The sequence below is a fragment of the Lolium perenne genome, chromosome 1 (genome assembly GCF_019359855.2).
Source record: "Lolium perenne isolate Kyuss_39 chromosome 1, Kyuss_2.0, whole genome shotgun sequence".
Lineage (NCBI taxonomy): Eukaryota > Viridiplantae > Streptophyta > Magnoliopsida > Poales > Poaceae > Lolium > Lolium perenne.
Window position 1 is genome coordinate 61,038,836 of NC_067244.2, and position 70,504 is coordinate 61,109,339.

Consider the following 70,504-nt stretch of genomic DNA (forward strand, 5'->3'; position numbering starts at 1 on the left):
TCTCTCTAATATACAACTTGTCTATCATATTCAAGTTCATTATGGTGATTGTGATATTTTCAGTCCATCTACTATTGAGGATACAATTCATTATGATTATTCTGTGCCTCCAATTTATGATGATTATAATGATGGATGTGATAGTTTTACTCCCACTATTACTAATAAAATTGATTATGCTTGTGTGGAGAGTAATGATACTTTTATGCATGTGGATCATGATAAGAATGCTTTATGCGATAGCTATGTTGTTGAGTTTATCAATGATACCCCCGAAAATTATTATGAGAGAGGGAGACATGGTTTTATATATCTCAATAATATTAAATCACCTCTCTTTTTGTTGAAAATTTTGAAGTTGCACTTGCTTTGTCTTTCTACGATAGTAGCTTCATGCTTCAATAATTAGTTTTCTTACAAGATTCGTTTGCATAGAAAGTGGGTTAGAATTAAATGTGTTTGTTATTTGCTTTTTGATGCTCTCTTATATTCAACTCTCATCTTTATAAGAGCATCATGAAAATTATCATGCCTAGCTAAAAGGCTTTAAAGAAAATCGCTCTTGGGAGACAACCCATTGTTTTATTTCTGCAATTATTGTTTTAGTTTTGAGTCAAGGTACTAACTACTACTGTAGCAATATCTTTGTATCTTTATTTTCTTGCATTGTTGTGCCAAGTAAAGTCTTTGATAGAAAGTTGATACTAGATTTGGATTTCTGCGCAGAAACAGATTTTTAGCTATCACGAATTTGAGCTTTTCTCTCTGTATAAAAATCTGAAATTTCTGAAACATTTCATGAGTAATCCTCAGATATGTACGCAACTTTAATTCAACTGGAGCTTTTCCATCTGAGCATGTTAAGTGCCTCGGAAAAATTCGTATTCATGGACTGTTCTGTTTTGACAGATTATGCCTTTTATTTCGCATTGCCTCTTTTACTGTCTTTGAGTGGATTTCTTTGCTCCATTAAATTTCAGTAGCCTTAGGGATGATTGTGTCCTTGCTGAACATGTGAACTTTTGATTATGCACTAACCCTCTAATGATATTGCTTTGAGTTTGGTGTGAAGGAAATTTTCAAGGATCAAGAGAGGAGGATGATACAATATGATCAAGAAGAGTGAAAAGCCTAAGCTTGGGGATGCCCCCGTGGGTCATCTATTCCAAGAAGACTCAAGCGTCTAAGCTTGGGGATGCCCAAGGCACCCCCTTCTTCATCGACAATTTATCAGGTCATCTCTAGTGAAACTATATTTTAATTCTGTCACATCTTATGCACTTTACTTGGAGCGTCTGTGTGCTTTTATTCTCGTTTGTTATTTAAGTTTTCTTAATAACTCGGATCCTAACATGCTTGTGTGGGAGAGAGACACGCTCCGCTTTTTTATTTGAACACTTGTGTTCTTCGTTTTACTTTTAATGTTCATGGCAAAAGCTGAAAGCCGCAACACTTATTGTTATTTGGTTGGAAACAGAAAATGCTTCATGTGGTAATTGGTATATTGTCTTGAATAATTTGATACTTGGCAATTGTTTTGAGCTCTCAAGTAGATCATGTTTAAGCTCTTGCATCATGTAGTTTAAACCTATTAGTGGAGAACTACCGTAGAGCTTGTTGAAATTTGGTTTGCATGATTGGTCTCTCTAAGGTCTAGATATTTTCTGGTAAAAGTGTTTGAGCAACAAGGAAGACATTGTAGAGTCTTATAATGCTTGCAATATGTTCTTATGTAAGTTTTGCTGTACCGGTTTATACTTGTGTTTGCTTCAAACAACCTTGCTAGCCAAAGCCTTGTACTGAGAGGGAATGCTTCTCGTGCATCCAAAACCTTGAGCCAAAACCTATGCCATTTGTGTCCACCATAACTACCTACTATGTGGTATTTTTCTGCCATTCTAAGTAAATACTTCATGTGCTACCTTTAAACAATTCAAAACTTTATTACTCCTTATTTGTGTCAATGTTTTATAGCTCATGAGGAAGTATGTGGTGTTTTATCTTTCAATCTTGTTGGGCAGACTTTCACCAATGGACTAGTGGCATATACATCCGCTTATCCAATAATTTTGCAAAAAGAGCTGGCAACGGGGTGCCCAGCCCCAATTAATTAACTTTCATTAATAATTCTCTTCACATGTTTTGCCCTGATTTATCAGTAAGCAACTTAATTTTGCAATAGACACTCCTCCATGGTATGTGAAATGTTGGAAGGCACCCGAGGATTCGGTTAGCCATGGCTTGTGAAAGCAAAGGTTGGGAGGAGTGTCATCTATAAATAAAACTAAAATACATGTGTAAACAAAAGAGAAGAGGGATGATCTACCTTGCTGGTAGAGATAACGTCCTTCATGGGAGCCGCTCTTTGAAAGTCTGTTTGACAAGGGGGTTAGAGTGCCCAATACCATTCGTTGACAACAACAAACACCTCTCAAAACTTTATTTTTATGCTCTCTATATGATTTCAAAACTTGAAAAGCTCTAGCACATGATTTAATCCTGCTTCCTCTCGCGAAGGGCCTTTCTTTTACTTTATGTTGAGTCAGTTTACCTACTTCTTTCTATCTTAGAAGCAAACACTTGTGTCAACTGTGTGCATTGATTCTTACATGCTTGCTTATTGCACTTATTATATTACTTTGTGTTGACAATTAATCAATTATCCATGAGATATGCAGGTTGAAGTTGAAAGCAATTGCTGAAACTTAAATCTTCCTTTGTGTTGCTTCAAAACCTTGTATTAAGAATCTATTGCTTTATGAGTTAACTCTTATGCAAGACTTTTTGATGCTTGTCTTGAAAGTACTATTCATGAAAAGTTTTTGCTATATGATTCAGTTGTTTAGTCATTATCTATTTGTTAGCAAACTATAGACCATTGCTTTGAGTCACTTCATTCATCTCATATGCTTTACAATAGTATTGATCAAGATTATGTTGGTAACATGTCACTTCAGAAATTATTCTTGTTATCGTTTACCTACTCGAGGACGAGTAGAACTAAGCTTGGGGATGCTTGATACGTCTCCAACGTATCTATAATGACTTATGTTCCATGCTAGTTTTATGCCAATAGCTACATGTTTTATATGCACTTTATATCATATTATGGCATTTATTGGACTAACCTATTAACAAGATGCCACAGTGTCAGTTTCTGTTTATTATGTCTGTTTATTGCAGAAAAGGCCCAAAAACCGAAGTGCTCGGAAAAATCCAGAAAAAGTACAGAAATTCTATTTCGCCAGAAGACCCACGGAGCCAGAAGGTCCAGGCCAGAGGAGGCCCACGGCCTCCTCCCCATCCACTGGCGCGGCCAGGAGGGGGGCGGCGCCGCCCTATGGGGTAGGCCCCTCGGGCACCCCCTCGCGCCGCCCTTTCGCCTATATTAAGCTCCTGCCCTGAAAACCCTGGAGGGATAGACGATTTCTCCAGAAGAGTTCCGTAGCTCCGCCGCCACCAAAAAACCTAATTTGGGGGACAGAAGTCTTTGTTTCGGTACCCTGCCGGGACGGGGAATTGCCCCCGGAACCAACTCCATCGACTCCATCGCCATCTTCATCGATGTTGCTGTCTCCCATGATGAGGAGGGAGTAGTTCTCCCCCGAGGCTGAGGGCTCTACCGGTAGCTATGTGGTTCATCTCTCTCTCCCATGGTGTGATCTTTATGTGATCATGAGCTTTGTAATCTAGTTGAATATGTAGATGTTACTCTTGTCTATTATGCACTCTAGAGGTTACTTTAATATGAACTCCGGAGTCACTCTCCACGGTGTGATGGTGACAGTGTGCGCATCGTGTGTGATTCCTTTATGACGTTGTGGAGCTTGTTTACTCCGACTTGAGGTGTGCTTTTGCAGTCCTACACAATGAATGGTGTTTGTTATCCAACAAGAGAGTGTTTGAGAGTAGCATTTATTTATTCAATTATGTGATCATTGTTGAGAGTGTCCACTAGTGAAAGTATGATCCCTAGGCCTTGTTTCTAAGCATTGAAACACCGTTTCCAACAAGTTCTGCTACATGTTCGCTTGCTGCCATTTTTATTTCAGATTGCAATTGCTACTTATAATCATCCATATTACTTGTATTTCACTATCTCTTCGTCGAACTAGTGCACCTATACATCTGACAAGTGTATTAGGTGTGTTGGGGACACAAGAGACTTCTTGTATCTTGATTGCAGGGTTGCTTGAGAGGGATATCTTTGACCTCTACCTCCCTGAGTTCGATAAACCTTGGGTGATTCACTTAAGGGAAACTTGCTGCTGTTCTATGAACCTCTGCTCTTGGAGGCCCAACACTGTCTACAGGAATAGAAGCGTGCGTAGACATCAATGATATTGGTGAAATCTCTCCTGATAGAACTATAGATCGGGGCCTCCTCCACCACTCCTCAAAGTTTGGGCAAGATTGGTTGGGTAGGTGGGGAGATCCTGAAGGTTTGAGCTCAGCAACAATGGAGGAGAGAGAAGGAGAAGAGATAAAATCGAGCTGGGGAAGAAGGGGCCCTTTTATAGGCTCCTCCAAATCCAACCGTTATGTGCAGATCCCGCACAACCGGTACTACCGCTTGGGCGAGCGGTAGTACCGCTCTGGGTTTGAAATCTGCCCAAAAATTCACCACGTGGGCTCGAAGCGGTAGTACCGCTGACGGTACCACCATGGCTTCTGCGAGCCCCGGACTCCATCCGGTACCTTGGCAGTACCGGAGCGGTAGTGTCGTAACTCGACTGACGGTACCAAAGCGGCACCATGTCGGAACTACCGCTTGGGAGCGGTACTTCTGCTCGTGGTACCGCTGAGGTACCACACTTCACTCTGTGGGCCTTTCTGCGTGCAATTCCCAGAGTGGTACCTCAGGCCGGTACCAATAGGGTAGCGGTACTACCGCTAATGGTACCGGTAGTACCGGTCAGGCAGATTCTGCATCTCCTCTTTCCCTCTCGAACCACCTCACCTCGCGATACACACACAAAACCAGAAAACCTATAAACTACGCTTGAGTCTTCTAATCACGATGTGTTCAGCGAGGGCACCGTGCACCTGCAAATCTATCAAAGACAATCTATGCAAACGGTTAAATACATTCAAGTATTGTTATCAAACACACAAAACACGAGGTATAGACCTTGCTCTTTCACTAGCCGCCAGGGCCGACATATGGGAGGGAGGGGGCGGCAGCTATCTCCCAGGTGTCCCCACCTCTCCTCCTTTGCCCCCTATATAACCCCCCAAGGGTGCCCCTCATTAATCTAGGTTGAGTTCTCTCTCCCTCCCCTCTTCTCTCCCTCATGTTTGTTCCCGAGTTTGGAACGTGCGCATGATTGGAGCCTTCTCATCTGACTGCACGCCGTTGTGCTGTTTGAGACACCGGTCCGAATCATCTTCTTCCACTGCGTCGCTGGACCGGCACCCGGAGGATGTCTATACACCGTACGTGTGTAGAAGTGCGGAGGCGCGATAATTGGAGCGCTTCATCATTGGACTTCTTCTCGACCCCGAGGTCGGTGTCGATGTACAACTTCATCGACAAACATCCATTGTGAACGTTAGGCTTTTCGATCTTCAAAGGTATGAACACCGATCTCCTCCGTTAATTTGCATCTCCATAGAATAGATCTTGGCTATGTATATCCGTCGTAGGAATTTTTTGTTTTCTGCATACAATGCAACCATTTCTTATGAGATCCATCTGAACCTCATGAAGCCTTTCATGTAAGGCAAGGGGTGCTTATTTCAATTTTAAGAGAAGAAACGTATTGACCTCCTCTATTCACACTAATGGGAAAAGGTTTATAGCCGCAAATGCACTCGTGATGCAAAAGCGAAGGTCCATCGTGGGAACCCGTACCACTGACAGACAAAAACAAAACCGTCACCAGTACGTCGTTTTCTGGTCTCCGCATCATCTACCGTAACGCTCAAAATAAAAATACGTCGTTGGTTGTTGCTTCTCGGTCCAACCTGGGGGCCTAAAAAAACGGTGACAATTAACTATTTGTGGGTATCACGGGTTAACCCGAAAGCAGGGATAAGCAAACAAATCGGTACATCGGCGTTTGTATTAGAAAAGTGGTGTCGTCCTTGTTCTTTTTTTTGACAACCACAGTTAAGAAAACGTCAATGGTTATGATCAGCAAATATCGAGCTCTGGCTCGACCCTATTTCGCACTGATATTTGTAATAGTTGTGACGTTTATCTTTTCCAAATGTCGTTGCTTTGTGGCGGTAGGCTCTGCAGGGTGAATAGGACGGTTGACGATCATTGCCACCGATCTAGACGTCGATGCGGAAGAACCACTTCTGCCACTTCGATTCGGACGGGAGGTGCCATTCGATTGAGACTTATAACTACCTGGTGTCCTCGGGACGGAATGTGCATCCACACACAGTATCATATCAACTGCTCGATCGATTCAAGAATCCAGAACGATCTCTCGATTCTCCCATAGATAGCCCGACCATGGTGTGGTGGCCGAACATGACCGCTCTCCTCGATGATCTAATCAAGAAGATCGGCGACATCTTCCTACCCATGGATGACCTTGACTACTACGGTGTCTTCCGGGCAGTCTGCGGTGGGGCTGACGCTTGCGCACTGAAAGTGCATGTGACCCCCATGTGTGGTTTTGATAATTAATGACAATCTCTATGGACTAATATTTGCATTGAGTTTTACTTATAGGTTATGTCCATAGGCAATGCTTGTACCATATGTTGACTTCAAGGTTGCAATAATAAGAATTAGAAAATGGTCTAGGATGACCAATGTGTTACTAAAGGCTTAATCCGAAGAATGATCATGAGAGAGTTAAGCATATGGCAAGTGTGTCTTGAAGAATAAGATGGAGTGGTAGCTCATATATACCTTCAATAAGTGTGGTTTTTTTACATGCACATGTTAGTACATGTCCTATCATGTCCACACATTGGATTTGGGATCCGCACGCACATGTTTCCTTTTCCTATCGTTATATTGCCATACAAATTCTGAATCACCAATAAATTGTTCTTGATGATTCATATGTTAAGATTATTAAATTTTCATTATTTTGCCAGAATTCTTTATCAAGTTTCAAAACCAATTCACTGCAATGTTTCAAGATTCACGAAAGATACATCCAAGATACATACAACTTTCATACAAATTTAAACTTAAATCCGAAATATTCACAGTGCAAACATTTGAAGATGCGGTAAGTAAATTTCTCAGAGTTCCTTATCAAGTACCAAAAGAAAGCACTTTTTGTCAACTGTATCGACATATTCACGTATGATATATGCAAGTGTCATAGAAAGTTAACAAAAATCGCGAAATAGTCGCACCACAAACATTTCTGGATCCGGTTTAAAACTTGCAAGAAACATGGAACAAACTTAACAAATCAGAAACCCAACAGATAAGAGTTTCCTCCCACAGTGTTCCACGGATCTCAAAGCAAATAGACTGATCGAACGGCAATGAGTGTACATGTACCCACATGTACATGTACATCTCCTTTTCCAATAAAAGTATACCACTAAAAAATATAACATCTAAAGTTTTAATGATACATACCTTTTATTACATTGGTTACCTTAAAACGTGCAAGGTGTATAAATCAGAACGGAGAGAGTATTGTATTTGGTTTAATTAGACTAGTAATTAATTAGAAAAGACCATGTTACCCTTTTAAGTTTGGACACGTCTAGCAAGCGGCTGCATGCTCGTTAGTTATTCTGAGCGGTCAACCAAAATGGAAAGTGCTCACACGGAAAGATGTGTACAACTGTCAAAAAAGTAGGCTAGTTGATATCACTTTATTATTTAAAAAAAGCTGTAACTTTTAAATCATGCGGCGAAATTACAATCCGTTTTCACTTTTAGAATCCAAACGACGAGAGCTTCGAAACTAGACAACATTTTCATATGTTTCGACGCAATTTTTTAACAAGCAACTTTGATGCACGACAAAGCAACTTTGTTGTGCGGGAAAACAATTTTGGTATGCAGCAAAGCAACTTTGGTGTCCAACAAAAACACTTGATTTACAATGATGGTAGGCTTCACAACAGCTGCAGCAACAACTCCTAATGTTACTCTACATGACACTAAAATTGCTCGGCCGAGTACCAAAGTTGCTCGCAGGACACTAAAAAGTGCTCGCTCGGGCGCCAAAGTTGCCCTGCATGGTTCAAAAACCGCGTCGCCGGGCACCAAAGTTGCTATGCAGGGCACTTAAGTTGCTTTGTCACACATTGAAATTGCTCCCATGGATACCAAAATTATTGTCGAGCACCAAAGTTGTGCCTTCGTGTACAAAAAAATGTACATGTTCGTTGCACACCAAAGTTGCTTTGTCGCACATCAAAGTTGGTTTGCTGCACAATAAAGTTGCTCAGCCGCGCATCAAAGTTGCTTGTTAAAAAAATTCGTCGAAACATATGAAAATGTGGTCTAGTTTCGAAGCTCTCGTCATGGGGATTTTAGTAGTGAAAACAAATTGTAATTTGGTCGCACGGTTTAAAAGTTATAGTTTTTTTAAAAATGACACATGATACCAGCTAGCTTACCATTTTATTGACAACTGGACTGCCTGGACGTCCATCAGACACGCGCCCGCCCGTAAGATTTCAGGTTTAAGTTTTGGGAGGCATGCCTCATGTCTAGTCTTCAGTGGTTCTGCAACAAGTAAACATATTTTTTTTGCGAATGAACAAGTAAACATCTATGTTAGGTCCCTAAAAATAAAACGGCATCTATATTTAACTTCCCCGCTTCTAAATTACTGGTGATCATCCATTGACTGTGCACGACGAAACCAACTACGGATTGGCTGCCAATAAATGGTATGTATATATTTGGGGTGCACAAATTCTTTTGTCGAGGCTAGGCATAAACTCCGGTAGAAAACAAAACAAACAAATACTTGTTGGAGAGGGTGTTGCTAGTTGCAAACTTGCAACAGCTCAATTAGATCTGTTCATGCATTCTAGTTCATCGGTCACGTCTCCCGACAATTTAAGACAAGAGGAACCACACCCAAACCGTAGCTAGCTAGCTCATGAACACCATATATAGCAAGCTAGCTCAACGGCGGAGGCCTGTCTGGCCGGCCGGCGACCGAAGAGACCATCTCGGATATGGCGGAGGACGACGAGGCCAAGTGCTCCGCCGACGTGGCCGAGGGGTCCTACTTCATGGCCGGCGTGCTGGCCATCCTCGGCCTCATGGCCTCCGTCCTCGTCCTCTCTGGCCTCTTCCATTCCGTGCTTCGTCGCGTGGGCCAGCCAAGCATCATCTCGCACATCCTGGTACGAATCTTGGTATGTCTGAGAATCAATTCGCAATTGGGATTCGCCCTGATATGATACTGCGTGCGCATGCATGCAGGCCGGCGTGGTGGTCGGCCCGACGGTGCTCGGTCGCATGGTCGACCTCCGGCAGCTGGGTATGAAGGACGCCGGCCGGGCGCTGGGCGACGCCATCTACTACCTCCGCGTCGTCTTCATGTTCTTCATCGGGCTGGAGATGGACCTGCGCTACCTCCGACGACACTTGCGTGCCTCCATCATCGTTGCCTTCGGCGGCTCCGCGCTCTGCCTCGTCCTGGCCACCATCTCTGGCCCCTTCTTCTACGGCCTTCTCCACCCAGGGCAGCGCACCTTCCAGCCCGAAAGCCTCTACGCCTCCACCGCCCTCTTCATGCTCGTCCTCACCAGCACCGCCTCGCCCGTCCTCATCCGCATCGTCACGGAGCTCAAGATCACCGGCTCGGAGACCGGCCAGCTCGCCATCGGCACCGCCTTCGCCAACGACATCGCCAGCCTCGCCGCTATTAGCATGATGGTGGTCAGCCCAACCACCTACGACAAGGACGGCAAGCCCTTGCCACCGCCCAACCGGCTAGTCGCGCTGCCGGTGGTGAAGGTGATCATGTTCCTGTGGATGGCGCTCAACGTGTGGGTCTCCGTGCGCATTATGGTATGGATGACCAGGCTTGTCAACAAGACCAAGCAAGGGAAGCAGTACATCAGCAAGTACGAGCTGTTCGCCATGCTCGTGCTCATCGTCGGCCTCTCGCAGCACGTCCAGCTATTCGGCTACAGTGCCTCCATGACCGCCTTCATCATCGGCCTCACCACGCCGCGGGAAGGCCCCACGGCGCGCACGCTTATCGACCGCCTCGCCTACCCCGTGCACAGCATCATCATGCCCCTCTGCTTCAGTACCATCGGCGCGAGGCTCGACTTTGCCAAGATCAACTGCTTCACCCCCACCCAGTTCCTCTTCGTCGTCACCTACACCACGCTGCTCAGCACGATCGGGAGGGTGGTCGGCACGGTTGTAGCCGGGCGGATGATCGGCATCCCGGCGAGGGAGACGCTCGTGCTCGGCTTCCTGCTCAATGTCAAGGGCTACGCCGACATCCTCGCCATCAACCTGGGTGACTCGACCGGGATCTGGAACGGCGCGGCGCAGGGCGTGCTTCTCCTGTCCTCCATCATCACCACCTTCATGGCCGGCCCAGCGTCGGCCGCCATCGTCCGCCAGCAGCGCCGCGCATTCCAGTACCGCTCCCACTGCCTCCAGCACCTCAAGCTTGACCAGGAGCTCCGCGTTCTCGTCTGCGTCCACGGCGCCGGGAGCGTCCACTCCATGCTCACCCTCGCCGAGCTTTCCAAGGGCGCCACGCCTGTCGCCATATACCTCCTCCACCTCATCGAGCTAATGAGCTCGCGCAAGTACGCCATCACGCACTTCTACCACACCGGCGACGGAGCTGACGAAGAGGACGATGACAGTGGCCGATGGGGCTACGCGCCGGTGATCGACCAGGTGGTGGCCGCCGTCAACGGCTTCACGAACGGCACCTTCATTCCAGTCCGGCAGATGACGGCCATCTCCAGCCTCGAGACCATGGACGCCGACGTATGCAACGGCGCGGAGGACGCACGCGCGTCGCTCGTCGTCGTGCCATTCCACAAGGAGCAGCGCTACGACGGGCGCATGGTGTGCCGCCACGACAACCGCCGAGAGCTCAACCAACGGATCCTGCAGAGAGCGCCATGCACCGTCGGGGTCCTCGTCGAGCGCCGCCTCGGTACCATTGCGGAGAGGCAGTCCACGGCCACAGAGGGCGGTCCCAGCAGGTCGGCAGCTGATGACCCCGCAGGCGAAACGCACAACGTGGTGGCTGTGTTTCTCGGTGGGCCGGACGACAGGGAGGCGGTGGCGTACGCGACTCGGCTGGCGGCTCATCCGTCGGTGAGCGTGATGGTGACGAGGTTCCTTCCAGCGGGAGCGAGCTTGCACAGCAGCACGGAGGTGCCGTCGACGACGCTGATGTCTCCCAGGCGAGGTGGTGATGATCACCTAGTGGCCGTGGTGGTGGGCGAGAAGGAAGAGGAGGCCATGGCGGACGAGGAGTTCATGGCGGACTTCTACGCGAGGTTCGTGGCACCGGGGCATGTGTCTTACACGGAGAGGTACGTGAGCAACGGGCCGGAGTTGGTGGAGTCTCTGTGCTCCATGGCCGGGATGTACTCGCTGTTCGTCGTGGGCAAGGGTGCTGACGGTGGCAGCGCGGCCGTCACCCAGATGACGAGCGGCATGGGAGGCTTGTACGAGGAGTGCCCGGAGCTAGGACACGTGGGGGACCTCCTGTCCTCGGACGACTTGTCCGGCTGCTGCGCCTCGGTGCTAGTGCTTCGGCAGCACAACGTGCGCCACAGGATGAAACAAGATCCCAATGGTGTCGACCATGGCCTCAGATGAGAATGCCAACAATACTGTAAAGTTAGTCTTATAACATAGATAGTCTTACTCCCTCCATAATATACTTGTATCTAGATAAAGTTGAGACACATATTTTTAGATGGAGGAAGTACTAACAATTGAAACAAATAATCTCACCACCACACGCAGGCCTTTGCAAATTAAGACTAGACTCGATGAGGTTCATCAAATCATCACAGGTGTGCCGTGGCTTTTCTCCAAGACTAAGATGCTTCTTCATGCTGCCCTCCTAGGTATCCTCACATCGACCAAGAGAGTCGCCACCTCTCTCCGGATGAGCAAGATCTTCGAACTTGCCTAAAGAAGAGGGTCACTAGCCTCGCTATCATCGAGCGTACGAGAACAAAGCAAAGTGACAGAATAGCCAATATTAAGGAGGGTGATGCCAACACTAAATTTTACATTTAAGGGTGAACGCTAGGAGAAGAAAAACCATATACATCGCCTAAAGCACAATGGTTGGTGGGTAACCGGGCATGAGCATAAAGACAAAAGCATCCATGATCACTTGAGAGCCTAAATTTGGGCAATGTGGCCATTTAAGGGATCAAAGATCCTTTCACAGAGGAGGAAGTGCTTAAGGCATCAATCAAATGCCTTCCGACAAGATCTAAAAAAAGCCTTCCCACAAAGCCCCTGGCCCCGGCGGCTTCACCGGTGTCTTTTTCAAGAAACATTGGGGAATCATAATAGACGATGTCATGAGAGCCATCCTTCAATTTAACAATCTCCTAATTGCTCATCTCCAATGGCTTAAGTCGACCAACATTGTGCTTTTATCTAAAAAGGAGGGGGCGAGGAGGTCTCCGACTATAGGCCCATTAGCTTGATCCACAACATTGCAAAAATCATTGCCAAGATGATAGCCCTCCAGCTTGAACCGCTCATGAACGATCTTATTTCCAATGCTCAAAGCGTGTTCATAAAGAAGAGAAGTATCCATGACTATTTCATGTATGTTGGCAACCTTGCAAGAAGACTACATAAAAGCAACATACCAACAGTCCTTTTCAAGCTTGACATTCACCAGGCTTTCGAAGACTACACAAAAGCAACATACCAACGCTCATTTTCAAGCTTGACATTCACCAGGCTTTCGACTCCATTAGACGGGAGTTCATTATTGAGCTCTTCAAGAGGCATGGATTCCCACTCGAGATTGGATCACCGCTTTGTTTTGCACCTCCTCGTCGAGGGTCCTTCTCAACGGGGTCGCCGGCTTGCCTATCAAGCATGGAAGGGGTCTTAGGTAAGGAGACCCACTTTCCCCGCTCCTCTTCGTCCTCGCCATTGACCCCCTCCAAGGCATCCTTGAGTTGGCCGCTCAACATGGGCTCTTGCAAAAGATTAGAGGGAGGGGCACCAGTGTTAGGACTTCGCTTTATGTGCACAACACGGTTGTTTTGTGGTCCCTAACAAAGAGGATATCCGCAACCTTGCTTCTATTCTTCCAACCTTCAGAGAGGTCACCAGTCTTCATACAAATTTCCAAAAAAAAAACGTATGGTGGGTGCCTATTAGGTGACATTGACCTTGATGGGCTGCTTAGTGGGTTGCCCGTGACCCATCCCTCCTTCCTTATGATGTATCTTGGATTACCTCTTTCAGTTTGGCATCTTAAGAGGGTGGATTTTCAACCTCTTGAAGACAAGATGGCCGGGAAGCTTGTCACTTAGGATGGGAAGAACATTAAAGCAGTCGGGCACGGGCCCCTTGTCAAGTCCGTCCTCACCTCTCAGGAGATATTCCACCTCATTCCTTCCAATGTTCCGTTGGGTTGCCTTGCTTCTATGAACAAGATCAAGCGTGCATATTTACCAAGAAGGTTACCAAGGGCAAGTGCAAGCTAAATTAGGAAGCGGTTTGTAGGCCTACTCATCTTGGAGGGTTGGGGATCCTCCACCTTGAGAAATTTGCAAGGGAGCTTTGTTTGAGATGGCCTTATTTTCAATGGTGGGATCCCAATAAGCTTTAGGTGGGCATGGGTAACCATTGCAATGAGATGGACATGCACCTTTTTTTAATGCCATAACTACAATCTCAATTGGCGATGGTAAAATAGCACCTTTTGGGGACTTACCTTGGCTCAATGGGATGAGGACCAAAGATAATGCCCATCTTATCTATGAAGCATCAACGAGGAAGCAATGGAATGTAAAGCAAGCTTTGCTCAACAATGCTTGGATATCAAAAATCAAGATGGATACTAACTTGACTATCCCTCACATTCATCACCACCAGACCGTCGCCGGAAGGCCCTGTCATGAGATGTGGCAAGGCGTAGGCAACCGATGGCTCGTCCAGCATAGCCCAACTGTCATGAGATGTGGCAAGGCGTAGGCAACCGATGGCTCGTCCAGCATAGCCCAGAGGAACCGGAGGCTACGGCAAAGGGCCTAGATGATGGCAACGCTGAAATTACATGCTGCTCTATTTCATAATTGGTGGTAATATTACCTTGCCTTATCACTGTTTCGCTATCCAAATTACGAATGTGGGATCAGATGTCTTCTGTTGGAATAGTATAGTCCAGTTGCTTTATGTTTGAGTAAATCCAGTCCTTGCATCCTAACTGGCAGGCAAAAAAACCACATTGACCGTCATGAAGCTGCCGCCGCCTTCGTCATTCATCACCACTTCGCAGCTCCCCTCCTAGCCATGCCGCGCCACAGTGAAGGTGCAGTGCTTGCATATCATTCTTGGCATGCTTGACAGCTTGGTGTTCAGCAATATTCCAAGGTTGGCTTCCAAAGTGTCGATAGTAACATTTACATGGGTAGGAACTAAGAAGGGAGATGAGGGGAGAAAGATCAGGATACTTCAAGTGGAAAACCTAAGCTGCCTCTGTACTCAGAGTGGCAAATCCTCAACTACCTTCTTCTGAACTTTTGAGGAACAAACAGCAGTCAAATTCAACATCCATGTCCAAGCAATAATTAAGTCTGAGGTTAGTGTAAAATTCACGTGTTCCAATGCTGCAATACACGGGCCCTGATTACTTGCAAGTTGCAACACTAAAAATTTGTCTCAATGCACATATCAAAGTGCAGCAAATCAATTATTATCACGAAGCAAGCTCACAAGGGCAGCTCAGGTGAAATATTCTATAAAACAGAAACATGAGGATGTCATATGTGTATAGATTATAGAATAGTTTGATTCATTCTTGGACCACCATCAATGTCAATTATAGAGACATGTCTATTATATCAGATATCAGAAGCCATGGGAAGCTGCCAATTTTCCTAAGCATTAGTGCAGATAGCAAATCGTAGTTGCAGCATAAATCTACCTTATCTATCATAGCAGCAGTCCATAGTTCTCTTCAAGATTAATTCATCTGCCAGGACACACCTTGAACTGAAATGAACATGTGTAACTAATACTTGCTCAATTGTTTTCAATGTGACATTAGGTACTCATTGCACAAAGAAGTGCAATAGTAAGTATATAATATCAAGAAAATCATGCAAATGTACCCAATCTACTTACTCAATTGTTTTCAATGGATGTTATAAGAAGTATAATATCAAGCAAATCATGCAAAATGACACCATCCATTTTAACTGTTGACCTCAATTTTAATCTCAGTACTAGCACGAGAACATACTACAGGTTTAGCCCCTCCAATTTGATTCTGCAACTACATCAATCGATTTTTCTTCCTGAACTGAAGACAAAGCTCAATTTTGCCGATAAAAATTGTATGCAGACAATTTGAAGGATCACGGTTCAAATTAGCTCCAGATCTTCCATTACAATAACATACTGGAACAGCTTGTTGGTTAAGTTTATTCCTCAATCAGAGTATCCAACAATTATGAAAGAAGCATCTATGCTGCTAACCCAAACCTCGCCCAGATTTGATCCCAAAAAACAAACCTCTGTCCTCGATGCCCTCATCAAGGAGCGGCCTGGAGCAGCCGCTACTCCTCAAGCTGCTTGAGCTCGGCCTTCAACTGCTCCATCTTGAGCCCCATGGACCGGCGGAGCTTGTCGGCGTCGGCGGGCGGGACCCGGGCGAGCAGCGCGTCGAAGGCGCCGAGGGCCTCGCCGGCGGCGTCACGCGCGCAGGCGGCCTCCTCGTTGAAGTAGACGGTCTCCTTGCTGTCCATGGCGGACTCGATCTCCTCCCGCGCCTCGGCGAACTTGCGGTTCACCTCGTCCACGTCCTTGCCGTAGTCCGTCGAGAAGGCGCGGCGGTATCCAGGGAGGAGAGCGCGCCCCAGCGAGAGCGGCAGTGGAGCGGGTGTCGCATTCGTTAGGGTTTGTGGAGCGGCGGCGGCGGCGGGGCGGAGGAGAGAGGCGGCGGCCCGGAGGAGGACGCGAGGGTTTCGGTGCATCCTCGCTTGCGGGGGTTGTTTCGCTTCCTCCTTCTGAGACTTGCAGTGAGGGAGTTTTCATTCTTCAACATCTTGTTACTCATATGTCCCTTGTATTTTGATAAATTATACTGTATTTAATTGACACTAGCAAATAGAGGCACGGCGGCACGCCGCGCCGGGTTTTTTGATATTGTGCATACTGCGCCGGGCTTTTGATATTGTGTATGCTGTGTGGGATTTTTTGCTATCAGTGTGTTTATGTTGCTATTTTTGGGAGTGTCTTTTTTTTTAGGTAGAGACATGGTGTTTAGGAATTTGTTTAGGTGTTGGACTTTAGTATAGTTTAGTTGAAATCTGAGCTAAAGTGTTGAGATTTCTGGATGATAGGGACTATCCTGGATGTTAAATTTTAGGTTCATTATCATGCGGGCTGGTATTCTTTTTGAATTACTATGAAAATGGGTATTTGTAGGAAATCTGGAGCTTTATGTTGGGCGATAAAGTCTGAGAATATGTTGTTAGTTTGAAAGTAGGTCCATGGTGTTGGTCTTTGTAGTATTTTTGTTGCAGTACATAGATTAGGTGTGTTTTTTATTTGATGGACTGGTTACTTGTATAAAATAGTGGTGTTGCATGGTTTGGTGGTAAGTGTGTGATGTGTATGTTTCTATGGTGGATGGACATCAGTTGTGTGTTGTCCTGTGTGAGGTGGAGTTGTAGTGATGGCCTGTGTTTGGTAGCGGTTTAGATGGTAGTGAGAGTTCTTGGTTGGTTCTGCCCATAGCTCCATACGTCGGTGTGCGCTGTTGGTGGGATTAGGGGGGTGGATTGGGACTCTAATTTATGGAGCTACTGCTGTCAAACTGGAATACTGAATTTTAATACTTTAACAGGATTTGCAAATACATAAAATGCGTAGATACACTTCAGCAAAAGTTGTTGATAGTGTGCCTTCAGAAGTACGTATTTTAAAAAAAGTCCCACGTGGAACCTATAAAATAACAGCTGCTTGTAGTAATAAATGGTGGCCCGTGCTGTATTGTATGGACAGTGGTGTTCTTTTGGTTGTTTTTGGCACATCGAGTGCTTTCATTCAGGTGTGATCACGTGGGTGGTTTGTCCTTTGTTCACAGCTGGTTTGGTAGGCCCTAGGCTGAAGCAGTGTGTAACTGCGTTGTTACAGGGAGTAGGGTGTGTAGGTTCTGTTATTTGAGGTCGGCTGATTGTGGTGGATGGGTAGCAGTGTTAATGTGCTGGCAGGACAATGTTTGAGTAATTAATTTAGGATTATATTTTATGTTGTGTTGAAGTAGTGAAGGCATAGAAACGTAGAGAGTAGGTGATTCATTGAATCTAAGTTGGTTAGAGATGGTAGAAGCGTGGTACCAGTTGGTGTAGAATAAAATTGAAAACTATTACTCGGTTTATTTGCTAGTGGTGTAGCTGTTTCCCTGTTTGTTTTTCGAGTTGTTTGTTGTTTTATTTTTTAGGTTATATATTAGAGGTTGAAAATTGGCAGGTATTTTTTGAAAGATGTGAGAATAATTCTGGTCATAACAGGAGATGGGATTCTTGTTTTAGTTGTTCTGTTGTGCTACAGGTGTAAGAAAAGTTGATGTGTGATAGTATACACATAGGCTAAGATTTATATGGATCTATGAGAAAGCAGAATGTGTGTTCATGGGCTGATGTGTTGTTGTTGTTTTCTTCTGTGTGGTTTGCAGTCTGGACAGGATTGGCGTCAGTGGCTGGTGGTGTTTGTTGTTGGCAAGATGAACTGAGTTGTAGCGACGATAGAGAGGAGGAAATATGTATGTAAGTTCTATGACAGCTGATTTGAAACGTAGTTGAAAGATTATTGTGTTGTGAAGAGAGAAGGAACATGCATGGTAGCTAGCTGTTAAAATTACGGAGATGAAATAGACAAAATGGAGCACCCATGTAGTACTGACATGTTTGCTTTAAACGAAATGAAGATTACCGGTTAATCAGAGACTATTTTTATTGCAGAAAAAACTGGAACGTGAGGTTTCTTTTTTTGGCAGTTTTTGGTGTACATGTTCATGAAAAAATATAAGGTGATGTGGTTTTAAAATTTTATTTTTCGTTTGTGAAGGGGTGGATATTTCGTATAGTACGTAAGTATATGTTACTAGATGGACAGCGCGCTTCGCCGCGCCGCCTGCCTCACGTTCGCATATGTGATGAAAGATCGATACAGAACGGGGTGATGGGGCAGCGTGCGTGTTTTTTATGCCATCGTGGTGGTGTATTAGGTTTGGATTGTAGAAGAATATACCACACACTTTGTCTCGCATGTTACGGCGCTTCACCAGTCACCACACCCCTGAATGAAAATTTTGTTGTTCAAATAGCCTTTTGTCATTTTCAGTACCAGACAAAGAGCTGCTAAAAATATCTCTTTTTTTAATAAATAGCTTTATTACATAAAAGGTTTAAGACTACACCCGGCCTACAGTATCTCATGTGTTGCTTGACGAAATTAACACCAAACTAATATTTGTGGTAAAATTAAAGGTCAATATGTTTCACGGACGGATAAGCATAAATATCTTACACATACAATCTTGCCATCCCTAACAGATATCTCGCAAAAAACTGCAACATGGGAACAACAGACTGAACACTATCCGCGTCTATCCCTAAGTAACACCCTAGCGGCACTCTGCTAGAATGTTACTTGTCTTTTTCTGCGGAAAATCGTGGTTATCCTAAAAAATTATAGATGAACCAAGATAAACTGCAAAAGGAATACCAACAAAACGTTGGAAAATGAAGAACCCAAACACATGATAGGGGTATATCAAACCAAGGATGGGGCGTGCATAGATATAAACCAAGACTAACAGCTGCTTCAGGGACAATGGTTGGGTCGCACCTGTTTCAGATCTGACCAGTGAGAAGCTCAGAATACATTAACAGGCATGCATATGAAATTTGTATGACCTGCTAATCAAGAAGATTACTGACATTTAAGTTCCCACAAAAAAGTTGTGACTAAAGTTCATTTAGAGCATGTACTAACAACTTCAAGAACTCACATGCAAATAAACACCTAATATTAGTTCACCACTCAATTGTATTGGGCAAAAAAAAAAGAATTACTTAATTTGTGTAATGGGAGCTGATAATACATAGTATATAGCTGCGCCAGTTAATTTGGATCAGAGAAAGTATTTTATTTTTCTTTCTATTTCTAATTAGTAATTCTAGGCAGCCTCCCTCTAACTATTTGTAGACAGTTGGACTGACGCTGCGCCTTTTCTTGCCACGCCCTGGTGGGGTGGCTGGTAAGTCAACGATGCTGCATAGAGCTGATCCGCCTGTTGTTTGGGGAATGATTCTCAACTTTGACCGTCTTGTGTGTGCTCTCCCATGCACACTCCACAGCGGCAAACTCGGTGGGCATGTGGTCGCCATGGCAGAACCTTGGGACGGCTGATGTCTAGGAGTTGACACCATCCGACAGTATCCCTATGCCGATATAACCCTCGAAGGGCCATTGCTATGGCGGATGGTATGGATGGAATTGATGGGCAACTGAAGGACGGCGCAAATGTGCTGAAGGATAATCAGCCTGTATGATCGACCTGCAAGAGATGGTGATTAGATGCAGTCAACAACTATTGTTGAACCAAGGCGAATTCCTGCTGCTGCACTTGATGTCCACATGAATTCGGGTTTACATTCTTCAAAGGAGTCCATGTTCTACTGATCTTGTCACTTTTTTTTAGCAGCCATGGCCATGCAATAGCAGATTTCGGAACCTGAAACAAACCAGGATAGTTCTAAGGTATTGCTACATTGTCGCTAATCAATCATGCAATTTTGATAGGTGAACAAAAGTAGTAAACCATTCATGTTGTAAGTGAGAGCTTGAAGTATACACAGTAATTTTGATAGGCACTTCACCTTTGACAAATGTTTCAAATTCAGTCATGCAATTTTCTCACATGTTGCCAAGCTAAATGTGTTGCACAGAACCTCAGTAGAATCCTAAGTTCTTTCTTTCCAAATCGTGTGTATGCCCAAACTTGATGGCAGGTCTAGGAACCATGAATACATGGCCTGTATTTGTCATAGAAAATTTCAGACACACGAGGAGCATCAGCCAAGGGGCTAGTAAAGCAGAAATGCATCACTCTTTGCTATGCAGGATGACAACAGTAGTAACTGAACTGTTAGATAAGCTAGACGAAGAGATCATAGGCTAAGCAAATTATTCACTCAAACTAAATTTCTATTCCTAACCCAAGATGTGTAAACAAAACATGCAGAGTCATCATAATCACGCATGGTCAGCTAAATCTAAACAAAATAGGTTAAGACTAAAACGGTTTCGGGTAAGGAGATTTAGCACAACAATTTCAGGCAGAAAAGACAATCAAGGTTGAAATTACTCAAATTAGCGAGGGTATAAACTGCAGTATCCATGAGTTTACCCCTGCCACGAAGAAGACCGTGTGTCGGGCGCGATCAGCAACATGATCAGAGGCACGGGATCCATCCTGTAGAGGTGAATGTCGCCGGTCTGGAACTTCGTCGTGACGTGAATAAGCTGTGTTAGCACATGCCCCGACCGTGCATTCTTGTTGCTTGATGAGCCCTGGTCCTCTACACCATTTGCCTCTGCCGGTGCATGCCTAGATGCAACGGCACAAGTTCGTCCTGCACAAGTGAAGAGTATTAGATGCATTTAGCCGGAGGTTCGCACATTTCACAAACCGAAATATTTACAAAAAGTGCAGGTGGGAGCTCAGTCTCCAGTGGCCCTACATGAACAACAACTTATGAAGTAGGTGCTGCTGAGGCGTTTGTGTGTGTTGGCAACAGAAGAACCACCATCTTAGAACAAAAAAGAGAACCTATAAATTGCAACCAAGTTTTAGACAGAGCAATCAATCTGAGTAATCGAAGGGAAAAACAAAAAGTGGAAAATCCCGCAAACCTACAGTGAAGAGGAAGAGCAGTAACCAGCAACCCACCACCAGCACCGCCCGGATTCAACCCCCCCAACTGTGAAGCATGCCGAAGAAACGGATCCCGACGCTGCCGCCTCCGAGAGCAGTATGCCGACTCCACAACAACAATCGATTAGAACACGGCCATTTCTTATATAGGTACAAAGAACAAAGAGCAGCACACATATAGACCATCAACGCAGAGCCATCCGAAAAAGAAAGAGGAAAAAATCAAGAAGAATGAAGGTGCCTCGGGTAAACCAGCAGGCCACTCCGGCCAAACGAATAGGCGAAGAAATCCCGCCAAAGAAACAGCCCCTCCAGACCCAGATCGCCGATGAAGAGAGAGCAGCGGCCAGATTGGAGAGCAAAGCCGCCGCAGCCGGCAAGACCAGCCAGCGGAGGGAGAGGATCTGCCGGATCCGAGAGGAGACCTAGCGGCAGCCAGAGAAGAAACTCCACCAGGAATCGAGAACGCGGTCGACCAGACCCCCCAACCCCACACCGACGGAAAGATAGAGCAGGCCCAAACAGACACACGTCCACCATGCAGCAGCGGGCCAGACCCGAACTGCAGCCCTCACACCGACAATGGGCCCCAGAGCACCGTCCAAACGCTGAGGATGCTGGGATCGCAACGGCCTTATACCTTTTTTAAGAATTAGAGTGCAGAGTATTGGATAATTAATTGTCTGAATTGTTCTACATAAAACAGTAGCTATTTATAATTGATCAGACGGGTTCATTATAAGTGAGTTGAAATAGGGCTTTGTTTTTTTAATTTATTATTTGGTGTTGGATAATAAAAAAAGTTGCACAAGGAAGAAGAAATAATGGCTAGTGTATGTGATAGAAAGGGCACATAGTTTGTTTTATTCAGAGTGAAAAAGTTTGTGGAGAAAGATACATTGAGGGGTATTACAATGGCATGTGCAATGAATTTGCACTATTATTTTGGAGAGGGAACTAAGCAAGCAGAAAAATATAACTCATGTTGCAACGAAGTTGCTGCTACTCTTGGGCGGTGGTCTTCGTTAGCACAGATACTTGTAGCTCTGGGCAGCGGAAGGCCTCATCATGCGAAATCTGTGTTAAGTCGGTGATGTGGTCTGGGATAACCTTGATTCGGATGGTAGCTGGTATTCTGCTCCTTCGGGAACACCATGCTGAACACTCGTAGTGGGTAATAGTTTTTCCAACACCTGTGGAGCTGTCGCCTGTTGCAGTGAAATGTTCATCGACGTATGCAAATGGGCTCATGGTGTACTCAATGACCGGTGGAGTGTTGAGATTGCATGGTATTCCTCCAATTTTGAGGTGAATTTTTTCAGAAATTGTCTCTGTAGTAGAGCCATATGATGGTGTCCACTGTGTTAAGTACATGCCACCTCGGTTTATCCAGTACCGTAGATGAGCCTCCAGAAGAGCGTAAAGAGAGGTTCCTCTTTGTGGCTGGTCGAAGTATACAAGGTATGTGCTTTCTTTTAGTAGCTTGATTCGGTATCGATGTTGCATGTACATGCGGAGGTAGTCACATAAGTTGCCCATAACTGAGAAGTGGTTGTCTGGCTCAGCGTATATGACAACTGCTTGGGAATATTTTTCGATGGCAGCTACATCGTGGAGGTTTGGAGATATGTAGCAGTGGTGAAGGTAGACGATGTGTGATGTGTTTGTTGTTGGTGCGCTGTTGTATTCATATGTTTCTGTTATGCCGTGTAGGTACTCTGATTTGTCGATGTAAACTGTAAATGTGTCTAAGAGCAAAGAAGATGTTGAATTTTGGCTGGCTGATCTTACTTGGGCTGGTGTTTTGATTGTAATATTGTCTGGTATGTGTAAGAGTCGCTGTGCACGCACCAGACATTTGAATCCAGATGGATCCTGGTGTGTTCTTGTTTCGAAGCCAATATACTCTAGTGCGGAATATGGGGCTAGCAGTTGTTCTGCAATTGCTGGTGTCCACATGTGTAGCCGCATCTGTCGGAGGGTAATGTAGACCCGTTGGTCCACATTGCATGTGCTAAAGTGAACCAAAGAGTCGCTTCGGATAAATTGGTATGGGCAACCATGGAAGTTTAGTATTGTGTTTTCTCTCGCTAGGTCTATGGCTCGGAGGGCTTCTCTGTGGTGCGCGAAGGAAACCATTATTCCTTCGTTTGTGCTTGTGTGCACCTGCATGGCTTTGCGGATGTCGAGTTTTTCTGCTAGCTGTGCTATAACATCGGCAACGGGTAAAGTTTGGAGCGAAGAGAGTGGTCTAATTATGTATGCACAGTGTAGTGGTGCGCATTGTCTCGAGTTTTGCTGGATGTTGCTGAAGAAAATATCTTTGACTCGTGGTCGTGATGCCATGGTACCTGCGCAATTTTGTGTATGGAGAAAATGTTATGGTAAGAACAAAACGGGAAAATGTGTTCATGACAGGTAGTTCTTGTGAGGGCAGACCTTTGGATGACCGACAGCTCCCTCTTGTGTTTTTTTGTGGGTTGATGTGTGTAGAGGCAGTGGTGAAGTGTGTTTTGTGACCTAGATTGCATGGGCTTTTATACGTGGATATCTGATTGCTGTGGGTGAAGCATGACTGACGCGTGTCACCATTTTTTTTGTGACGTGTAGTAGAGTTGTTATCGTTTGAAGGTTACATAAGGCTGGAGAGTTGTTGTTTATTGAGGTGTGTGCCTGTTGCTGCTGTGGCAGTGCGTATGGTATGCATGTAGTCTGCAGAGCTGGTGTTTTTGTTGCCATATAACCCATGATGCTGTATCGATGCTATTGTGTATGCGCTGTGGCCTGGAATTGTGAGCACCTATTTGTTTAGAGTAGCTAGTGGAGTGTAGTATGTATATGGTGTCAGCTGCAGCCTGATCTTTTCTGGCGCGCATGTAATGCTGCATCGGTAGGTTGTGTGGTCACATGATTTGCCTATGTTTGTATTTTACTGTTTTTGTTTTTGTGCACCTGATGAATGCTATCCTTTGTAGGACTGAAATTGTTGTGTGTCTGTTTGTGCACCAAGTGTGTTCTTCGATGCATGTGACTTGTTATTTTTGTGAGGTCATTTTGTAATGGCTGATGACCTTGGATGCTCTTTGCTTATGGGTGTGTGTGCCACTTTGGTTGATGTTATCTGGTGGTACTACTTTGTATGAGCTAGTGTTGGGTGGGCAGTGAGTGTTTAATTTTGTGGTGCTGCATGGAGAGGTGATTTTTTTTTTTGATCAGTGAAATGAGTAAGTTTGAAAGGTTTGTGTGAAAGAGAGGTGCTTTCGTTGAGAAGAAAGATTTTTTTAGCACATATTTTTCTTGGAGGCTCCATTTTATTTGTAGTGGAAGGAAAGGTGGATTGTTAAATTCGTACTGTTGAACGGTACCATTCTTTGGGTGTAATAGATGTAAATTTTTATGAGGCAGAGGTGCTCATTCGTGTGTAGCACACGTCGAATCGCATGCATGCTGCCAGTTGGCGCATAGGAGGTGCCTAGGGTTGTGGAACGCCTTGCTGTATCACCTGTGGGTAGTCAGTGCCTCTATTTATTTGGTGTGGTGTCTTCTGTGTTTTCATCAGTGAGTGTAGCGAGCTGTGGAGTCTCCTCTTTTTTGGGTTGAAGAGAGAATGGCTGGTCGTGCTGTGGAGTTTCTAGTGCCTCCTCCTTTCATAGATGGTAATATTGTTCAGTTTTGGGTGAGGGGAGGAAATGTTTCATTGGAGAATGCTACTCGTGTTTTTTTGGAGGACTATTTTGATGACCGTCGGGTGGTTTCTATCAAGAAGGGTGCTGATGGTGTCTCTGTATTTGGGCGTCTCTGGAATCGCAGACATGCGTTTGATCTGCATGGTAGTGTTGCTTGGGTCGATAACACTGTTGTATGTTGTGCGAAGGTGGATCCAAGCTTATTGTATGATGCTCGTGCATCTGTGTTTGTTCCAGTTATTCAGTTTATTCGGTAATGTTGGGAAGCCACTTGTTAGCATGGTTGTTTGATTTGGTTTTTTTCTATCGTATGTTTTCCCTCTTGCTTTAGCTGTTTGTTTTATTGTCCTGCTGAATGTTTCATGTTCATCTGGTGGGTTGGTCAGTGTTGTAAGGGGTGCATTGTATATGGAATAAAATGGAAATATGTTGTTTTTTTCGCAGGAGTGTGAAACAGATAATTTTTGTGTATAAGTAAATGTAAGTGGTTGAGTAGAAGAAGTATTATTTGTGTTTTTTGTTGAAACCCATGATTAAAATCTATTTTTCTGTACCACCGAGTCTCATCCGATACTATGGAGCTGTTGGATTTATTGATTTATGGCAATAGGTTATCGTGTGGTTTGTTAGGAATTATAGATGTCAAACTCAAGGTTTTTGGCGAATGATGATAAATTAAGGCACTTATATTATTCTGATGTTGTTTCTTCGATTGTAATTACATGCCCAAATTGTACAGATGAAGTACCAATAGTTTGGACGAAGAAACATAAAATCGTGAATAATCTTACAGAAGTTTACATTGTCTGGTGGGTTTGTTCCGATGAACAGTTTGTGGCAAGTGGGTTTTCATGCGTTTTATCCTTGAGATGAGTAATTGCGCACATGTAAGGGCACAGCATGTGCTGTGCGTCATGTTGGATAGCCAGGGCTTACCAGTACTCAATTTTCTGTGTATTGTAAAAAGAACTGTGTTTTCTGTGCTGTATGCTCTGAACAGCCAAAAAGAAGTAAGATCGGAATGAGGGCACCCAAACTGGGTGTTTTATTCATAACATGGGAATTAAGAAAAGTACATAGGTGAAACGTAGACAGATACATTAAAACGTGGGAGTAAGAAATAAGAAATGCTAGTTCATTTGCAGACCGACACCTATTTCTATTTGCCTAAGAAATACGTGGTCCGATACGCTCATCGATGATGGATCACAGAAAGTTAATGGTAGTAGTTTTGCTTGGATGCGCCGAGGAATTTTGCGCGGGTCTCGACACCACACAGAGCACTTGTAGGAGGAAATAGTATTTCCAACGTTGTTTTCTGGCTGAACAATAGCGTGCCCGTGTTTTTTGACCATGCAAAAAGGGTTGAGCAGTTGTTGTACGACAGATGGAGTAAACAGGTTGCAAGGTAGCCCTGTTACACGGACATTAGCTGTGGTTGATATAGCACTTCCTGTCGAGCCGTATGAAGGTGTCCAAGGTTGTAGGGTAATGGCACCAGCTTCGATCTCGCGGCTAAGAAAAGTGCCAAGCATGTTTAATAGGGAAGAAGAATCCGATTCTCGAGAAAGGGAAAGGAGGAACCCTTGGTTATACATTTTCTGCACCTTGATACGGATGAAAGATATGTGTACGAATCGGGCATATATGTTTTCAATTTTTGCGAGTGGGGATCCTTGACGGGGAAACAACATGATGGAATTTGATAAAGCTTGCATGAGAGATTTATCTAGGAGACAGTAAGGAATGTAACTTTCTAAAATTTGGTTGGAGTGGTCTGAAGCTGGTACATCATAGCTTGCATCATTGTGTTCATAGCTGTATTCCTCAGTAATTAAAGTAACTGTGTAGGAACTCAAGAAAATTGGAGGCTCATGATTAGTGGAAGGTGGAACATCGGCAGTTGGCTCTTCAACCCAGATAATTATCTGTGTTGGGAAGGGTATGTCTCGTTGGGAACGAACATAGCATGTGAAGAAAGTTTCGTCTTCAATCGAATCTGTTTGAGATGGTATATGATCTAAGACACAAAACTGGCATAGGATCTGTTCTACGACGGGGTGTGATCGCAGATGCAAAGGTAGCATCTGCATTGTGAGGATGGCACGTCTGTCAGAAAGTGTTGTGTAGAGATGGTAAATTCTATGGTCAAGCTGGAAATCATATGGAATTCCATCAACATACACATTTCTCTGTTCGTTGGCGGTTCTGATGGCTAGCATAGCTGATTGGTGATTTTCGAAAGAGACAATGATTTTATCCTCAGTGGATGGATGGACATTGACATGTGACATAGGACTAAACCTATCTTTGACAGCATCGACAACCATAGAAATGGATCGACGATCAAATGGGGGAAGTGGCTCAAGAACAAAGCAGCAGTGTAGAGGTGCACATAACCTAGTTGAATGTTGGACATCACCAAGGAAAACGGTAGCTGTGGCAAGTCGTGTTGATCCCATCGGATATTCTTTGAGTTGTAGCTATGGATGTGCAAAAGCAAGAGAATAGTTGGAAGTGTTGATGATGGAGTTTTTGGTGGATGATACTATAGGAGGCTAGAGCAGTGAAAATGATCGGTTGGTGTACATAGGCTGGGTAGAATGAAACTGGTTGTAGGTGTGTTTATATAGCTGGATACGTGAAGGTGGTGGATTGAGGAGAAGCTGACTGTTTTACCATATGGTTGTAGGAGAGGTGACACCTGTGTATAGTAGTAAACATTGTGGATTATGTCCATGTGCTGGTACAAATTCAGAACTTTGGATGTACTTGATTTTTTAGGATACCTCTTGCAGGCGGGTTGGTTGGGAGCAGGAGGTGGTTCTTTGGTCGGCATGGTTGGTAGTTAGAGTGAGTGAATCTGGCTGCCTGATATTTTGTAACCTGTTGACTTTAGCCATTTTCTTTGGTATATGCGTTGTTAAGAGAGGAAGTCGAATTGTCAGTACAACTTAAATTTGATTTCTATGGTGTATAAAAAATAATGAACATGCTTGCTATATGTTAGTTTGCTTGTTTGTATTTTGTCGCAAACTTATGGTGTGGTCATAGGAAAGATTTTACTGTTTTATATATCATTTCTGTAAAGTGATAACCAGCAAGGTAAAATCTTGTTTACTGTTTTATGTATGCGGAGAAGACATTTTTTTGACTAAATTATACTCCTAAATGGTCGAGACGACGCAGGATCAAGAGTAAAAATATGACTGAAAATCGTTTTATGTAAGGATGGAGGCGGAGCTGTTGATATAAATGTCAGCTTTATGGCAAATAGTAATGCAGACATCTATTTTATGGAAATAAACGGTTGTAAGGGTGTAAGTATATTAAAAATGCATCTAAGATGAAGCCAATGTGGAGAAAATTTGTGGTTGTAATCTGATGCATTGTTTTGCTTTGCAGCTAGCAATTTTGAGTTTGAGTGAAAATTCTGTTCGTTAGTATGTTCTTTTTACAGCGGTCAGTATGTTCTTTTTACAGCGGTCAGTATGTTATTTGTTGGGTAGATACAATAGTTTATACAAGATAAATGTGCATAGATAATATCTTAGAAGATGCACATAGCTGTAAGAGAGTTACATCGATTTGATCATGAGTTTGATTGTATGAGCTATCTCAGGATCAACAAATTAGTAGATATGGGAATGATGTAATAGACTTGGAAGAACCGGTGATACACAAACAGAGGTTTCTACTAAGGATCAGTTTAAACATGGCAATATATTACAACAAGGTCGGCAACAAATAGAACACCTTGTGAACCGCGGTGTAGGAGGATCGGTAAAGTCTGCGGGCAAACACATTAGTCTACAGGGAACTGGACCAAAGGTAGACCAACTGCATACACATAGGAGTGTAGGAAGAGTTCTGGTGCAAAAGAATGCGCTCGTAACGACCAAAACAGAGCGCATATGTCTACAGCTAGAGCAGGTGGTAAATACGGAGTTCTTTCATTAAAGATACTGGTTGGAGGAGGTTATGAGGAAATTCATTTGTCGTCTGGGAATTGGAGACCTTTCTTGCTCTTTGGGACTTTTCCACCACCAGTGTTCTTGCGCTTTGTTCTTGCAGATGATCCAGAGGAAGGCTGCAAGATCAAAAGCAAGTGGTTGAGGGAGCAGGAACATGAGACTAAGGCAGTAAGTTAATAAATGTTGTTGTTGTTAACTATAGGTGGCGATGAGCTTACATGCTGAGGTGTATCATCTGTTGATGGTGCCGGGGTTGACATTTCCTCGGCAGGTTGGGTTTGCTCAGTTGGCTGCAGATCATGGAGGTTCTCATGGACCTGACTTGTGGATGGAGGAAGTATGTTTTGTTCATGTTGGATATTGGGTTGGATAATAGGATCTACGATCTGGACCTGAAGAATCATAGGTGACAAATTTGATCATTCCTTTGTTCGCATGCTAATAATCTGTAAGTCCTTTTTTTCTATAGGTAAGCAATTAAAGAGGTTTAGTATTGTACCTGAAGATGCATATGGTAAGCATCTAATGATTCATGCCTTGGAGTGACAACAACATTGAAATCTTTTCCTACAATAGCAAGCAGATCATCTGGTATTTTGTTAGGCTGTTGGTTAACACTTGCCAGAAGTGACAGTGCTTTTTGTCCAACGGCAGCCTCTCCTTTTGAGCCAAAGAAATAGAGATCTGCAAATTTTGCGTCATCATTGTCTGTTGAGTTGGTATCAATTGCTCGGGCAGCAAACCTGTACCTGATAAGTTAATGCGAAAAGATATGCAAAGAATGTGTCAGTTTTGTCCATGGAGAAAGCGTCAACTTAAGCACAGTAGGTATAAAATTAGTAAGAGAAAATTCTGAATGTAAGTATATTTACCTTGGTAGAGGTACAGTTGTGGTGCAATCAGGACACCTGTAGTTTCCATTTTCTGGGTTTAGTTTTTTCCAACAGTCTGTGCAACTCATGTAATACCACCCATCGTCTTCGTGGATTTCAGTGATTTTTGCAGAAAATTTGTAACGCATTCCCTAGTCATGCATAAGTAAAAGATTAGTTAAGAGAAGGAAAATATTTGTGGTGTGTAAAAAGTTTTGTATTTTGTTAGAAAGTGTAACAGTTGAAAAACTAATCAAAAAGATTATTTAAGAGGGGGAAAATATTTGTGGTGTGTAAAAAGTTTTGTATTTTGTTGGCAAGCGTAACACTTGAAAAAGTAATCTGTGATAAAAGTATGAAAAACTCCAAGGACATAAAATATGATTGTTTAATTAATGGGCGACATATATATAGGAGTAGATTTAAGTTTGATAGCATTGAGTGAATATAATGAGCCCCTGTGATATAATATTATAATAGAATGGATCGAAGAAAAGTTATTGGTATGAAAATGTAAGAGATACAATTATTTGCTGCACATAATATGGTCAAGCATAGCTGTTTTTTCGTGGTATAATGAAAAATGCAGTTAAGGAAACAGGGAGAAGATCAGGTAGTATCAGAACAGGGCAAATATGTAAATCAGCAGTGTTGTATGAATAAGAAGTAAGCTAACAGCGGGAACTAACATATAGGGTACAGTAGATGTACAGATACAGACGTATTGGTACACCCGATGATGTGGCACAATTGTTAGAATACAGTTCAGAAGCAGCACAGACATACCATGATATCATTGGGTTCAAATGTTGATATCTCTCTGATTGATGAAGGTATTGGTTCAGAATCATTCTTGTTCTTTCCAGTGTGCCACTCTATGCGGTCCGAAATATTCTTTGTGCTGCAAGGTACGCATGGCACAAATGGTAGTGAATAAATAAAAAGAAGATTTACAAATTATGGATATGCGGTGCGAAATATTCTTTGTATTGCAAGGTAGGCATGATACAGATGGTACTGAATAAATGAAAAGAAGATTTACAAATTATGGAGGTAAATGAATGATGTAGCAAACCTTTCTTGGACATCAGCAACCTCTGGAAGCGGTGGATTTATATAGCACCTTGTGACTGATGTACTTTGAAGGGCAAGTGAACCTGTATAGGAAGAAACAATATAAGTAATATCAAGTTAATGTGGATGCAAGGAAAAGAAAAAATGAAGGAGTGGATCATATGAATTGACCTGAGTACTCGCCAACTGTCATACCAACAAAGAGTACTATAATTGGTCCTTGAGCTGATGCCGTTATTAGTTCGTCGACATTGAGTGAATCAGCTTGGTCTCCCCACAATGTGACAGTGGCATGTGTGCTTCATGAGGGGTCACAAAAGTGAGCTAAGGAGTAATAACAATATAGTGTATAAAATTAGCAATATCAGGAATTTTTACCTGCCATCTGTGATATACAGTTGCCGCCTATGGCTTTTAGCTTTTCCAGACGGAGGAAGTGTGGGTGTCACCTTGTTCACCAGGCCAATTACATCTGCAAGTCAGTAGAGGAAAAGTTAGGTATAGGAATACAAGGTAATAACAGGGTGGCGTAATGGTTTATTTAATTGTTTGTGTACCAGATAAGGTAATAATGTTGTCAACTCGATCTGATAACTTGTTTAAAGGAAGAGCACTGTAAGAAAACATAGGAAAGTTTTCAGGTGGTGGCATAATCTCTGCTGCTTTTGTTCTCCAAGTGAAACAGATCCTCAAAGGATTGTCCACTGAACGATAGTTCTTCTTTGGTTTGGCCAGATCAAACTTTTCAACAGTATAGACAGACCCTTCTTTTATTAAATCTTTAAACTGGTCCCATCTTTTTCCTGGGATCCAGCCTTCCATTGTGGTTCTCTGCAGATTATGCGGGAGTTAAAATCATATACTGAGCAGTGGCAATAAAAATTGAATGAAGTATATGCTGAACAGAAGGATTTTTCGCAGTAGTCCTTCCTTGAGAACATCATAATGTTTGGACTATATGTAAAAGCATATATTTTGCTGATCTTAAAAGATGATATGTTAGCCTATTGCCTTCTACATAGGAGTAAGTATTAACACCAATTTGCTGAGTAAGGTGGAGACAGTTTAAAGATTTGGTTCCTATGCTGATAGTGTGAAAAAATAGTAACAGAACTCCAACATGGACAACTCATCATGAGGAGAAGAAGAAGAAAAGGAGCTGATGTGGACACATGAGAATGTGCAGCTCAACCAGATGCAGAAAATCTTATGACATAGGGAAAGATATAGGTCTATTTTTGCAGTAACATAAGAATAAGGTTGTAATGTAAAATAAATACTGGAAACATAAGAATCTTGTTATAAAAGTCAACACATACTGATATGAGAAGGCAAATAGTCAATATAAATATAGGAGCTGACAATTGAGTAGGAAAAAGTTAGGACAGCCAATTAGATTCCAAGGCAACAAAGTTTTACTCATTAGGAGTGGGCATATGTTGCTGTTGTGTCTATAAAAATGAAAAATCATATGAATTTAATTTGAATGGAATGTGTGAAACAATCAACAAAAGAACAATCGTACGTTCACATGATTCAATCACCTGAATGATGAAACAGTATAAGAATATCAGCACTGAGACTATATGATTTATTCAGGCTTAGCAACTGTAAATATGAGGACATCTATTCAGATGTAGCTGCATGCATGATTGGAAATAAACATATCTTCAAATAATATAAGAAGTACATTAAATCTATAACAACCAGTGTACATAGAATACAGACAGATTGTTCGAGTGACTGTAGTAAACAGAACTGATCTACAAAAAAATCAATATGTGAATCTGATACATGCAAACCAAATGAGATAGTGTGGATTAATGTAAAGGTAAATAGATGGACCAAAAAAAGAGACAATGTAGCAGTAGATCTATTTTTGTTATGGCAGAGAAGCATAGTGCAGCCAGTAGAAAATGAACAGTGTGTGTTCCTGCTCATCAGTAGAATCTCTTTTTACTAAATATACTTCATTTACAGCAGGTGAACAATATAGCTGAAGAAAAGTGGAGGAAATATAAAAATGAACCACAGAAGATCATCTAATTTAAAAGAACATGCCAGGTTATTAGAGGGAAATTAGGTAGCGAAGAGTGTAGAATAGAGAGCATTCAGAGCTATGAAGATTGGTAGATAGATGTGTAAGATGCAGGTGAACAATATGTGAAAACGAAAAATAAAGTAAGAAGATCTCACCTGTCCATCGACAACGACGAAATCGACCGTATACAGAGTTGTCTTGTCTGGGATTCTAAACTCCCAAACTCTAGCAAATCGGACCTTGATCTTTGCTCGGAATGAATCTGGAGAGAGATCCTTCAGAGCGGTAACTTCCATCTTTGGTCGCCACTCTGCACAAAGAAATCGAAGAGATTAAAGAGGAGGCATGGTGTCGTGGAGAAGAAGGGATCTGTAAAAAAGAGGAGGAAGGACAGAGAAAACAACCTGGGAAGACGAAGTGGATGAACAGAGGAGACCGACTCGGGCGTATAAACCTGGGAGGGCGAACAATGGACAGATCGACACGGTGGAAACACACGTGTAGCTCGCAGCGCGTCGGTGGTGAACGCGTGGCATCTGAGTGCAGTGGATCTCTCATGGGCTGAAGAAGGTGAAGATCATTTACTGGGCCGTAAACGCTATAGGCAAAAGGTGGGTTGAAATAGAAGTAAAGAACACAGAGACAGTCCTTCTTATTGGGCCGCAGACGGTACAGATGAAAGATGGGCCGGAATCAAAGCAAGTAACACAGAGACAATGGATCCATGCTCTTGTAACAGGCCATTTTTTTAAAAAAATGTCTATATCTATGAACTAAAACATGGAAGATTTGCAAATTCATATAGTACTGTTATTATCTCAAGAAAATGGAGCTGTATTGATCTAGTAAGAACGACAAGTTGTTTAAAAGGGAGAAGCCTGTGTATCCAGCACTGGAAATTCATGAGTTGTATGCCTCGTGGCAAAAAAAGTGTAAGTCGGCGGAATCCACCGTGGACAGGATGGAAGTTCTATTTGGTGGTGTGCAAGCAGCGGTGGCAAAATTTCAGCGACGTCAAACTGGTCATATGTGTTGCCCCTTACACACTGGTATAGAAAGCGCTTCAATCACATGGAGGTTTGCTCCACCGGTGGAGACGCGGGCATTGATGAGACTACTGACAAATGATAAGCCGATGTGTAAGGCGGAACAGCATGACGTGCTAGAGTCTTGTAATATTAACATAAGTGATATTTCCTATCGGTTTTTTCCATCTTTGAAAAGCTGAAATGAGACGTAACGGAGGGTAATGTTTAGTATGAGCATTGCTAAACCACTGAATCACAGATAGGCCACTACAGCTTTTGAACAAAATAAGTGTGTTTGTACTTTTTTCTAGAAGAGTGACAAAGTCTTCAACTTACAACGGCAGTTGTAGCATATCTGTTGTATATATTAATAACGAAAATAAGCGATGACACGGGAGCAGGGCTCACTTTATTATGATTGGTTAATTCATAATAGATCGATATGATGGAATACACGGCAATTGTACTTATTAGTATACCAGGTGATACAGACACCGACACAATACATTTTAAAAAGGTAGTAAACTCAGTAAAACGAATCGCACGGATAGGTTGCCATCGGATTTTGCTAATGTAGTGCCCGTTCGAAGTGCATGTCTTGGTTCAACAGTTGGACGTGGTGCTTAGATTTATCGAATTCATAAAATATGCCTGCAATATGTAACAGAATCTGTAAGCATAACATGGTATCTAGAGTGCTATGAGCATACAAAATATATATTGCATATACATACCGTGCTGCAGCCACCGGGGTAAATGATTTAGTCCAGCTCATCCATTCCAGTTCTAGGTTTTATCTTTGTATACTCTGGACCAACAATACTATGGAGAATAAAGTAGGCTAGCTGTTCTAGGCGTGTTGTTGGTGGTGTGGTACCAGCGTATCTCAGTACTGCAGTAGAAAGATCTGCTGGGTTGGTTGGTGGTTGGATAACTTCTATAGGTAAGACATCATCAAAGTTTGTGGAAGCATAAGCCAAATGTGTAAGAAGCTGATCTTTGGCACGGCGGAGTCTTATATTTTCACAGGTTATTTTACCGACCTCTTGGTCCCTGTGGCATGCAGTTAAACCCGAACAACGGAGTCTTGTCCTGTTGTCATGCATAGAATCATAGACAATAATATTTCCGCTCTCTGTGAGCATTTTTATGGCCCTGTCTGCCGCTCTTTCGAGTGCGTCTTCTTCACTGATGAATGATTCAGCGGTGACCATTGTTGGTGCGACTCGAGGATGATGTCCAGGGATCGGTATGTCAAGGTTGATCCATCCAGTATGCCTTTGCGGGGTTGGTGTAGCTGACCCCTGGGAGTGGATAGCTGATACGCGTACAGCACGCGACCGTTGGGAACCCCAAGAGGAAGGTGTGATGCGTACAGCGGCAAGTTTTCCCTCAGTATGAAACCAAGGTTTAATCGAACCAGTAGGAGTCAAGAAGCACGTTGAAGGTTGATGGCGGCGAGATGTAGTGCGGCGCAACACCAGGGATTCCGGCGCCAACGTGGAACCTGCACAACACAACCAAAGTACTTTGCCCCAACGAAACAGTGAGGTTGTCAATCTCACCGGCTTGCTGTAACAAAGGATTAGATGTATAGTGTGGATGATGATTGTTTGCAGAGAACAGTAGAACAGCAGTAGATTGTATTTCAGATGTAGAGAATTGGACCGGGGTCCACAGTTCACTAGAGGTGTCTCTCCCATAAGATAAATAGCATGTTGGGTGAACAAATTACAGTTGGGCAATTGACAAATAGAGAGGGCATGACCATGCACATACATATTATGATGAGTATAGTGAGATTTAATTGGGCATTACGACAAAGTACATAGACCGCTATCCAGCATGCATCTATGCCTAAAAAGTCCACCTTCAGGTTATCATCCGAACCCCTTCCAGTATTAAGTTGCTAACAACAGACAATTGCATTAAGTATTGCGCGTAATGTAATCAATAACTACATCCTCAGACATAGCATCAATGTTTTATCCCTAGTGGCAACAACACATCCATAACCTTAGGGGTTCTTGTCACTCCCCCAGATTCACGGAGACATGAACCCACTATCGAGCATAAATACTCCCTCTTGGAGTTACAAGCATCAACTTGGCCAGAGCATCTACTAGTAACGGAGAGCATGCAAGATCATAAACAACACATAGATATAAATTGATAATCAACATAACATGGTATTCTCTATTCATCGGATCCCAACAAACACAACATATAGCATTACAGATAGATGATCTTGATCATGTTCGGCAGCTCACAAGACCCGACAATTAAGCACAATGAGGAGAAGACAACCATCTAGCTACTGCTATGGACCCATAGTCCAGGGGTAGACTACTCACTCATCACTCGGAGGCGACCATGGCGGTGTAGAGTCCTCCGGGAGATGAATCCCCTCTCCGGCAGGGTGCCGGAGGCGATCTCCTGAATCCCCCGAGATGGGATTGGCGGCGGCGGCGTCTCTGGAAGGTTTTCCGTATCGTGGCTCTCGGTACTGGGGGTTTCGCGACGAAGGCTATTTGTAGGCGGAAGGGCAGGTCAAGGGGCGTCACGAGGGGCCCAGATGACAGGTCGGCGCGGCCAGGGCTTGGGCCGCGCCGCCCTACCATCTGGCCGCCTCGTGGCCCCACTTCGTTGACTCTTCGGTCTTCTGGAAGCTTCGTGTGAAAATAGGCCCCTGGGCGTTGATTTCGTCCAATTCCGAGAATATTTCCTTACTAGGATTTCTGAAATCAAAAATAGCAGAAAAACAAAGAATCGGCTCTTCGGCATCTCGTCAATAGGTTAGTTCCAGAAAATGCATAAATATGACATAAAGTATGCATAAAACATGTAGATATCATCAATAATGTGGCATGGAACATAAGAAATTATCGGTACGTTGGAGACGTATCAGCATCCCCAAGCTTAGTTTCTGCTCGTCCCGAGCAGGTAAACGATAACAAAGATAATTTCTGGAGTGACATGCCATCATAACCTTGATCATACTATTGTAAGCATATGTAATGAATGCAGCGATCAAAACAATGTAAATGACATGAGTAAACAAATGAATCATATAGCAAAGACTTTTCATGAATAGTACTTTTAAGACAAGCATCAATAAGTCTTGCATAAGAGTTAACTCATAAAGCAATAATTCAAAGTAAAGGCATTGAAGCAACACAAAGGAAGATGAAGTTTCAGTGGTTACTTTCAACTTATAACATGTATATCTCATGGATATTGTCAATGTAAAGTAATATAACAAGTGCAATATGCAAGTATGTAGGAATCAATGCACAGTTCACACAAGTGTTTGCTTCTTGAGGTGGAGAGAAATAGGTGAACTGACTCAACATAAAAGTAAAAGAATGGTCCTTCAAAGAGGAAAGCATCGATTGCTATATTTGTGCTAGAGCTTTGGTTTTGAAAACAAGAAACAATTTTGTCAACGGTAGTAATAAAGCATATGTGTTATGTAAATTATATCTTACAAGTTGCAAGCCTCATGCATAGTATACTAATAGTGCCCGCACCTTGTCCTAATTAGTTTGGATTACCGGGATTATCGCAATGCACATGTTTTAACCAAGTGTCACAAAGGGGTACCTCTATGTCACTTTGTACAAAGGTCTAAGGAGAAAGCTCGCATTGGATTTCTCGCTATTGATTATTCTCAACTTAGACATCCATACCGGGACAACATAGACAACAGATAATGGACTCCTCTTTAATGCATAAGCATGTAGCAACAATTAATTTTCTCATATGAGATTGAGGATATATGTCCAAAACTGAAACTTCCACCATGATTCATGGCTTTAGTTAGCGGCCCAATGTTCTTCTCTAACAATATGCATGCTCTAACCATTAAGTGGTAAATCACCCTTACTTCAGACAAGACGGACATGCATAGCAACTCACATGATATTCAACAAAGAGTAGTTGATGGCGTCCCCAGGAACATGGTTATCGCACAACAAGCAACTTAATAAGAGATAAAGTGCATAAGTACATATTCAATACCACAATAGTTTTTAGGCTATTTGTCCCATGAGCTATATATTGTAAAGGTAGAGGATTAGAAATTTAAAGATAGCACTCAAGCAATTTACTTTGGAATGGCGGGGAAATACCATGTAGTAGGTAGGTATGGTGGGCACAAATGGCATAGTGGTTGGCTCAAGTATTTTGGATGCATGAGAAGTATTCCCTCTCGATACAAGGTTTAGGCTAGCAAGGCTATTTGAAACAAACACAAGGATGAAGCGGTGCATCAAAACTCACATAAAAGACATATTGTAAACATTATAAGACTCTACACCGTCTTCCTTGTTGTTCAAACTCAATACTAGAAATTATCTAGACTTTAGAGAGACCAAATATGCAAACCAAATTTTAGCATGCTCTATGTATTTCTTCATTAATAGGTGCAAAGAATATGATGCAAGAGCTTAAACATGAGCACAACAATTGCCAAGTATCACATTATCCAAAACATTATAGCAATTACTACATGTATCATTTTCCAATTCCAACCATATAACAATTTAACGAAGAAGAAACTTCGCCATGAATACTATGAGTAAAGCCTAAGAACATACTTGTCCATATGCAACAGCGGAGTGTGTCTCTCTCCCACACAATGAATGCTAGGATCCATTTTATTCAAACAAAACAAAAACAAAAACAAACCGACGCTCCAAGCAAAGTACATAAGATGTGATGGAATAAAAATATAGTTTCAAGGGAGGAACCTGATAATGTTGTCGATGAAGAAGGGGATGCCTTGGGAATCCCCAAGCTTAGACGCTTGAGTCTTCTTGATATATGCAGGGGTGAACCACCGGGGCATCCCCAAGCTTAGAGCTTTCACTCTCCTTGATCATGTTGTATCATCTCCCTCTCTTGATCCTTGAAAACTTCCTCCACACCAAACTCAAAACAACTCATTAGAGAGTTAGTGCACAATCAAAATATACATGTTCAGAGGTGACATAATCATTCTTAACACTTCTCTACATTGCACAAAGCTACTGAAAGTCAATGGAATCGAAATATCCATCGAGCATAGCAAAACTGGCAATGCGAAATAAAAGGCAGAATCTGTCAAAACAGAACAGTTCGTAAAGACGAATTTTATTGAGGCACCAGACTTGCTCAAATGAAAATTCTCAAATTGAATGAAAGTTGCGTACATATCTGAGGATCACTCACGTAAATTGGCTTAATTTTCTGAGTTACCTACAGAGAATTAGGCCCAGATTCGTGACAGCAAAGAAATCTGTTTCTACGCAGTAATCCAAATCTAGTATGAACCTTACTATCAACGACTTTACTTGGCATAACAAAACACTAAACTAAGATAAGGAGAGGTTGCTACAGTAGTAAACAACTTCCAAGACTCAAATATAAAACAAAAATACTGTAGTAAAAACATGGGTTGTCTCCCATAAGCGCTTTTCTTTAACGCCTTTCAGCTAGGCGCAGAAAGTGTGTATCAAGTATTATCGAAAGATGGTGCATCTACAGCGGGGTTTGGAGTTTTCTCAACCTTGCATAGTATATTGGATACATAAGTTTCAGCGGCTCCTTTTTCATTAGTCTTGGGCTTGCTACTCTCATCAAACAAATTTTCAGGAACAAGCCAAGCATAGTTATTTTGTACTGCTTCATTCATCGCTGGGAGCTTACATGGTATTGGTGCTTTGATCTCCCCACCATCATTAATATTATTAGTGTACCTTACTCTCTCTATGTCCATCTTTTCAAGGAGACTAACAAAATTGGTATAAGAACCAAGCATCTTATATTTAATAAAGACCTTTCTAGCCTCTCTTGCTATACCACCAAATTCTCTAAGAAGGGTTTCTAAAACAAAATCTTTCTTTTCCCCTTCTTCCATATCACCGAGTGTAAGAAACATGTGCTGGATTATAGGATTGAGATTAACAAATTTAGTTTCCAACATGCGAACTAAAGCAGCAGCAGCAATTTCATAAGTAGGAGCAAGTTCTACCAAGTGTCTATCTTCAAAATCTTCAACGGTACTAACATGATTGAAAAATTCTTCTATATTATTTCTCCCAATTATAGACCCACGTCCTACCGGCATGTTTTTTACGGTAAAATTAAAAGGAAATATGTTGAAATAAGTAAAGCAAATATAAGCAACTAATTTTTTTTGTGTTTTTGATATAGCAAACAAGATAGCAAATAAAGTAAAACTAGCAACTAATTTTTTTGTATTTTGATTTAGTGCAGCAAACAAAGTAGTAAATAAAGTAAAGCAAGACAAAAACAAAGTAAAGAGATTGGGATGTGGAGACTCCCCTTGCAGCGTGTCTTGATCTCCCCGGCAACGGCGCCAGAAAACAGTCTTGATACGCGTACAGCACGCGACCGTTGGGAACCCCAAGAGGAAGGTGTGATGCGTACAGCGGCAAGTTTTCCCTCAGTATGAAACCAAGGTTTAATCGAACCAGTAGGAGTCAAGAAGCACGTTGAAGGTTGATGGCGGCGAGATGTAGTGCGGCGCAACACCAGGGATTCCGGCGCCAACGTGGAACCTGCACAACACAACCAAAATACTTTGCCCCAACGAAACAGTGAGGTTGTCAATCTCACCGGCTTGCTGTAACAAAGGATTAGATGTATAGTGTGGATGATGATTGTTTGCAGAGAACAGTAGAACAATTGCAGTAGATTGTATTTCAGATGTAGAGAATTGGACCGGGGTCCACAGTTCACTAGAGGTGTCTCTCCCATAAGATAAATAGCATGTTGGGTGAACAAATTACAGTTGGGCAATTGAAAAATAGAGAGGGCATGACCATGCACATACATATTATGATGAGTATAGTGAGATTTAATTGGGCATTACGACAAAGTACATAGACCGCTATCCAGCATGCATCTATGCCTAAAAAGTCCACCTTCAGGTTATCATCCGAACCCCTTCCAGTATTAAGTTGCTAACAACAGACAATTGCATTAAGTATTGCGCGTAATGTAATCAATAACTACATCCTCGGACATAGCATCAATGTTTTATCCCTAATGGCAACAACACATCCATAACCTTAGGGATTCTTGTCACTCCCCCAGATTCACGGAGACATGAACCCACTATCGAGCATAAATACTCCCTCTTGGAGTTACAAGCATCAACTTGGCCAGAGCATCTACTAGTAACGGAGAGCATGCAAGATCATAAACAACACATAGATATAAATTGATAATCAACATAACATGGTATTTGCTATTCATCGGATCCCAACAAACACAACATATTGCATTACAGATAGATGATCTTGATCATGTTCGGCAGCTCACAAGACCCGACAATTAAGCACAATGAGGAGAAGACAACCATCTAGCTACTGCTATGGACCCATAGTCCAGGGGTAGACTACTCACTCATCACTCCGGAGGCGACCATGGCGGTGTAGAGTCCTCCGGGAGATGAATCCCCTCTCCGGCGGGTGCCAGAGGCGATCTCCTGAATCCCCCGAGATGGGATTGGCGGCGGCGGCGTCTCTGGAAGGTTTTCCGTATCGTGGCTCTCGGTACTGGGGGTTTCGCGACGAAGGCTATTTGTAGGCGGAAGGGCTGGTCAAGGGGCGTCACGAGGGGCCCAGATGACAGGTCGGCGCGGCCCGGGCTTGGGCCACGCCACCCTACCATCTGGCCGCCTCGTGGCCCCACTTCGTTGACTCTTCGGTCTTCTGGAAGCTTCGTGTGAAAATAGCCCACTGGGCGTTGATTTCGTCCAATTCCGAGAATATTTCCTTACTAGGATTTCTGAAACCAAAAACAGCAGAAAACAGCAACTGGCTCTTCGACATCTCGTCAATAGGTTAGTTCCAGAAAATGCATAAATATAACATAAAGTATGCATAAAACATGTAGATATCATCAATAACGTGGCATGGAATATAAGAAATTATCGATACGTCGGAGACGTATCAATGGCTATGTTAGCTCCGTCAGACATGTCCTGTAAAATCTTCATGCGGTTCAAAGTAATGAGCTGTTGGCAAGAGAAACAAACTGCATCAGTAAACACATCGACTGTTCTGAATGTACATGTCAATAAATCGAAGAAGAAAATGGAGCGTGTAGTATTATACCAACTGAGCACCATTCATTCTGAATGTAATGTGAATACGATAGTGGTAATCTGGCCGTGCCTAAGTATGCTATCAAGCAGAGTGTCTGAATTTATATATAGGTGATGAGAAGGGCATGCATGTGAGACACATATGCAAAGACGTGGCAGCTTTCAGTGGGAAGGCCTGGAAATATTTTTTTGTACATGCATCATGACGTGTTGGTACCTTTGCCATCTGTAACAATGCATGGAGTTGTGGTGACGCGTGGATATAGGTACCCAGCATGGGCACCAACCTATTTTAAGCATGCATGCATAATCTGTGGATCAGAGCATCTGCTAGCTCGTTTTTGGTTGTAGTATCATCAATCGACTGCTTGCCTGTTTGGTGGTACCATCAGCCTGTGGGCTTGCATGGAAGGATCAATGGACATTGATGATCTGCTCGAACTGCATGCTTCAGACCTGGAGGAAGATGCAGCTCGCCTAGATGTCATGCCTTGTCCTGTGTTTCCTCCAGCTGGTAGGTTTTTTTATTTTTTCTTTTTCGATGTTGTTTTGTTCTTCAGTTCTTATTTCGTTTTTTATTTACAGGCAGCGTGCAGATGCTTGAAGTTTCTCACAAGGTCATACTGGGTGAGGTGGCAAAAAAACTCCCAGTTCTTGAGTTGAAATTTCAGACATTCTATAGATATATGGGATTTTTTAGCAATGTGCATGCTTCTGTACCCGACATGAAGATTCCAGTAAAAATTCACCATATCTCCGTGTCGAGTGGATCAGAGTATAGCAGTTTCGAGGCTGCAGAAGAAAAGGCGGCTGAATCAATGATTCGTTAACTTGAAAGGATGTTTAATTTTGAGACAAAAGATCTTAATTGGTGGAATATGAGACGGTTCAATCGAGATAGTTATAATTCTTGCACTGGATGGAGGCGCGAGAAGGAAGAAAATCAGCAGCTGAGAATGAAAGTGGATGAATTAACAAAGGGGTGGCGCCGCACACTTGAGCGTGTTGATCAAATGCATGATAAAATCACTTTTGCTCAGTCAAATGCTCTTGAGTATTGTGAACCTGAAACCATTGCACAGTCCTATGAAGAGATATCTAACTCTTCATTTGCGGCTGTTAACTATGGTATAGTTGAATTTGAAGAAACTGCTGAGAAGTACTAAGATGTTTTCTTTTATTAGTTTGTTCGTTTATGTACGTGCTAAAAATGTTTTATGTATGTTTGAAGTGTATTGGCAACATATAAAGGGCCATGTGTGTTTACTGGTGTGTTTGTGTGGAAATGGTTAGTTGAATAATAAAGTGTTTCTGGGGCAGTGTGTCATTTTCTTGCACTGGGAAGAAGATGTGTTTATTTTGTTGTGTTCAGTTATCTATGTGTCTGTAATAGTGTTGTTTTTTATTTATCTATGGTGATCATTGCTATCTCTTTAGATGGGGTTTTTATCTATTTTTATAGTATTTTACTTTTTGCTTTTTGTAGAAACGTGTGACACTATTTTTTTGCAGTGAGTAGACATGGAAAAAGTATTAGTGTTTTAGGACACCATCTGTGCTGCAGAGCGGGACGGCGATTAATTTTGAGACGATTTTTAGGCGGACTGAAGGCGACAGAACAACCAAACTTACCCATCTGTGTGACATAGGTGCGACAGCGATAGCACCGGCGAACATCTCCACTTCTTTGAGCGGCCTCGACCTTAAAAGCGTGCATTTTATATTTCTGTCGAACTGTGTGTGTACAGAATGGTCGTAGTTTTTTCCAATGGATAAGCAAACTATAAAAGAAAATCTCTACTAAAACACGGTATACTGTTGCCGACAGAGGTTGGACAACGATAACCGCGGCGGGCATGTCCAACTGTTCAAACGGTCTCAACTTTTGATGGAAGCAATTTATGTTTTTGCTGAACCATCTGTGCAGAGAACGGTGGTAAAAAAACTCTGATTGATAAGGGAATCAGAAAGAAAATCTTCTTTACTAAAACAGGGTCTAAATTCTGACAGAATCTATTAAATAAGCGTGTGTATGATCAATAGTTAAGCAGCAGTCGTCTATTATTAATAATTGATGCCATGTGGATGCTGATACCTTAGTATATCGATTTTTAATGTTGGCCAAACGGTGGTGTCGTAAATTAATTCTGGCTGTTTGTTTGTTTGGAGTTATATGGTGTCAGCCAAGGGTGGGCATTCGGGTTTAACCGAAATTTCGGTTCGGTTTTTGCGGTTTTTGAACATATTCGGTTTTCAAAAATGGTAACCGAAATTGGCATGAAAATTTAGGAAACCGAAGATTCGGTTAACCGACAATTTCGGTTCGGTTTTCGGTTAAAAACGAATGAACCTACTCACTTGAACAAATAGTAGGCATCACGGAAGAAAGCAAATAGTGATTGACATATCAACACAAAAAGCATCAAGTGCGCAAGAAATCGACAAATGAGCACCAATCGTGGAGGGATGCTATTTGGTAGGTTGCGGAACTCGTGGTACAGGTGCATCACTCGTGAGCGATTAAGAGGGGTAGCTAAGATTTCGAGCGACGTGTTCTATTATGTAGGCTTCACGCTATATTCAGAAAAGCTAGTACATCTAAGACCAAAGTCATACATTGAATGAACAATTTTTGGAACATCAAACGCAATTGGGCTTCTATGGAATGATCGGTTTATGCACAAATTGATGGTAGGTTACTCAATTCGGTCTATTCGGTCTTGTTCGGTTGGTGGGGCTAAAAACCGAATTCTACCAAATTTAATTCGGTTAGTATAAATGGAAACCGAAAAAATAGCGGTTAATGGAAAAAACCGAGATTTCGGTTAGTTCGGTTTCGGCTTCGGTTCGGTTTTCGGTTTCACGGTTTTTATGCCCACCCTGAGTGTCAGTCTTTGGCAGGTTATGTGGACTGTGCATGGTTACTCTGTTTCAGAGAGCAGGTCTGTAGGTGGCATCGTCTCAGATATAAATGTTTGGCCTTTTTTGGTAAGTGAGGTACTGCAATTGACTCAATAGTTTGTCATGATATGTTTGATTTGGACTATTGTAGTATTGATTAAGATGTATAGAACGATGCCGCTGTAGGTTGCTGCATGCATGTCTCAGTGTATGCTGTCAGCTCAATTAGTGAGCAAGTTGCTACGACGGTAGCTTTCCATGCTCTATTTAACGGGCGGAGGTGGGCATCTGGTTTCATCCACAACAGCCTCAATCATTTCAACATCTTCATCTCTTCCCTTTTCTTTGCTTTGGCCAACAACTGAGCTGAGCATGGCTGCTGCTGTGATCGAGTTTCTAGCTCCTCCTGCTTTCGAAGATGGTAGTATGTTGCAGTTCTGGGTAAGAGGAGGAAATGTTTCCTTGCAAAATGCCACTCGCATTTTCTTAGAAGCATATTTTGTTGATCGTCGGTTCTTTAGGGTGAAGAGAGGTGTTGCCAACTGCATTTTTGGTCACCTGTGGAACCGCGAGGATGCATTTAACTTGCATGGTACTGCTGCTTGGGTGGGTAACACTATTCTTTGCTATGCAAAGGTGGATCCACAGATGTTGTACGATGCTCGTGCGGCGGAGTTTGTTCCAGTTATTCGGTTTGTTGAGTAGTGGCGCAGGTGCCCTATAGCGCTTGTATCGTTTGATCGGGTTGTTTGTTATCACTGTTGTTTAGTTGTTCTTGCTCTGTTTCGTTAGCGTATGCAGATGTTTATTTAGAATGATGTCTTCTATGAAGAAGTTTTAGTTTATCTAGTAGGTTGTGTTGTACTTTGTGGTCTGATGTTGAGTTGTAATCGGTGTGCATCAAATGAAATAAAATCGATGTCCATTATTTGCATCTGTTTGGTCATATTATATTGTATGGTAGAACACCACAGACTAAAACTAAAAGTTGGTGCGGATAACAATTTGTAAACATCTTCAAAAGGTATGCAAAAAAAATAAGGAAAGAGAACTATATTGTAAATTGAAAGTAATATAGTAATTTCGTTTGCACAAAGTATCTATAAATAGACTAAACTTGAAGTATATATAGGAAAAGAAGGTCTTCGGATTAAAAGGGAAACACTTGTGTATAGATATTCACAAATGAAATGTTAGAGTTAGTAAAACAAATTACATGGTACCAGAAAGTTTTGGCAGAGGAAACATCTTATTTTTTTGTCGAGGTAACACCGACGATAAATTTATTAACTGTTTATACACTGCACTTTCGATGCTCTGGAGACAGAAGCTTCTTTCGGAAGCTATCTATCTGTAAAAGAAATGGGTCTAGCATATTTAGTGGCTGATGTAACTAACCTCTATATCATCTGTTTTGGATGTATGACGCGGAATTTATATAGGTTTTCCTCCATATTAACTGAACTTGTTACCCCCATAAGCGCCCTGCTTGCATTTTTTTCAGTTCATATATTTTTCAGGAATGGCCTTTGCTGATGGGTAAGACTGGATCGACAAAACAAAGAACGATGATGACCACTGCGACTAAAACTCCTACACTGATCAGTTGTTACTGTTTAAATGGTTATATTATTTTGTGTTTTCTTATCTATCCTTGAATTCCTATGTAATGATCCATGGTGGAATCATCGGTTCGTACATGTGTGTATGAAATAGTCCCTCAACAGTTTCTTTTCAAATAATTATTTCATTCGGAGCGACTGATGTTTTCTTAAAAAATGGCTGTAATCATAAGTAAGTGCCATCTGGGTTGAACAGAACACAGTAGGCAAAGAAAATCTATCGAGCGAAGTAACAGATAGAGGTTGGTGGACATAAATGACTCCCCATTGTTCATACGAAAGATTTACCACACTAACCCTAGAATTTATCTTGAAAAGACTTATATTGAACAAAATACTTGTTTGTGGTTGTATGAAGTTATCCTATTGGTACAATTACCATTCATTATTTTAATTAAATGTAGTGCATAGAGCATCAGAACCAACAGATAATCCACAATATTGTGTAGATCATGTGGTAAATGATGTTCTGCAGTAAATATTAGCTCCGCGTGATGAAATTTTACTGAATAAAACATGTAAGATCAGAACTCATGTAATATTTTTAGCACGGTGGATTTCATTTGACATTTTTCTATCGAAATGTTTTTTTTTTGAAGCACCACTTGCATCTTAATTTTGCTACGCTCATACTCCTTGAGTTCAGTTCCAGAGTTTGTTGTTCCATCTAGTATAAGCACATTAGGTCTGAAAGCACAGAAAACAGAGTGGTGTCTACAATGTTTTTCCCCCTAAGACAAAGAACATAGAATTCAAGTGTAATTACGCTAGAGCTGTAACAAAACTGAGCACATCTCTGTATAGCATGAGCAACATTCACAATAACAAAACTGACCTAAATGAGTTTGTTGTAACTCTGTACAAATGCTAAAAGTATAAATCGTTTCGACCAAACAGTAGAGCAATTTTCATGTGGACATATCTGACAGTTTACTTATCCTCTGTGTAAAAGCACTGTCTGATTTGTTCATATTCAGTTTGACTCTTTTACTGAAACTTATTTCTTTTGATCTCATAACTATTAGGGCTTATTGGATACTAATCAGTTAAGTCATCCTAGTAAACTTTGTAGATAACTTTACGAATTAAAAAATCTAATTAAACCTTATCTTTCATATGGTCACACTCCTGGAGTTTACTTCCAGAGTTTATTCTCCCATCTAATATAAGCACATTAGGCCTGAAAGCAAACAAAACAGAGTGCTCTCTAAAATGTTTCTCCACCTAAACCAAACAATGTAGAATTCTACTGTAATCGCGCTAGACCTGTAACCAAATTGAGCACATCTCTGTGCAGCATCAGCAACATTCATAGTAACAAAGCTGAGCTAAATGGGTTTGCTGTAACTCTGCAGAAACGATGAAACTATGAACTGGTTCAACCAAACAGTTGAGCGTTTTTCATGTGCACATATCTGACAGCTGAACGAAAATTAATCCAAATAGATGACAAAAAGGAGCACCTAAGGAAAACATATTCAGAGCATGCACAACAGATTATATATATTAAGTTATAGTAGGTACAGAGAAGGGGAAAGAAAACAGGATCAGCAAGCACCAAACACTGTAACCCATCGATGAACAAAAGCAGTAGGTACAGAGAAGAGGAAAGAAAACAGGATCAGCAAGCACTGAACAGTGTAACCCATCGATGAACAGAAGGGATGCAGAGAATGTAGAATTGATCCATCAACAGTGCACGAAACGTTGCCTGCCCACAAGAAAATGGAAGTACAGTTTAGTAGAAGAAGAAGGAACATACACAGCAACAAATTGCAAGAAAAGAAAAAGTAGTGTAACAGACATGAAGAAAACATTACCATTTTCAAGAAGTCTACAGAACACTTCGGAGAACTTCTTTATAGACTATATTCTTTGTCCTATCAGTTGGTTTACCATCTTCATCTTCGATCAAAAGCTTAAGACCTTTCCGCGAAGTAGCACGCGACACCGCAACATAGAGCTGGCCATGAGAAAACACAGGATTCCGCAGGTAAACACAAATCTTAGAAAGTGTTTGCCCCTGACTCTTGTTTATAGTCATGCTATAACACAAACGGACGGGGAACTGGCAGCGGCGCAACGTAAATGGCCATTTAGAGTCAACAGAATTGAGAACAATTCTTGGAATGCAGACACGGTTGCCCTTGTATGAACCTGTAATAATTTCTCCTTCTAGCACCCTTTCGCCTAGACGTACAACCAATAGCCGAGTACCGTTGCAGAGACCTAATGATTGGTTGATATTTCTCACAACCATAACAGGAACACCAACTTTCAGATCAAGCTGATGGTGAGGAAAATTGTTGGGCTTCACAGAGTGAAGGAATTCCGGAGGATATAGTAGCTCTGCATCGGAGACATGATCAGTTGACTTTGATATAGAATCACAACTTAAATACCTCCTAGAACATCCAGGCACACGGGTGAAGACAACATCATTGATTTCATCAACGACTGTATTTGTTGGACACATAATTGCACGGTCTGCAAGATATTGAGTAGAAGAATAGTTGAAGAAGAAAGAGTCATAAACACTTTCTATTGCTGCATCTACATTGGAGGATGTAGGGCGTAGAATAAGATCATCAGGAATTTTTATCCAAGAACCAGAATCTTCTCCATCTCTTGCATTTCCTGGGATGTCACCATTACCAATATCTAATATCCACCGCGAAAAAGCTGAAAGCTCCTCACGATCAACAGTTGATAAGCCAGGCCGATTGAGGCGCATATTTTCTTTTAAACTCAGCACGGTGACATGACGCCAAAGCGGTGACGCAATAAGAGATGCATCAATAATTTCATTCCTTGAACCACCCTCAATAACTGGAAGAACCTGGCGGAAATCACCTCCAAGTATAACAGTTTTTCCACCAAAAGGAAGAGACGACTTAGCAGCATCATTAGAAGAAAGAACATCTCTTAAAGTACGATCAAGAGCTTCGAAACAATAACGGCTTGTCATTGGAGCTTCATCCCAGAGAATCAAGCTGGTTTCTTCAAGTAGTGAAGCCATACTGGAACCTCTTGAAATATTACACACAGACTTATCTGACGCATTTATCGGAATTCGGAAGCGGGAATGTGCAGTTCTACCATTAGGAAGCAATAAAGAAGCCACCCCAGAAGATGCAACAGCAAGAACAACCCGACGTTCTGATCGCAGCACCGTAACAACACAGTTCCAAAGAAATGTCTTTCCGGTACCACCATTACCAGAAACAAAATAAACTTTCGGTGTCTGGGTATCAACTGAATGCATAATCTGACTAAAAACAATACGCTGACCAGAGTTCAACTGGGCACGCATAGCCTCTCCCTGTGCCTGCAATTCGTGTATATCATATTGTGTTTCCTCGGCTATTAGTCTGTTGCAAGATACTCCATTTGTCGATACACATCGTGGAGATATGTTGAATGAAGCAAGCGAAGATCCATTTTTAGCAAATATAATTGATAACTCCTTTAACAACTCATCTTGGATATAAACATCAGGCACAACATATCCTCCAAGAGAAGCAGTAATCCTGTAAGATATATCTTCAGCCATGCTAGACCAAAAACGGTCAAACAAAGTATTACCGTTGATGACCTCACAGTACAGCAAAACAGTCATGAACAGGTGCCTCAGCTGAAAAGGAGTTGCCCACACAATGGCTTCCTCAAATAGGTTGAACCACTCATTGTCATCGCCCACCAGTCCTCGAGCTTGGCATGCTTGCTTGAATGTAGCGTACAATGTTCCATTGTACCTGCGGAGATCCTCAAAACAAGTGGCCCCACAGACAACCAGTAGCAGCATACGCATGAAGAATAGCTCTCCACAACTCGGATGTACATGATATATTCTTCCAATCTTGCTACCAAGTACCAAGTTTCGTCTTTTTAACCCTTTTGTTCCAGACCCTATTGGGGGCATCCCAAACTCAAGCAGTAGGGAAATCCAAATAGGTCAGAGATCTGGCATCTATGTGGTTTTGATTAGCGACAAACCATTCAGTCAACATTGTTTTGTACTGAAGCGAACTCTCCACAAAAGAAACCAACGGATCATCCTCATGGAAAATGATTCTGTTCAACCCGGGCAAGTGGACAACAAGGCGCTCAACAGAAGGCTGCCGACCTTGGATATCGTATCCAAACATACGCCAACAGGCCTCACACGCCGAGAGATATCTACAAAACACAGCACATGTCATATACCAGAGAAGAAACCAATGAACATATGCATAAAATAAGTAGAGTCAAGAAAGAGAAAGGAAGACACTAACCTACACTTAACAAACTCCTCTATTTCATTTCTACCAGCAGGTACAGTAGAACCATGAGACGTCGCAGAATTAGATAGAGCCTCAAACCGAACACGTGCAACATCAGGTCCCTTTGTAACATATTTAAAAAGGTATTTCAATAAATTGGTTTTGTTACACCATTCAACATTAATATGAGCTTGGAACCTTTTTAGTAAACCTAGGTTGTAAGGAACAACCCATTTGTTCGTAAGCTTAACAGCGCCTTTGTTCCTAAGAACAAAACGACCGTCATCTCGTCGACGATAAACAGGGAAACCCTTGTCATCAACCAAGGTTTCATCACTGTAAGCTTTAGGAAAACGCTTAGAACAAATTCCTTCCTTCATGCAAGCACATCTCTTGTTTAAATCACCACAGGGACCATGCACCATGAATTCGTCTACAAGAACATAACCTAAGGGGTCCTTCTCAAGATCTGGAAGCTCAGCAGAAATAAAACTATCAATAAGCGCCGAAGAAGGCTCCTGAGTATTTCTTTTGAGCCATATGAGAGTATGGGTATGTGGTAAACCCCTCTTCTGAAACTCCACAACATATAAATCTGCAGTAGAAAAAACGCCAATGCAAACAAATAAGATAAAAGCAACATATAGAAAAAACAAAGCCCAGAGACATGAGAGAGGCCCATGAACTGGCCGACAAATACATTGGGCCGAAAGAAAGAAGAGAAAAAACATAAAGAAGGCCTCACATGCTTTGATAGGGCCAAACAAATGCCCATTCTTCACATCAGCAAGGAACTCATTATATTTCATATGAAAAACTCGTGTAACAATATCTGGCCGATCTGATGGAGACTGTCCAGGCTCCAAGGACAAAGCATCAGTAATCTCTTGCCACTTAGGATTACATTTGAAAGTAATAAAAAGATCCGGCGCGCCATGGACCCGAGAAATAGCCATACCATCATGGTAATTTTGGACCATATATCGAGGACCACCAGTAAAGCTACAATGAAGTATGTACTCAACACCAAGATTTTTTCCAGTAGAACTACCTTCACCCATGGCATCAGTGATACCCTGATATGTCTCGGAACGAAGGGTCTTCTGATTTAAAAAATGATAAGCTAGCCTGCCAGCCTCTACACAAGAATAAGCGTTGACAATAATTTGCTGGCTAAGACGACCACATCATGTATAAGGATTAGGCTCATGTTGGCGATAGTAAAAGTAATATGCATAGTATTCCATCATAGACACCTCATCTCGAGAAGAAAAACCAGTTTCATCTATTGCAGGAGATGAAGAAGAGGAGGGTACAGAGACATGCCGTGATGGCACATGAGCAGACGAAGAAGAACGGTTAACATATTTAATACCCAGATGGAAACCCTTATCAGCATAGGGAAAAAGCAGCGGATATTGCAGAGCCATAAGAGAAGGATTTAAAGGAGATACACGCCTTAACTCATGCGAATTAGTCTCAACGATGACATCAAAACGGTTCACCTCAGGTGTCAAGTCACCAACTATCAAAGCAGCGACCTCACAAGCAGTCGGCCCAGAGAAACGGGTTCCATGTGATCCACCTTCATCACCAAAAAACCTGATGGCGACGTTTGCAGACCCAGGAGACTGCAACCTTCGGCGAGCAAACCTGAACTGGCAAACTAAATGGTTGTGCTGATCAAGCATCTCAGTAAGTTCTTTAACAATCAGCGGATCAGCTGATTCAGCACAGTCGCCTTCAGCAATATCTTCTTGCCCAAAAAGATCAAGACGTTTTTGGACCTCATCAGCAGAGTCAACTATATAGAGCTGTGCAAACTTGGGAGGATTCGTTTCACCGGGCAAGAGAGAACCAATCCGATGGTAAGCTGAACCACACATCTTGAAAATATAGGGAGCACCTCCCGAATTAATAGATCTATCAATGTCAGCACCCATAGAGGTAAAAGCAAACAGAGAATTATAATGCCTGATAAGGCGATAGAAATGAGTAGAAGCGGGCCCACAACTAAAAGAAAGCAACTCCTTAAGAGGAGGAGGCCAATCATTGAAACTTGGCAACGACACTTTTCCACGAAGACAACAGCGAGCGAAGACCGGCAACCGGCCTTTTCCAATAGATGATCTTTTACACCGCTCAAAGAACCAGAACAGAGCACCACACTGAAGGAGATATGCCCTGAAGACAATAATAAAGTGGTTATTATTATATATCTTTATGTTTATGATAAATGTTTATATATCATGCTATAATTGTATTAACCGAAATATTAGTACATGTGTGATATGTAGACAAACAGAGAGTCCCTAGTATGCCTCTTAACTAGCTTGTTGATTAATAGATGATTAGTTTCATAATCATGAACATTGGATGTTATTAAAAACAAGGTTATATCATTGTATGAATGATGTAATGGACACACCCAATTAAGCGTAGCATAAGATCACGTCATTAAGTTATTTGCTATAAGCTTTCGATACATAGTTACCTAGTCCTTATGACCATGAGATCATGTAAATCACTTATACCGGAAAGGTACTTTGATTACACCAAACGCCACTGCGTAAATGGGTGGTTATAAAGGTGGGATTAAGTATCCGGAAAGTATGAGTTGAGGCATATGGATCAACAGTGGGATTTGTCCATCCCGATGACGGATAGATATACTATGGGCCCTCTCGGTGGAATGTCGTCTAATGTCTTGCAAGCATATGAATAAGTTCATAAAGAGACCACATACCATGGTACGAGTAAAGAGTACTTGTCAGGAGACGAGGTTGAACAAGGTATGAAGTGATACCGATGATCAAACCTCGGACAAGTAAAATATCGCGTGACAAAGGGAATTGGTATCGTATGTGAATGGTTCATTCGATCACTAAAGTCATCGTTGAATATGTGGGAGCCATTATGGATCTCCAGATCCCTCTATTGGTTATTGGTCGGAGTGAGTACTCAACCATGTCCACATAGTTCGCGAACCGTAGGGTGACACACTTAAAGTTGGATGTTGAAATGGTAGAACTTGAATATGGAATGGAGTTCGAATATTTGTTCGGACTCCCGGATGAGATCCCGGACATCACGAGGAGTTCCGGAATGGTCCGGAGAATAAGATTCATATATAGGATGTCATTTTATGTGATTTAAAATGATCCGGAAGGTTCTATGGAAGGTTATAGAAGGTTCTAGAAAAGTCCGGAAGAAACCACCAAGGAAGGTGGAGTCCCGGAGGGACTCCACCTCCATGGCCGGCCAACCCTAGAGGGAGAGGAGTCCCAAGTGGACTCCCCCTATGGGGGCCGGCCACCCCCCCACATGGAAGGGGGGAATCCCACCCCAAGTGGGATTCCCACCTTGGGTAGGTTTCCCTATCACATGGAAGGTTTTTGGTTCGGGTCTTATTCGGAGAATTGTAGTCCAACACTTGGGGCTTCCACCTATATAATGAGAGGCCAAGGGGAGGGGGCCGGCCACCCTAAGACCATAGCCTGGCCGCACCCCCTAAGTGGCCGGCCACCCCCTCCCAAACCCTAGCACCCCCCTCTCCTCCATAGCTCCCGCACGCTTAGCGAAGCTCCGCCGGAGTTCTCCACCACCACTGACACCACGCCATCGTGCTGTCGGATTCAAGAGGAGCTACTACTTCCGCTGCCCGCTGGAATGGGAGGTGGACGTCGTCTTCATCAACAACCGAACGTGTGACCGAGTACGGAGGTGCTGCCCGTTCGTGGCGCCGTGATCAAGATCTTCTACGCGCTTTTGCAAGCGGCAAGTGAACGTCTACCGCAGCAACAAGAGCCTCATCTTATAGGCTTTGGAATCTCTTCAAGGGTGAGACTCGATAATCCCCTCGTTGCTACCGTCTTCTAGATTGCATCTTGGATTGGATTGCGTGTTCGCGGTAGGAAAAATTTTGTTTTCTATGCAACGTTATCCTACACACACCTCTCACACCGATTAGCAGGACCACCATAGTATGAACGCTCAGGCGCTAGGGCTACAAAAAAATATCAGAAGGAAGCAATGAAATGAGCAAGTACATGTACATAAAGAAGAAAGAAATATAACAAAAGAAGCCTATCTCCAACCTTTGAGCAAAGCAATACGTTTGTCAGTAAACGGTGGTCCACAGAGAGGAACTACAAAAAAGAAGTAAGTAAAAAAATGAGTTGGCATAAATTAGCAAATTGACGGGAAAGAGAAAAAACATAACAGATAAGAAAAACAAACCTCTAGCTCTTTTACGCTGGAAGGCGTGAAGGACCAACCTTCTATGACGATTAAGCAATGTCTGCTTAGCATCAGCGAACGATAGAGGAAACACTGGAAAAGAACATTTGAAGAAACATACATAGATTTAACAACAGCGCATGCCATACAAATAGCAGAGACAACAGAAAAAGAAACAAACTTACCAGACGGCGTCGGGTAACCTGTCACCAACGAACATGCAGGCCCAAGAACATAGGGCACATCGGGTATGATGACAGACTGAAAAGCAGAATCAACTGAAAGCAGCCCCACAGCAGGAGAAGGAGGACTGAAATGAGGCAACAGAACAGAAGAGCTTCCATAGTGCAGCGCAGAGAAAGCATCAGTAGGAAGACCAGATGGCAGCTGACCAAGCCGAGACGACAAAGCGATGGGCGCAGAAGGAGCCAGAAGAGGCACCGACACATTCACGGAAGAATCCCCTGGTAAGAAAAATAAACACGTAAATTTTTGTGGGCTCTACTATGACTAAATATACCGGTGTTACTATTCTGGCCTATTCAGAGTCATGTGGATTAATTGAAAGTTAGCTATGTGGAGAACAATAAGTGCCACTGTTTCTGCATGTAAAGGTTCACTAACACCATAGGATGCATCAACAACAGAGCAGAAATGCAGACAAACAGCCTCGCTCATCAACAAAGAACATAGATAAAAAGGCAGACCATCTCTGCAGAAAGTACAATTCGTACTGAAATTCTCTTAGGGCAATTTTTTTATTATTAGCTTAAGAAGAAGATAAAACTGCATCAACAAAATTGTGCTTTTTATAAAGGAAGTGGCACTAAACCATAATAAAACTCGAGAGCAAAGAAACATCTTAAGCCATAGCAACAACCCCATGTACTTCTACCATCTACGGCAGGACCTCGCGGAGCATAAATCTCAAGTCAAGCAAGCAAAATCCTTTGAATGATCACTACACCATTTGGAAAGGCATGAATACTGTGGCACAAACAGTTGTTCCAATGAATATAGCAGTAAACAGATTCAACTAAAGCACACACGATCTGCACATAACAAAATGGAACCCATATTACTACGCTGCTAAACCCTCTCATAACTTTTTAAAAGTGATCATATTCATTATCGCCAATACACCCGAAAAAATCTGAATAGGCAACAGGCAACAGCACATCCTCTTAATTATATTCAGTCATGCTCTCAAACAAATATGCCTTCTTGGTGAAGGGTGATACCATAATATCGTGGTAGCAGTCGTACTTCAAAAATAATTGGAAAGTAGCGTTAAGAACTACACCGTTATACTAAATAAAACGCAGATCCTAAATCCATATTTTGAGACCAGTTTCCATGAACTGCAGTCTAAATATCTCAACTCTTGTATTCACCTGAAGATTGATGGGGTAGTTTTCATTTTCATGGTTTGCTAGCTTACTTGCAAAAATGCCTCTCTTAGCTTAGTTGGCAGTTCATAAATGTGAAACTACTGCAAAAGAGAAGTGGAGCATACCAAGTTTTGATTTGTTTCTCTACTATCCAAATAAGTCTATGATTTAATGTTTCTTATGTGGCATGTAGGCATAATTGTCCCCCCTTTTAGCAAGAGTGGGCTATCAGTTTCTTTGAATTTTTAGTTTACATATACATTATGAACTACTCAGAATATATGTCATGTAATCACTATTGTCTTCTATACTTCCATAAATACGGCTCCAGCTTCATTTGTCCTCTCCTTACCATACAAATTACTAATACTGCTATATTTTTGTAGCACTATTATGTGTATTTCTTTTATCAACTAATAGCGCAAGGAGCTGATATTCCTACTACATGATCTGCTATTTAGTCTGTACTCCCTCCGGTCTCATTAATCGATGCGGAGATCAGCATCCTTGCATACAAATTCTGCATTGATTAAATTGACCGGAGCTAGTATAGCCAATGGCATTATCCTCCCAAAGACACAATACCATTCAGCACATATAGTTATTTGCTATAACTTTTCAAAACAATAGCTGTAATTTTTCATGTGAAAGTAATGGAAAAAAATCTGAATTAGATCATTTTCTTTTATATTTGGGCACATATAAATATTTTACAAACGGAAGAGACAGGAGCTTCTTCATTAATTAGTGAAATCACCCATCATCACATCAACCCAAAAACTGCATAATAATAAATACTATATAACAACGTGAAGAACATACCATCTGATAGAATCGGACGTTTACCCATCCTAATCTCACAACGGCGACGCGCAAGAGCAGCAGACGTAGATACAGAAGAACCACCGGCAACATGACCTGCACATTGCACGAAAAAATCAGCAAAGCGAAAGAAAAACGCAGATGAAATCGAACAATAAACAAAGGAGAAAACCAAGAAATCAAAAACGGTAGGAAAAACAAAGGAATCTAACAAAATAATTACTAGAAACAGAGGAACCTAACAAAGGGACAGAAGACATGGGTGACCCAACGAAGGAAGAAGACTGAACAGAAGGGAACCCCGTTGAAGATCGACGAACCGAACCCCCACCGACCGGCAACGAATCAAGAGGACGGCCCATCCGCCCACGACCAACCCGCCCACCACGGCGGCGGCGACCAGCAGGGGGAACGTCCGCATCAGCCGGGCGTCCACGAATAGGAGGAACAGAACCATCAGAGGCAGGCGAGAACAGAGGCGGGCGGCCCGATCGACGGGGCATCGAAGACCAGTTGGAGCACAGCGGAGGGAGCAACGGAAAGAAGAAAGGGGACACCGCCAGAATAAAAGAGCAGCGGGTGAGCAGCGGGCAACCCGCACGACCAGATCGAGGCGGGTCCCACAAGCGGACGATCCTGTGGTGGCGGAAAAACACTACGTACACCAAGAAAGAACAAACCAATAGGAAACAGAACGGAGGCGGGTGGAAAAGAAACAGAAGGTGCCCCCAAAAACGTACACAGAAACAAACGGGCGTCCAGAAAAACACGTGTCAAGCAGCAAGAGTACCCGAAAAAAATCTCAAAAATCTGAGAAAAATCGAAAACGTTCAGGTTTAGTATAGTAGTTATATACTACCTCCGTTTTAAAAAAAAAGTGTCGTAATTGTGTCTAGATATAGACGCGCTTTAGCGTGTAGATATATCTATATCTAGAAAAAGTTATGACACTTATTTTGAAACAGAGAGAATATGTGTTAAAAACTGTTGGTGCGGCACCTTTCACGTACAACAAAATATTGTTAGCATTAGTACAATTACATTTTTTTGAAAATTTATAGTGTTGAAATTGGAAATAAAAAGAATTCCATGTGTTCTATGAATTTGGAGGTGTGTTGATTTTCAAGAATGCAAGTTTTATGATATGTTGGGAATCTTTTATGTTAAGTGATCATTCACCTCTTAAATCGTATCTAATGCATAAAACTTGAATATCATGCATGACATCATTTAATTTAGTTTCTACACCCAAGGGCCTCGAAAACTAGGTTCTAGGTTCTTCGTAAAACCTTTCTAGCCCATTGCTTATAAGTTTACACTAGATAACGGATATGTACTAGTTATGGGTGAAACATTATCACTTTGATGGTGAAAGGCTACTCCCTATGTTTCATTGTATCTGTCAACAACCTGCCACATGCCATGGGTTGGGTGAACCTAGTAGTTTCGTTAACTGATCTTAACAAGGAGAAAAAAAAACCACACGCTAGGAACCGTTATAAAACCACATGCAGAACGCAGCTTAGTATTAGAAGACATGATTTTCTCATCTACAACTCTCATCAATAATATTTTTATCAAAATATTGGTCTAAGAAACTAAGAGATTTTAGAGTTCATTTAGATCTTATAAAAAAGCCCAACCTGCATAAAAATATGGCATCTTCACAAACTTATACATAAAATGGTAATGTTTCATCAAAGCAATATGCCATCTTCCCTAACTTATATCCAAAAGACAGTGGTAACGTTTCATCAAAATAATATAACATATTCGCAAACTTGCACACAAATCCCGTACAAAACTTGCATTATAGTTTGGTTGGATATGCAAAACTATCAGTAGTAGATCTTTGATAGTATGTTGGTTGGCTAATTGAGATTGTAGCCCCAAAGCACTATAGATTAAAATAATGAAGATATGGGCGAAAATTAATAGGGTGAGGAGAGTAGTGGTATTATTGGTGGATAGGTGTGATTTATACGATTGAGGAAGAACGTTCTCGCCTTTGGACTGGACATTACGAAAAAAAAAAGTTTGTCCATACTACATTACCACTGCAGAAACACACACATTTGCAGCAACCGGAATAGTATATATTTACTATACATCAACTATAATTACAATTGGTATGTACAAACACAATACTAGATGTAATATCGCGCATAAATGGTAATGCATATGCATGATCAGCATCAATATTGACTAGTTGTCGCTGTCAGACCAGGTGATGGCCAACTCACCAACATTTTGATCAAGCCCCAAGGCATTCCAGACCGCTGGTGAGGCGTCGACGATGTTGTTCTGGCAGGGTGGCTCGTAGTTGTGCTCGTCGTCACAACCATACACAGAATCACACTCATCCACCACCTTTGCATACACGGAGTTTCCATTGGCAGTGATCTTGATGCGGTGGCCACAACGTGCCATGTTCTTGAACCACCCGGTAGAGAGCGCAACAACCATCTCCTCGTCGCTATGGTAGGCATTATCGCACTCTGATGGACCACCACCATCCTTGCCCTTCTCAAAGCTATTGAGCGTCAAGACGGCTTTGGTGCTCGATGTCACCGGAGGCGAGCAGTGGTACTGAGCGTACCTCTTACCATCCTCGCAGCAATCTGGGTCATTGCTTCTCTCGCAATGGCCGGCCTTCCCAGGTAAGTATCCACTAGCTTGGCAGGCGCCGAGGCTAGGGCGAAGGGCTGATGTGATGTAGGAGGTGGAGAGCGTAACGAGGAGGAAGATCACCACGGTGACTGTGGCTCAGCTAGTGGCCATCTTTGCTTGCTAAAACTCTTGATCAGTCTGTGTTCTTGGTTTGTTGTGCTTTGGTAGGCTTGATTGTCAAGTGTTAGCCGTGCGTGTGCTTTTATAGTCGGTCTTGCCACTTGCTATGGGCCAGTTGACACGGCAATTCAAACGATTAGCTGTGGTTGTGCCGTGTCAAACGGATTAGATTGATGTAGTCAATTGCTTCGTTTGCTGGCCGCCCGGGTCTGGCACGGCAGCCTTGCTGCTATTTAGAAGAAATGGAGTGGTATTTTTCATACTGTACAGCAATTGTAAACATCAAACATTCTTCTCACAGGCAAAACTAACGCCTGGACCGTTATCGTTTCATGGAGCGCCAACTTCATTATATTTAATCCATTAATTCTTGTTTTACAGCTATGCTTCACGGCAGATATTAAAACAACACGTCTCTGCAATCGCGAGTTGAGCCTATCGAGAAGAATGGTACGACAAACATGGTTCCCATGCCCATCGATGTTTCAGCTCTCTTGCTGAGATGGTTTAGGACTCTGACCTCAATTCAGACGATGGGGGCTAATGAAACGGCGCGTTTCTGTCCGAAAGGTCATTTCCTCCATTTGAGGATTAGCTGATGAGCTAAAAATACAGGTAATTAGTTTATAAGCAAGGTTTAAAATAGTGTGCTAAAAGAAATAGCGGCGGCAATCTCCAAATACTATGCACGCTATATCGCGTTAATAGCGTGCTACGTTTCAAATAACGGTTTGAAAAATATCAGATAAAGTGTAAAAATAAAGAATTTCAACCCAAAAATGACAGATTCATACATACATAATCACATACAAAAATAGTTCTCCAATTTTTTAGAAGCCTAACATCAATATTTCACGAGGCAACGACATAGTATAAATTATTTATTAAAAAAACTATCTTCCGATTCAGAAGAGGAATCAACAAATTGATGTTCATCACCACAACAAACAAAAGGAAATTTCTTATTTTCCTAATGAGAAAAAATCAAAACCTTGTAACAATAGGTTGTAGAAAATAGCGAGCTAATAGTATGATGTTTTATCGCTGTATAACATGTTGTTTCGCAAATAGCTAGCGTTATAGCGAGCAAAATTGCTAAAATTTAGCATGGACTGTCAAAATATGCTATAGCGCGCTATTAGCAAAGAAATATCGGACTATTTTAAACCTTGGTTACAAGAGACTCATGTTATATTCCATTTTCACAGTATAAAATTGTTGCACCTATATCGATAACCTAACTATCTAGAACTATAACTAAGTATGTTGGCTCAGAACCGATATCTCAGGTTCAATGGAAACCTAGGGATTCACACGTTTGGGCTCCCTTGATGGTTTCGAAGAAACACTTCTTACCATTTGTTTCTTTCTCATTAAAGATAGATCTGAGATTAGGTTCTGGGAGGACAAATGGTTAGGTAATACCACACTCCAAGAATAGTATCCGGATTTACATAATATTGTGCGTCACAAGGGTGATACCTTAGCCAAGGTGATACCATAGCCAAGGTGATGAAATCTAACCCACCAACTGTGACGTTCAGAAGAGATCTTATTGGACCTAGGCTGATAGCATGGAACGAATTGCTGCATAGACTAGCTGCAATCCAACTATCACATGGGCCGGATGAATTTCATTGGACCCTCATGGCGAATGGAAAATTCACTGTGGTTTCCTTTTATAATGCGTTGATCCAACCTTTATAGTTGGTAATTAATTTTAAGAACTTATGTCGTATGAAGATACCTTTGAAGACAAAAATATTTGCATGATATCTTCGTTGTGGGGTGATCCTTACTAAGGATACCCTTGCAAAACGCAATTGGCAAGGAACTAAGAAGTGTGTTTTTGGTCATCATGATGAGACAATCAAACATTTATTCTTCCAATATCATTTTGCTAGGTTTATATGGTCAATCATCCAAATAGGTTCAACCTTATATCCACCAACAAGTGTTGCTAATATTTTTGGCAATTGACTTAATAGGGTGGATCATAGGTTTAAACTACTTATTAGGGTGGGTGCGCTTGGCATTATTGGATCGTTTCGACTATGTAGAAATGATAAAGTGTTTAATGATATATATTGCTCTCTTATGCAGATTATCTACCGGTGCAGTACTTTGTTCCATTCATGGTCGTCTCTGCAGCGTATGGAGAACCGCAATCTGTTTACAGAGGTGTCTACACTGTCGGGGACCGCATCGAGGGAGTTTATTACCCAATATTGGTGGCAACATAATCTCAAGATTGGTCTAGTGCCACCTTCGGGGATGTTATAGATTCATGTTTATCTTTGAATCGTAACGATTTCTATCTTTTATACAGGATTTCAGTGCAGCTATGTGCATCCTAATTATGCAGAGGTCGGGTGTAATGCTTAAAAAATTTAAGGAATAAAATGCTCTTTATCGGGAAAAATAAGTTAGGAACTGGGCTCTAAAGTCCTTCTACAGCGATCTTTTGACTCCATTTTGGCCGATACTATAACATCATTGATAAAACTCTTGTCTGGGAACTAAACCGGCACAAGGCTTCTGTACACATCGAATTGCTCATCTGCTTCTTCTTTTTTGTCTAAAAGTGCATATGCAGTGCCCTGCAAAGAAGAGACACACACAAAAACCATATAAAACTTGCATGGTGGATTGGTTGGATATGCAAAACTAGCAGTAGTAGATCTTGATAGTATGTTATTGGGTAATTGCAGGGACGGAGACAAGGGGGGACGAGGGGGGCTGCGCCCCCCCCCTATGCTCATGATTTTCCTTCGAATACAAGCCATAGCAGTTCCTTATTTGTGTGATTTTAGCTAGTTCGTCTGCTCCTCTTATACTAAGATCACCCCCCTTATACTTCATTCCTAGCTCCGTCCCTGATGAAGGCCATGCTGCCAGCCAGCATGAGATTGGCATAGCTGTTCGGGTACTTGGAATGCATGATGGGTTTGCCTGCAACGTGCGGGTTTGGGCCGTCTACCAGGTCTTCTTGCCAGAACGCGCCTTGCGGGTTCGAGACCATGCCGTAACTAACATTAAGCGTCGCGCCGGCGAACGCGATGAGCCACCCACTAGCATGCTTGATCCAGCAAGCAGCTGGCATGTGGGGGCCAGCCTGCACGCAGGCGCCTTTCCTCCCAGCACAGAGACGACGGAGTACCTTGCCGTCGCGTGGGCACAGGCCCTGGTCCTGGTCCTCGTCGGTGTGTGGGCGGTCGTTCTGGCCCCCGACATCGCCGGCGCGTGGGCGCTGGCCCTAGACCCGGCGGTCGTCGCCGTGCTGGCCCTCGCCGTCGTCGTGGCGTGGGCGCTGGGCCTGGCCCTGGACTTCGTCGTGGGGTGCTGGCCCTGGCGGCAGGGACGGAGACAAGGGGGACGAGGGGGGGTACCCCCCCCCCCCTATGCTCATGATTTTCCTTTGAACACAAGTCATGACAGCTCCTTATTTCTGTGATTTTAGCTAGTTCTGCCCCCCTCATACTAAGATTGCCCCCCTTATATTTCATTCCTGGCTCCGTCCCTGGGTAATTGAGATTGTAGTGCCAACCGACTATAGATTAAAATAATGAAAAAGAGGCGAAAATGAATAGGGTGAGGAGAGTAGCGGTGTCATTCGTGGATAGGTGAGATTCATGCGACTGGGTTGCCTTAGGACTGAACATTAAGGAAAAAAGAGTAGCAACTAGAATAGTATATATTTACAATACATCAACTACAATAGGTATGTACAAACACAGCACTAGATGTAAAATCGCACAAAGGTAATGCATATGCATGTCAACATCAATATTGACTAGTTGTCGTTGTCAGACCAGGTGATGGCCAGCTCACCAACATTCTGATCAAGCCCCAAGGCATTCCAAACCGCCGGCGAGGCATCGACGATGTTGTTCTGGCAGGGTGGCTCGTAGTTGTGCTCGTCGTCGCAGCCATACACAGAATCACACTCATCCACCACCTTTGCATACACAGAGTTTCCATTGGCAGTGATCTTGATGCGGTGGCCGCAACGTGCCATGTTCTTGAACCACCCGGTGGAGAGCGCAGCAACCATCTCCTCATCGCTATGGTAGGCATTATCGCACTCTGACGGACCACCACCGTCCTTGCCCTTCTCGAAGCTATTGAGCGTCAAGACGGCTTTGGTGCTCGATGTCACCGGAGGCGAGCAGTGGTATTGAGGGTACCTCTTACCATCCTCACAACAATCTGGATCGTTGCTTCTCTCGCAGTGGCCGGCCTTCCCAGGTAAGTAGCCACTGGCTTGGCAGGTGCCGAAGCTGGGGCGGAGGGCTGATGTGATGTAGGAGGCGGAGAGTGTAACAAGGAGGAAGATCGCCACGGTGACTGCGGCTGAGCTAGTGGCCATCTTTGCTTCCAAAACTCTTGCTTACTCTGTTCTTGGTTTGTTATGCTTTGGTAGGCTTGATTGTTAAGTGTTAGCCGTGGGTGTGCTTTTATAGTCGGTCTTGCCACTTGCTACGGGCCAGTTGACACGGCAATTCAAACGATTAGCTGTGCCGTGTCGGACGGATTAGATTGATGTAGTCAATTGCTTCGTTTGCTAGCTGCAGCGGTAGGATAGTAGGATACTCGCAAGCAACTCCGGACTGCCCGGTTCTGGCACGGCAGCCTTGGCTGCTATTCAGAAGAAGAAATGGAGTCGTATTTTCCATAAACATCAAACATTTTTCTCACAGGCAAAACTAACACTAGGCCTGTTATCGTTTTATGCAGCGCAACCTTGCCTTTTTACTAACTTGTTCCAACTTCATTATATTTAATCCAGTGATTCTTTTTTTACAGCTATGCTTCACGGCAGATATTAAAACAACACGTCTCAGCAATCGCGAGTTGAGCCTATCGAGAAGAATCGTCCGTCCATAAAAGGATGTCGAAGGTTTGTCCAAATTTGGATGTACCTATATACTAAAAGATGTCTAGATCCATCCGAATTTAGACAAACTTTCAACATCTTTTTATGGACAGAGGTAGTACTCTACATGGTTCCCATGCCCATCGATGTTTCAGCTATCTTGCTGAGCTGGTTTAGGACTTTGGCCTCAATTCAGACGAAGAGGGCTAACGAAACGGTGCATTTCTGTCCGAAAGGTCATTTCCTCCATTTGAGGATTAGCTGATGAGCTAAAAAATACAGCGGATTAGTTACAAGCGACTCATGTTATATTCCATTTTCACGTATAAAATTGTCGCACCTGTATCAATACCCTAACTATCTAGAACTATGACTAAGTATGATACAGTTCGTTCAGGTAAGGAAAAAACAAGATCAGGAGTATCATTTTCTAGATAGGAACTCGGATCTGAAGTCCTTTTGTAGCCGATCTTTTGACTCCATTTTGGCCGATAAGATAACATCATTGATAAAACTCTTGTCTGGGAACTCATCCGGCACAAGGCTTCTATACGTATCGAATTGCTCATCTGCTTCTTCCTTTTTGTCTAAAAGTGCATATACAATGCCCTGCAAAGTAGAAACACAGCACACGGAGAATTCACAACAGGGTCAAAATGAAAGGAGCCTGAAACCCAGGGCATATCAAAGTCGCAATGCTCAAGGAATACCTGGCAAAGATGAGGTCGAAAATCCCGGGGGTCCTCGTTAATAAGATTTTGCAATTTCTCTGATGCAACATCCAGGTTGCCCTGTGATGCCGGTAATTTCATTTAGAGTTTTTTTTTTTTTTAAATACTGTGTAATCAGAACCTGGGTGTCATTTGTTACCTTGACAACATGCATCTGTGCAATCAGAAGCTTTATGTTGCGCTCTTCCGGGACCCTTTCCTCCGACACTGCAAGTTGCAAAGCTTTCTCCAGCATCTCAAAAACAGTTGGACCTTCGTATCTTTTACTCATACACAGTGCGAGTCCCTGCAAGAATGGCAAATGCTGAGTCAGGAAAACTACAGCTATGCTTGTAGTTCTAGTACCACATGAAAGAGTACACACAGTAAAGAGTGAGTTAAAGTGTAAAATAATTTGGCAAATGTTGAGGTCAGGAAAACAACAGCTATGCTTGTAGTTCTAGTAAACACAGTAAAAAGTGAGTTTAACTTGTAAAATAATTGATTATTATTAATGGACAATAGCATGTACGAGGTATCCATGTTATTAAATCAGAATGCCTAGTTGCAGCACTGCATGGTGCACGTCACAAGAGGACTGAAATAAAAATGCACATCAAACATTTCTTAAGTACAAGAAGTGCTTGGTTATATAGTGTCTATATCAGATACAATCATTTAAACTACTCCCTCCGATCTATAATAAGTGTCGAGGTTTAGTTCGAATTTGAGCTAATCTGAACTAAGACCCCGACACTTATTATGGATCGAAGAGAGTACACAAAATGCAAGGCCAATTTGTGTTCTCTCTATCCAATGTAAATGTGCAGACCGGTACCAAAGACAATTCTGGAAATGCTAGCATCCATGCTCATCGAATTTGAGCTAATCTGAACTAAGACCCCGACACTTATTATGGATCGAAGGGAGTACACAAAATGCAAGGCCAATTTGTGTTCTCTCTATCCAATGCAAATGTGCGGACCGGCACCAAAGACAATTCTGGAAATGCTAGCATCCATGCTCATGGAAGTTGAACTACCCCAAATGCAAGGCCAGGTTTTTCTTCTCTCTCGGTCCAATGCAAATCTACGGATAGGCACAGGAAACTATTCTTCAAATGGTAGCATCAGGCTTATCAGATTTGAACTACACAAAATGCAAGGCCGGCCTTTTATTTCTCTGAACCGAATGCAAATTTATGGATTGGCACCTTAAGAACATTTTTCAAAATCCAAGCATTTGAGCTAACCACCTATCGACAGCATGAGAAATTGGAAATTGGTATTTTTCCTTCAGCACCGAAATAAAATTCGCATCCACAAGTTGTTGCAACTTGAGAAACAGTACAACGATTTGCAACAGATGCTCATGGTACAATTACTCTTCCCTTCCAATTGCCACTTCCAGTACCAATTTCATTTCCCAAATTTCCCTAATAATACTCTTAGAATATGACCAATTTAATCATCATACCAACAAGAGCAAACTACTGATGAGAAAGAAAGCGTGTGTACTGTACACTCACATGGAGAGCCCGGCCGAGGAGCGGCTTCTCGGCGAGGACCTCCTGGAACAGCCGCTCGGCCTGGGCGAGGTCCCCCTTGAGCTCGTGCAGCAGCGCCTCCATGAGCCGCCACTCCACCTCGCCGGGCTCGGCCTCCCGGAGCTGCGCCGCGTACCCCAGCGCGCCGCCCCAGTCCTTGCGCCGCATCCTGGCGAACAGCAGGCACTTGAGCGCGGCCACGTCGCCAGGGTCCTCGCTGAGGACTTCCAGGTACATCTGGACCTCGTCGTCCTCCTCTTCCTCTTCCTCGTCGTCGCTCGGCTGCATCCAGGCCGCCTCCACCTCTTCCTCCTCCTTCTCAAACCACTTGGCCTCGTCCTCCTCCGCTTCTTCCTGCTCCTCGTCGCTGGGTTCCTCTTCCTGCCGCTTGGTCTCTTGCGTAGGTGGGGGAGGGGCGGCGAGGGACGGGAGGGGGCGCCGAACGCCGGAGAGGGCGAGGAGGGAGGCGGCGAGCAGGAAGAGCAGGGTTCTCGAGGCGGCCGTGATTGAGGAGAGGAGGTTGGAGGTGGGGATCTTGGCAGGAGAAGAGCATGAGGTGGAGGAGCGACGGTGTCCGGGAGGAAGAAGGGAGCAGGATGGTGAGCGGCGCGGTTTGGAGGAGAACGGAGCTGAGGAAGCGGCGGTGGGCTTGCGGCAGGAGAGGCGGCGGACGGGGAGGAACGAGGTACCAGTGGCGGACAAGAAGCTCGTCGCCATGGCCGCAGCGAGAAGCGGATTGCAGTCAGTGGCACAGTGCTTCTGGAGTGGCACGTTCCACACGGATTGCCGTTAGTGCCACAGAGCTTATGGACTGGCACGTTCCACACGAAAACAAACACGTTCCTGTTTGTTTACGGTTTGCCGATAACCGTAACTAAAGACCAAAAACAGTTTCAAAGTTTCTAACGGCTTGCACATCTATATTCTGGAAAACCTCTCCAGTATTTATCTCTACAAAGCCCATGTAATTGTTATTCTCAACGAAGCATGATAACCAAACATGACAAAACTGAGCAGAAGATCCTTAAAATTCTTTTTGTTTAGCCAATGAGACATGATGTTGAAATAATACAATTAATCCTATTATTTCCTTTTCTGCAACTCGATTTTTTTAACCAGGTGTGAGCTGATTACTCCACTCACACAGAGTATACCGAAGAGATAACATGTCCTACCACCACACAGATTTTTCTTCCTGGTTGCAGTATGGGCAACATGTGAAGGTATCTTCCTGTTATGCTGTTCAGAGAAACGGGATATTTCCCTCAGCCCAATATGGTGAAAGGTCAACTAGCAGGGGTATGCTTCTTTTTTTACAAACTTAAGTACCAGTTGCCTAAAATATAAAACCCATTTTTTTGTAATCCTTTAATTCCTGCGATCTTGCATTTCTTGTGAGTATTGTCTGCCCTCCGGTCTAATTGCTTGTTTTCTTATTGTACATCTCAGGCTTCAGAACTCCAACATAAGGCAGGTTCCGGTACAGCTCGGCGTAATCCATACCATAGCCAACAACAAAGCTATCAGGGCACTGAAAAGAAACAGAGACAGTTTGGCAATTAATTTAGGGACCGATACTGTGGGATAGTTTGTCACTACCATTTGTTATAAATGGAGGAGACGAACTAGACAGTGAACATAAATGATGTTACCAGGTAGCATATAAAGACTAATCAGGTTTGGTTTCATGCCATATAGCACGACGTTAAAGGTGAGTGATATTTGTACCTCGAAACCTCTATAGAATTTTCCACCCCCCACTAGCTGAAAATTGACTGTCCTTCTTGCTGGTTTGTCAAGGAAAGTGCAAACTGATACGGATGATGCTCCTTTCTTTTGTAAATGAGCGATAAGACAGGAAACAGTATTCCCTGTGTCCACAATATCTTCAACCTACAAAGATACAAAACCGTCATCAATGAAAAGATAATCAGATATCACCAGACCATGGACTCCAAATGCATGATAGGCAAGCCAAATAAAACATAGAACCCCAAAGGTGGACACGCTACTTGTAAAATTTATGTGTTGCTGCCATTTTACACTGGCATGCTGAAGAGATGCATTTTAATTCACTACCTGTTTCCACGACACTCAGAAAAAAAGGAGAAATGTGAATCGTTTAAGTCTATTTGATATCCTACCCAGAATATATGCTCAGTTGCAAGGCCATCCTACATCTCAAAGCCCAATAGCACTGGAGACTTTGCAATCATAATAATTATTGGTGAGTTATTGTTACTGATTCATCACCTCAGGTGCGAAGTCCCAAACTTACAAGGTATACAATTGAGAGGTGTTATCAAAAGATGCTATTCACATACGAATTGACCACTACTGTTCTATGTATCCCAATGCTAAAAAACATTCAGAGATTAGTGGGAAAAAAGGAGCAATGTTCTTGCAAGTAACATGTACAAGAGAATTTTTTCCTTGTAAGGAAAGGATAGTTCATATCCTCTCCCCTTCCTCCTCGACCATCCTCTTAACCTGATCCGACCACTTCCCTTCCCTTCTGCCTCTTCCTCACATCAATTCGACTACCCGGGTCAACAGAGGGTGGGCACCAGGTCCTTACGACCAGGGATCAAACAGAGAACAAATGTTCGGTCCTTAAGTTTCTCCCATTCTTGTAAAGATGTTTGATATAGGAGTAATTAAATTCAGCAACTAGTCAACCCTGAATAAACTCAACTCTGCCGAGAAGTAAAAAACAGAACACCCTAATTCAGATGGCACGACCAAACTTAACTTAGGTGATTTAAAGGACGAATATTACTTCTATGGATTCAAGTATATATCTTGCTTATATGCAGGGTTCGGGGAAAATAACAAACAGTCCACTCATGCAGACAACCAATCTTCCTCAGTTCTGACGGGCGCACGACCAAAAAACCTTAGTATAGGACCACTGCTTAAGCAACAATCAAACCACAGAAAAATGCTAGGACAAGGAGCTAATGTCGCGCGCGTCAAAACGAACGTGGCCGCCGCACATAACCAGGATAATAATTAAAAAAAGAGAGGACCGGGGCACAAACCACGACGACGTGCTTCCCGGCGACGTCGACCTTGAGGTCGGCGGTGACCCGGGGCCGGCCGTTGGACTGGGTGCCGTCGCCGTAGGACTCGACGCGCACGAGGTCGACGGCGAGCGGCGCGTCGACGCGGCGGACCAGGTCGGCGAGGAAGAGGAAAGCCCCCGTGGCGACGCCCACGACGACGGCCGGGTCCGGGAGCCGGCGGAGGTCGGCCGCGAGCTCCGAGGCGACCTCCGCGACCCGCGCCGCGACCTCGGCCTCCGTCCACAGCACGCGCTCGATGCCGGCGTCGGCGGCCTCGCTCACCATGGCGGCCGTCTGGGGCTCGGAGCGCTAGGGTTAGGTTTGGGGGCGGCGTTGCGGTGGAGCTTAGGGGATTTGTTCGACAGTTAAGCCAGGATTCCGGAATCCAGCA

The 70,504-nt window shown here is 42.9% G+C and overlaps 6 protein-coding genes, 1 long non-coding RNA gene and 1 pseudogene across 9 annotated transcripts in view; 1 reads left to right on the forward strand and 7 right to left on the reverse strand.

Annotated features, from left to right (window-relative positions):
* The first annotated feature begins 8,853 nt into the window (after window positions 1-8,853).
* Window positions 8,854-11,880, forward strand: LOC127295037 (cation/H(+) antiporter 2-like). Its single transcript, XM_051324947.2, has 2 exons — window positions 8,854-9,297; window positions 9,377-11,880. Exons 1-2 carry the CDS (start codon window positions 9,127-9,129, stop codon window positions 11,759-11,761), a joined length of 2,556 nt encoding a protein of 851 aa, XP_051180907.1. The 5' UTR covers window positions 8,854-9,126; the 3' UTR covers window positions 11,762-11,880.
* Window positions 11,881-15,493: 3,613 nt separating this feature from the next.
* Window positions 15,494-16,181, reverse strand: LOC127295041 (embryogenesis-like protein). Its single transcript, XM_051324952.2, has one exon. It carries the CDS (start codon window positions 16,123-16,125, stop codon window positions 15,709-15,711), a length of 417 nt encoding a protein of 138 aa, XP_051180912.1. The 5' UTR covers window positions 16,126-16,181; the 3' UTR covers window positions 15,494-15,708.
* A 2,897-nt stretch (window positions 16,182-19,078) lies between these two features.
* Window positions 19,079-21,598, reverse strand: LOC127295045 (uncharacterized). Of its 3 annotated transcripts, XR_007847434.2 has the most exons (5): window positions 21,081-21,598; window positions 20,905-20,993; window positions 20,571-20,796; window positions 20,041-20,196; window positions 19,079-19,895 (listed from the first exon to the last, which is right to left on the reverse strand). It is a non-coding gene; the product is annotated as an uncharacterized lncRNA (long non-coding RNA). The 3 variants fall into 3 exon arrangements; XR_007847444.2 differs by lacking the exon at window positions 20,041-20,196 and having other exon boundaries at window positions 21,077-21,595; XR_007847429.2 differs by lacking the exon at window positions 20,041-20,196 and having other exon boundaries at window positions 21,081-21,594.
* Window positions 21,599-48,246: 26,648 nt separating this feature from the next.
* LOC139832255 (uncharacterized) lies at window positions 48,247-52,617 on the reverse strand. Its single transcript, XM_071821964.1, has 6 exons — window positions 52,050-52,617; window positions 51,726-51,812; window positions 51,097-51,269; window positions 50,687-50,796; window positions 50,409-50,591; window positions 48,247-50,167 (listed from the first exon to the last, which is right to left on the reverse strand). The coding sequence occupies exons 1-6, from the start codon at window positions 52,615-52,617 to the stop codon at window positions 48,247-48,249; spliced, it is 3,042 nt and encodes a 1,013-aa protein (XP_071678065.1).
* Window positions 52,618-59,213: 6,596 nt separating this feature from the next.
* On the reverse strand, window positions 59,214-59,907 carry LOC127331780 (putative ripening-related protein 5; annotated as a pseudogene).
* A 3,713-nt stretch (window positions 59,908-63,620) lies between these two features.
* Window positions 63,621-64,329, reverse strand: LOC127295060 (putative ripening-related protein 5). Its single transcript, XM_051324969.2, has one exon. It carries the CDS (start codon window positions 64,283-64,285, stop codon window positions 63,710-63,712), a length of 576 nt encoding a protein of 191 aa, XP_051180929.1. The 5' UTR covers window positions 64,286-64,329; the 3' UTR covers window positions 63,621-63,709.
* A 685-nt stretch (window positions 64,330-65,014) lies between these two features.
* On the reverse strand, window positions 65,015-67,854 carry LOC127295052 (protein SLOW GREEN 1, chloroplastic). Its single transcript, XM_051324965.2, has 4 exons — window positions 67,031-67,854; window positions 65,663-65,809; window positions 65,503-65,583; window positions 65,015-65,401 (listed from the first exon to the last, which is right to left on the reverse strand). The coding sequence occupies exons 1-4, from the start codon at window positions 67,763-67,765 to the stop codon at window positions 65,216-65,218; spliced, it is 1,149 nt and encodes a 382-aa protein (XP_051180925.1). The 5' UTR covers window positions 67,766-67,854; the 3' UTR covers window positions 65,015-65,215.
* A 204-nt stretch (window positions 67,855-68,058) lies between these two features.
* The window catches only part of LOC127295053 (uncharacterized), a 2,470-nt gene continuing 24 nt past the window's right edge, over window positions 68,059-70,504 (reverse strand). The window contains exons 1-3 of the mRNA XM_051324966.2: window positions 70,090-70,504; window positions 68,777-68,941; window positions 68,059-68,579 (exon numbers count right to left, since the gene is read on the reverse strand). The exon at window positions 70,090-70,504 is cut by the window's right edge and continues 24 nt beyond it. Of these exons, the coding sequence (XP_051180926.1) occupies window positions 68,466-68,579; window positions 68,777-68,941; window positions 70,090-70,398 (588 nt within the window). The 5' untranslated portion in view covers window positions 70,399-70,504 and the 3' untranslated portion in view covers window positions 68,059-68,465. The remainder of the gene's footprint in view (window positions 68,580-68,776; window positions 68,942-70,089) is intronic.

What these genes read in the sequence shown, in the direction of transcription:
- LOC127295037 (XM_051324947.2), top strand. Translation starts at nt 9,127, where the DNA reads ATGGCGGAGGACGACGAGGCCAAGTGCTCCGCCGACGTGGCCGAGGGG. An exon ending in GCATCATCTCGCACATCCTG is followed by an intron (nt 9,298 to 9,376) that starts GTACGAATCTTG and finishes GCATGCATGCAG; the next exon opens with GCCGGCGTGGTGGTCGGCCC.
- LOC127295041 (XM_051324952.2), bottom strand. Translation starts at nt 16,125, where the DNA reads ATGCACCGAAACCCTCGCGTCCTCCTCCGGGCCGCCGCCTCTCTCCTC.
- LOC139832255 (XM_071821964.1), bottom strand. Translation starts at nt 52,617, where the DNA reads ATGGGTGCTGACATTGATAGATCTATTAATTCGGGAGGTGCTCCCTAT. An exon ending in TTCTTGTAGACGAATTCATG is followed by an intron (nt 50,797 to 51,096) that starts GTGCATGGTCCC and finishes TATGTTACAAAG; the next exon opens with GGACCTGATGTTGCACGTGT. An exon ending in AAAACAATGTTGACTGAATG is followed by an intron (nt 50,168 to 50,408) that starts GTTTGTCGCTAA and finishes GGATCTCCGCAG; the next exon opens with GTACAATGGAACATTGTACG.
- LOC127295060 (XM_051324969.2), bottom strand. Translation starts at nt 64,285, where the DNA reads ATGGCCACTAGCTCAGCCGCAGTCACCGTGGCGATCTTCCTCCTTGTT.
- LOC127295052 (XM_051324965.2), bottom strand. Translation starts at nt 67,765, where the DNA reads ATGGCGACGAGCTTCTTGTCCGCCACTGGTACCTCGTTCCTCCCCGTC. An exon ending in TCCTCGGCCGGGCTCTCCAT is followed by an intron (nt 65,810 to 67,030) that starts GTGAGTGTACAG and finishes CCATTCTTGCAG; the next exon opens with GGACTCGCACTGTGTATGAG. An exon ending in TTCGACCTCATCTTTGCCAG is followed by an intron (nt 65,402 to 65,502) that starts GTATTCCTTGAG and finishes TCTACTTTGCAG; the next exon opens with GGCATTGTATATGCACTTTT.